Source organism: Ipomoea nil, unplaced genomic scaffold, assembly GCF_001879475.1.
Source record: "Ipomoea nil cultivar Tokyo-kokei standard unplaced genomic scaffold, Asagao_1.1 scaffold1848, whole genome shotgun sequence".
Taxonomy (NCBI): Eukaryota; Viridiplantae; Streptophyta; class Magnoliopsida; order Solanales; family Convolvulaceae; genus Ipomoea; species Ipomoea nil.
The window spans coordinates 612,985-685,073 of record NW_017618276.1 but is presented as its reverse complement, the minus strand read 5'-3'; the positions used below and the strand labels follow the sequence as shown (position 1 = coordinate 685,073).

The 72,089-nt window shown below is 32.3% G+C and overlaps 4 protein-coding genes across 8 annotated transcripts in view; all 4 read right to left on the bottom strand.

Moving 5' to 3' along the window:
* LOC109193265 (rhomboid-like protein 20) overlaps positions 1 to 2,447 on the bottom strand; it is a 5,205-nt gene extending 2,758 nt beyond the window's left edge. The window contains exons 1-4 of the mRNA XM_019344112.1: positions 2,168 to 2,447; positions 1,950 to 2,050; positions 1,251 to 1,391; positions 226 to 292 (exon numbers count right to left, since the gene is read on the bottom strand). Coding sequence (XP_019199657.1) covers positions 226 to 292; positions 1,251 to 1,391; positions 1,950 to 2,050; positions 2,168 to 2,192 — 334 coding nt within the window. The 5' untranslated portion in view covers positions 2,193 to 2,447. The remainder of the gene's footprint in view (positions 1 to 225; positions 293 to 1,250; positions 1,392 to 1,949; positions 2,051 to 2,167) is intronic.
* Positions 2,448 to 9,867: 7,420 nt separating this feature from the next.
* LOC109193264 (patellin-3-like) lies at positions 9,868 to 13,069 on the bottom strand. Of its 2 annotated transcripts, XM_019344111.1 has the most exons (5): positions 12,636 to 13,068; positions 11,691 to 12,407; positions 10,750 to 10,874; positions 10,513 to 10,654; positions 9,868 to 10,427 (listed from the first exon to the last, which is right to left on the bottom strand). In XM_019344111.1, the coding sequence occupies exons 1-5, from the start codon at positions 12,942 to 12,944 to the stop codon at positions 10,179 to 10,181; spliced, it is 1,542 nt and encodes a 513-aa protein (XP_019199656.1). In that variant the 5' UTR covers positions 12,945 to 13,068; the 3' UTR covers positions 9,868 to 10,178. The 2 variants fall into 2 exon arrangements, with proteins under 2 accessions (XP_019199656.1, XP_019199655.1); XM_019344110.1 differs by having other exon boundaries at positions 11,691 to 13,069.
* Positions 13,070 to 30,650: 17,581 nt separating this feature from the next.
* Positions 30,651 to 34,352, bottom strand: LOC109193245. Its single transcript, XM_019344086.1, has 4 exons — positions 33,816 to 34,352; positions 32,801 to 32,853; positions 32,165 to 32,332; positions 30,651 to 31,088 (listed from the first exon to the last, which is right to left on the bottom strand). Exons 1-4 carry the CDS (start codon positions 34,215 to 34,217, stop codon positions 30,851 to 30,853), a joined length of 861 nt encoding a protein of 286 aa, XP_019199631.1. The 5' UTR covers positions 34,218 to 34,352; the 3' UTR covers positions 30,651 to 30,850.
* Positions 34,353 to 41,155: 6,803 nt separating this feature from the next.
* LOC109193280 (D-3-phosphoglycerate dehydrogenase-like) lies at positions 41,156 to 44,544 on the bottom strand. Of its 4 annotated transcripts, none has more exons than XM_019344135.1 (9): positions 44,321 to 44,544; positions 43,549 to 43,685; positions 43,308 to 43,452; positions 43,049 to 43,176; positions 42,534 to 42,605; positions 42,242 to 42,460; positions 42,108 to 42,149; positions 41,649 to 41,861; positions 41,156 to 41,563 (listed from the first exon to the last, which is right to left on the bottom strand). In XM_019344135.1, exons 2-9 carry the CDS (start codon positions 43,657 to 43,659, stop codon positions 41,495 to 41,497), a joined length of 999 nt encoding a protein of 332 aa, XP_019199680.1. In that variant the 5' UTR covers positions 43,660 to 43,685; positions 44,321 to 44,544; the 3' UTR covers positions 41,156 to 41,494. The 4 variants fall into 4 exon arrangements, with proteins under 4 accessions (XP_019199680.1, XP_019199679.1, XP_019199681.1 ...); XM_019344134.1 differs by having other exon boundaries at positions 43,549 to 43,682; positions 44,324 to 44,544; XM_019344136.1 differs by having other exon boundaries at positions 43,549 to 43,690; positions 44,326 to 44,544.
* Positions 44,545 to 72,089: the final 27,545 nt, after the last annotated feature.

Genomic DNA, 72,089 nt, shown 5'->3' with positions numbered 1-72,089 from the left:
TTTTGGTACGAAACTGTTTTTTCCATTCTTGTATTTTCTTAAGACAATGTTGACATTCAATTACAGAGTATTTACAATTGACTGGTTATGGAAGCAAAAAATTCAAACAATTTCTTTAATCCAACTGATTTGGCACTCGGATATGAAATTATAAAAATCTATATCGGTTCAAATCTCAAAGTTGGGATATCAATTCTTAGTATAATAGGAATCATCAAGCACTACCTTTAAGAAGTTTTAATGCAATGGTCTCTAGTAGTAAAGAAACTATAACAGAGAATAGGATGAAGACCTGCAAAAAAGAGATATACCTATCAAAACAAAAACAAGGGAGCAAGATGCAGAAAGTCAAGCCGCATGCAGATATGAATTCCCCAGCCCCCTCCCCAACACACACCACCCCCAGCCCTCTTCCCGCCGTCTTCTTTCTCCATAAGAAAGTAGAAAGAAAATAAGAAATAAAAAGCAAAGAACAAAGAACAAATGGATTAAATTATATCTCTAAATTTGCCACAATATTATCTCAACCATTTACTTTCATAGTATTCACATCATATATCAGCGCTAAAATTAATTTCCAATAAACCAGATACCACCATTTCTTAGAAAGGAGATGTATTACCATTTAATACAAGCTTCTAACAAAAAGAGGTGATAGAAATGTTTGTTCATAAGTAAAAATCTTTTGATTCTCTTTATATTCTTTCAAAAAATATATACAAAACAACTAAAGCAGCCACATCAAGGAGTCCATTTGTTGAACAATTTTCTTTTTTTTTTTTTTCCTTTTTTTCATCTGATTAATATGTTAAGTGTAGCAAATGATCTCTTCTATTGAGGGAACAAAGAGGATTAGCTTAAAACTCTTTTATTTCTTTCTATTAACAAGTGATTAATGGATTGACAAATGCGATTGGCCTTGTTAGATTCCTTCTACAAGAAGGGATTAAATATTTAGAGGGTGCAATATCATCTCTTATACTTTTCCTGTATTTTTTTTCATCTTTAGTTGCTAAATTCATCTGCCTTACATTCAGACAATTAACCCAGTAACAATCATCTGAGACAAGTAAATGACTGCTGGAAGCAGTCAGGATATATTTCTCTCCCATTAAATATTGGTTTTAGTTATTGTGTTTAAACATCAATATACTTAAGATGTGAAATCAACTAATACACTTTTGCATTCATATTCAGCATTCTAAAGAATTACTCCGTAATAAGATGACTAAGTCTCAAGTAACACTTACAGAATACTTATTCGAACCAATTTGCCTTTCAAAGACTCGGAAGTAGTAGAGCAGATATGCTCCAAATATTAGTTCTGGGGTAGATGAAAAGGAAAATACAGATACAATTAGCTTCCAGAGTTGAAGTTTCTTGAAGATATCCTGTCACATAAGAAATGATCAAGTAAATAACACATCTCTATTGAAAAATATACACATTTCTATGGTATGTAGCTCAACTTGATGAATGCCATCATGCACAATAAAAACACAAGGTTTGTCATTCTTTTATTATGGAATTAAAGACATGCATCAACTTTCCCTTAGAGCTATTCGAATTTCAAACACTGCTACAAATCATAAACTAAAAATGATAACCATAACCAAAAAGAACAGGAAAGCTTGTAAGTGATGCTATAGGATCTCAAAAAGAAATGGCCTTAAATTTTTAACTTGGGAATTTAAAAGAAAGTACACAATTGAACCTAGCTCAAATTATAATGGCAATACCAGGCAGAAAACCTGAATCCGTCAAATTTATAAAACCCAATTTAAGCTAACACAACACTATAACAACTCAAAATCCTAGCCCTTTTTTCCAGAATACAGTAACAGAACCCCGCTTTTTCATCAAATGCAAATATGGTAAGTATATTACGATGATCTCATACAACATTGATAAGATACAGAGACGAACGAATTCAAAGTGCAGAAAATAACCTGATAAGACCATCCGAGGTTGCTGGAACGGCCTTGAATTCCAAAGACGATTGTGAAGAGAGCACACACAATCACCAACGCTCTCGTCACCGGCGCATTGTCTATTACACAGTAACAGCCATTAAACAAAAGCAACAATTAGGAAATCATAATCATACGTGCCTATGCATCATGAAACCAGATGGAAAAAGATGTGATTGAGATCGAGAGGTGCGTACTGAAACCAGATGGGCCGCCGTTCATCTCCGTAGTGAACCCGACGACCTGAATTGAGCTCACCGTCAATTATCCTTCGGCGCTTATGCTCTTCCACTTCCGCTCTGTCTGTACCAATATGTACAACTGTATGTACGTATAGTCAGTCAATCTCTCCGCCTCTTCGTCTTCTTCAAGAAATTTGCCCTCTTCTGGAATTCTCTTCGCGATGGGGATTTATCGGATTTGTTCGTTAATGCCGGAGGTTTGGTAAACGGGTCGGGCTGCTTTTTCTTGGATTTATCACAAGTCCTGAACCCTTTTAAGTTAGAGCGTTAGATTGTAATTTCAGAATAAACTAAGGGCCTCCATAGAAATAGAGTGAATTCCATTTTTGGTCCTACTGTTATAGGGGCGTTTCTAGTTTCAGTCCACTTTAATTTTGTTTGTCACTTTACCATCACTGTTATTAAATGTGTTCCACTTTTAGTCTATCGTTAATATTTCCGTCAAGAGGTCGTATAATCAAAGAGTATTTTGGTCTTTTTATGTTTGTCTCTTCTCTTTTAATCCATGCGTTTCGTCCTCCTCCTCCGATATTCGAAGATGGATCTTCGAACAACGAGAATGGGAAGCCAAAGCTACATCGTTTCGTTCATTCCAACATGGGCCGGCGAGGTTTCTTAGGTTTTAGGTTTAATGTTCTCATTTCTTTAGTCAATCATAGTCTTGGATGAGAATAAATGTCAAAATACCCCTAGATTACACGGCTTCTTGATGGAAATACTAACGGTGGGACTAAAAGTGGAACACATTCAATAATAGTGGTTATAAAGTGGCAAAAAAATTAAGATGGACTAAAATTGGAAACGCCCCTATAACAGTAGGACAAAAAATGGAATTCACTCAGAAATATATGAAGTCTCTAGGTTAGGATGGCAATGGGATGGGGTAGGTGCAGGGGATATATCCCCACTCTTGCACCTGCATTTCCAACCCACTCTCCGCACCCGCACACATGCGGGTAATGAAATTTTGATCCCATACTCACTTCCGCGAGGATTTTGCGGGTGCAAGTAATACCCAACTCGCAATTCTAATTATTCATATTACAATTAAATCTAATAAAAAATTTATACTACAATTCTAATTATGGGAGTTTTTATAACTTTGAACATAACTCTAAAATTTAATAAAATCTAATAAAGTTAATCCTTAATTGGAACTAAAATTGTGTTGATAGTATAAATTGAATTAAGTGTTTACTTATTATATATATAATCTACTATACTAATAAGAGCCCAAGAGAGTTAGGCCTATAATGGGTAGAAAAAATGGCGGTCAAATTTTTTAATCAAATGAATGGCTCAGATTGATCAGATTTTAATTTTTCCTTAAAATTTACTAATTTATCCTTAATGAATATGATTATCCGTTAACTTTTCCGTTAAATATTATCTTTTCCGTTAATTTCTGTTAGTTCACCGTTAACTTACTCATTGATTTCAATAAGAAAGGTCTTAGGTTCAAACTCCATCCCAATCAAAGTTGGCATAATTAGTACTCTATTTTACTCTTATTAAATTAATAAATAAATAATAATTTAGTAGCTACAACAAAAAAATAATACATATGCATTTCTTTAATTTAGAATTATGCGTCTACAATGCCTTTATTCAAAAAAAAAATTATTCATTATCAATAAATTAAATAAGAGAAATAATTTCATTAGTTATATTGTCTTTAGTTTTCTCCAATATAACAATTCTTTACATTCAAAATTAAAATTCATCAATTGATTATATTCGCTACATTGTCCCTACAATGTCTTTATTAAAAAAAATTATTCATTATCAATAAATTAATTAAGAGAAATAATTTAATTAGTTATATTGTCTTTATTTTTCTCCAATGTAAAAATTCGTTACATTCAAATTCATCAATTGATTATATTCACTACATTGTCTATTATCTTTTTTGTGCACTAATTTTTAATTAAATATTAGAGTTATAATACAAAATAATGATATATATTTATTTACCAAGTATTTTATTAATACCATGAAAAATTTTAAATTAATAAAGTCAATCATATTGACTACTTGAGGGATTTGTTGACAAAGAGAGTATTCAAATCACACAACAAATTGAAGTGAGAAACTGCCTCGAAATGTCCTTGTTTGACAATCAACAATTAGCGGATTTGACCAACGAATTATAACAACGGTTGGTAAAAAGATATTTAAAAAAAAATTAGCTATTTATATTTATATTTAAAATGACCTAAGGGTATACATATTATAATAATAATAATAATAATAATAATAATAATAATAATAATAATAATAATAATAATAATAATAATAATAATAATAATAATAATAATAATAATAATTGTTTTAATAATAATTTTTTTAAATATAGATGTGTTTTGGGGAAATCATTCTCAAAAACGCTAAGTGAAAATATTGTAAATTGCAATGTTTGTATTTTCAGTGGTTTGGAATAAATTGTTGCTTCAAACTGTTGAATAACCAAAACACTTTCTTTAGCATTTTGATCTTTGGATTACATCATATTTTCCAATCGTCCAATATCTTTGGGTTACATTATAATTAAAAATTTTAAATTTTTACTACATCTAAATTCCTTAAATTAGGATTTTCTTTATCCATAATAATTTATTCAACAATAATGGTTGAACTAAATGAACACTGAGCAAAACACCTAAAGGACCGGTACCGTTGATTCATTCAATGATCTTGTATATATGTGCATTCATTAAATATATTAGAACCCTTTGCAACAAAAATATTTGGTTACTATTTAAAAATTTTTTTAGTAAGAATTATAATGAATCTCCTATATTTCATTGTATTCATATACTATGAATTACATATTTAAATAAACAAATTAGACATTAAATTACTTATGTTGAACTTCTCATATATAATCTTGCATTGATATACTTTAAAATGTTTATTTAATTATAAACATTGAGTAGAAAAAATGACCGACAAATTATTAAATCAAATGAATAGTTCAGATTGTTCATATTTTAATTTATCCTTGAGATTTCCTATTAATTTTTCCTTGAGATTTCCTAATTTATCCTTAATTTATGATTATTCGATCCATTAACTTTTTCATTAAGTACCGTTAATTCACCGTTAGTCTAATTCTAATATTAAATTCTAATATAGAATTATAATTACAACATTAATCTAATTCTAATATTAAAGTCTTAATAGAACTCTAACCATAAATCTTACTGCCGGAATCTCCTCAAACAATATTAGTATATATTTAATATTTTATACTTTAATTTTTATTTGCTATCCCTTATGTCCCGTATTTAGTTTCAAGTCTTTCAACCATACCCATACAATTATTGTATTGACAATTATAATCAATTTTGACTATATTATATTGCATTTGTAAATTTAGAATTATCAATTTAAATACGCAAATTCAACATTCAATTATCTATGCATGAACAATTTCAATATAATCTTGCCTTGATATACTTTAAAATACTTATTTAAGAAAAACATTGGGCATTATCCCAATCACGCAATGCGCGTAAAAAACTAGTATAAATATAAATGAATACTAATAACAAAATATATACGTGCGGGTGCGGGGCGGGAATACCTTCCCCGCACCCATACCCGCGGGGTATACAAAATTCCTCTCATATCCACACTTATTATCCAAATTGTGCGGGTATTTTAAAACTTGTAGAGCCGGGGATGCAGGGAACCCATTGGATACGAGTAAAATTGCTATTCCTACTCTAGATCAAGTTACCCAACATTTCTTCTCTTGCAATACAATTTTGTTACAAACGAAAATTGCATTTTTAGTCCATATTGTGACTTCAGTTGTTTTAGTACACAAATTAGTGGTAGAAATAGTCGCTACTTAGTGCATAACTTAAGGTGAAAAGATGGTCATATATATATAACGCAAGAACTAAATTGGTCATATATATAACGCAAGAACTAAATTTGTATTGCGAATATAATTAAAGGACCAAAAATATAATTTTCTCATAAATAAAACGTCACTCAGATAAACGGGTAGAGACAATACCGCTTCCATTGAGATTCGAACCCGCAACCTCTCATATGAAAAAACAACTTAAAAAGAGCAACTTAAACGTTTTATTAGTTTCATCAGTCTAAATTAATGTATAAAATATTCCATTATATATAAATAATGATGATTATTCATACATTCTAAACAAGCAATTCATATTGCTCTACAATTGTAACCTTCTTATGGTATTCAGCTCTAAGAAATAGAACCATAATAATTACCACTTTCATTATCTCTTATAATTATTATTGTATTGGAGGTTGAGAACTTATTTTTGCCAATCGTTATACCATACACCATGACGCACATAGCATTGTGCGTCCCGCGCCTCCCAAATGACGTCGTTTTGGTAAGTTATGTAGAGAGTTGACGTGATTATGTGTATTTGTTTATACAATTATGTGTATTTTTTATACAATTATGTACATGTTTTTTATACAATTATGTACATCCGAATTAGGAAATAAAAAAAAAAATATGTGTATTTTGTTATACAATTATGTACATTCATGTATACAATTATGTGTATTCTTTTCTCAAAAAAAAAATTATGTGTATTTTAGTATAAAATTATGTACATTTTTCAACATGATTTTTTTTTTTTAAAGAAAATTAACCGTCAACGATATAAATTACCTACTCAAAAAAAAAAAAAAAAAAAAAAAAAAAAAAAAAAACTAAAACGATGTCATTTTGCATCAAGGTGCACAATGTAATGCATGCCCTGGTGCACGATATAAATTACCTATTTTTGCACCCCCATAGTTGGGCCGTAGGTCCGGTGAATAAAGAAAAACCAGCAATACAAAATGTAAAATACATAACCCGTGTTAAATGGATAGTTATGCTGTGCATCTGGATGCACCATGCATGGTGCATACGGATGCAAAAACGACGTTTTATTAAAAACGCGCGTCTCTTCTTAAAAAAAATTCAAGTTCGATTCCCAGCAACAGCATTATGTTGTTCATTCATTCTGGAATTTTAGTTCATAGATTATGGAATTTTAGTTCATTGATTCTGGAATTATAGTTCATCGATTCTGGAATTGTAGTTCATCGATTCTGAAATTTTAGTTCATAGATTTTGGAATTTTAGTTCATTCATTCTGGAATTTTTAGTTCATAGATTAGATTCTGGAATTATAGTTCATCAATTCTGAAATTTTAGTTCATATGTTGTTGCTGGGAATCGAACCTGAATTTTTTTTTTTTTAATGAGAGACGCACGTTTTTAATAAAACGATGTCGTTTTTGCATCCATATGCACCATGGTGCATACGGATGCACAGCATAATTTGCCGTGTTAAATGGCTTCTTTTAAGTTTTAAACTTTCTTCTTTAACCTGTGAAAGCCCAAGGCTTACTAACTACGGAGTATATAGCTAATCATGAATTCGGGCTGTAAGAACAAACCCATTGATTTAAGTTTTCATTTGAGTTTTTGGGCAAATTATGCTGTGAAATGTGTACAAGGTTCTAAAACTGTCATAATTGTGGATGTAGAGTTCAAAAATTATCAATATAGAGTTTTATAATTATGAATATAGAATTCAATAATTGTGATATGAAATTCAAAAATTATGAACATAGAGTTTTATAATTATGAACATAGAATTTAGTAATTATGAACATAAAGTTCTGTAATTGTGAATATAGGGTTTAATAATTGTAAATATGAAGTTAAAAAATTATAAACATAGAGTTCAGTAATTATAAATATCGAACTATGTCCACCTTGCAAAGTGGACACGGCTCCACACCTAACAATTGGAGTTTTTATAAAAAAGTTGTCAACAGAGAAAAATATATATATATAGTTGGTAACTATCCTGACACATTCAGTAGATTTGATAATATTTTATATATTTTAATGTAAAAGAATTATATTGCACTTCTCAATCTAAATAATTAATTAACATTATTTCTTACCTCAAAAGCTAAATCCCCAACCTTAAGGGTCCCCCACATTCTGACCCGACAGAGCATGTGAGAGAATATAAATCACAGTGACTCAATAAGTTAGTAGACAAGGCCAAATGCTGGTGCGCAAAATTAACATTATTTCTGTATTAACATAAAGTAGTGATTAAAGTTAGCTACTTTTCAACTGTGGAAATTATAATGGCCCTGTTTGGTAAAATGGCTGTTAGCTGGATAGCTGTTAGCTGTTAGCTGATTGTGTTAATTAGATGGTATAAATAATTGATAACATTAGCTGATTGTAGAAAAGTGTTTGGTATAATTTCTTTTCTCGAAAAGCTAATTGAAAAAGTTGCTTTGAGTAGCTTTTTGAATTTTAACCTTTTGGAGTTGCAAAAAGTTAATTAACCAAATATTTATATTGATATTTTAACTAAATTAAACAATTAATAATAATCATTTTCAAAAAAAAAAAAAAACAATTAATAATAATCAAATAAGCCAAAATTAGCCTATAGACCAATTTTTTTACCAAACTGGGCCAATATCTTTTCCCTATTTCGTCACTTCAAAATTCTGATTGCTTATCGCAAATAGCTATAATCTTCATCGTTATCCATATATGAGCAAATCAGGTGTGATCTCTTCTGACTTTACACCTACTTCCTACTACTTGTAATTACTTGTAATTCTTATATTATTGTTGCAAGTAATCTGATATATAATTTAGTTGTATGAAGAACCTAAATGTGTAAAACAAATCAAAAATGGAATTATTTGAATATAACGTGCTTAGTACAAAGGATAAGTTGGGATGTTAAGTCGAATTTCACAATAAATTAGGAAGTATTAAAGATAGTACTGATCCAGAAAAGTTCCTTACTTTAAAGGGTTAATTAGTTGGCCTTTGTAACATTGGGTGAGAGAACACATATCGAATTCGTACACTAAGGATACGCGACGCTTGCCTATAAGCTCAATCAAGTCAGTTGTGTCATGTGTCTATTGAGTTAACTTAGGCTGATCGGATATCTGAAAAAACACTTCACAAGTCATTTGTCTGTTTAGGTGGAGTAGTCGACTTCTCGATCTAACAGGTCGAGAGCGCATTCCTGAAGTCAGGTAGGACATGGTCGGGAATCGGCGTACATACTCCACATATTTTCATTAGTAAGTATTTACATATTTTAATAAGTGTGAAATATATAGAGTTAGAATTGCAATCGTTTAAGTGTTTGACCACAGGCCATGAGAATTAATGTTCTAAAGCCCGTATGGGCAGCTCAACTGGTCATAATGGTAAAATTTGGGAAGAATTAATGTTCTAAAAGATTGGTAAGCATAATGCATTGTTCATTGTAGCAGCTTATCCTAAACCATATGTCCATATCCCATTTGATCATTTTTCTTCCATCTTATCCATTCCCCATTATGTCAATGTCAAAAGGGATTAAATGCTATCTTATAGATAAATACTGAACATTTCAAATATCTTCCCAACCAACAAGTTCATCATGAGATTCAATATATAATTAGTCCAATCAAAACAAATTTATATAGCTCTAACATATAATCTGACAAAACTGAAAACGAAATTATCAAAAAAAATATCTTCCCATCACTTAAATGAACCAAATTCATAGCACAAAGGACAAGAAACTTGTGTGAGTAATGCACCAATTAAAATCAAAATATTTTCAAAAGAAAACAAAAGATTTACACAAATTTTACAAGGCAAAGTTGTGTATTAGCTAGTAACAAATATGTTGTCTTGAATACATTCCACAATAATACTTTCTCAAATTTCTGCTCCCATATATTTAGAACAATCCAAAGACCAAAACCCCTCTTAAATGAAAAGAAAAAAAAAATGCAACAAATATTTTATAACATATCCCAGACCATAAAATTAAATTTAAGAAAGAAAAAAATTCTATGAACAAGGAAAGAACCCTTCCTTTCATATGGAACTTGAAGCACCCGGAATCAATCAATCAATCAATCAAGCAGATCAGAGGGCTTTGGTCTTGGACCTATAGAGAAGCTTCTTCCTTTTCGAGGTCTGGTTGTCGAACGTTAACACGACTTTTCCCGCGCTCTCGGCTTTGTAGGTGTTGCCAATTATCGTCTCGTCGGCCGATCCAATCTTCCTCGACTTCTCTACTATGATGGTGTAGGCGCCTTCGTCGGCTGGCACAAACTCCGCTCCATAGGAGATATCCCACCCGACCACTCTCGCCTCCCAAACCAAAGTGCAATTCTGCAAGTTCAACGACTCCCATTAAACGTTATAATGCAACAACAAACTCCTAACTCGAAAAATGAAAACCGAGCTTTTTTATTACCTCGGTGACAGGCAATTCGATAGTATGCTTGCAGGTCGGCTTGATAGTGTCCTCTATCGCAGGGTCAGTAGTAGTGAACTCATAATCGCCTTCCCGGCTAAGTCCACCATATTGAACTGGCACTTGCTCGGGCGCAATGTATCTAAGTTTCCACGGTTTCAACACAAAAATGTTAAGAAAACGAAGTAGTTCACACGCTTCAAACGCATAAACAGATAACCGAAAGAGCATACTAACTTGAAGAGGGTCTCGGCAGACTTGGAAGGGCCCGCAAACACAAACTTGCTCTTCGTCCTCGTGGTGAACAGCGCATTGATCATCCGATAGTAGGATGGGTACCACCAAGGAACATTGATGAACACCTTCATAGCAAAACAACGCACACAATTCGAATTCATACCAATCCATAGTAAAGCACTAAAGCATCAACAAAATTCACAGACACAACAATCATATACAAGTTCATTTGATAATAAAGATTGAATCTTTTAGGATTGGTGGTCCATATATCTTCAAACCAACAAGCTTCAACACAATTTGAATGCACAACAATCACCAATAAGTCTTAAATAATGATAAAGATTGAAACTTTAGTAGATCAACCACATATCCTTCAAATAATAGCTTGAAGATTACAAGTTCAACTCCCCCATTGGAACCACTTATGAACTTTCTTGGTTTGAACCGATCAACCACATATCCTTCAAATAATAGTTTGAAGATTACAAGTTTAACTCTGCGATGGGAACCAGGACTTTCTTGGTTTGAGCCAATCAACCAAGACTTATTTACCACTAGGGCCCTCCTTGTGGTCCTTTGCCATTAAGGTCAAAAGGCAAAATTAAGGTCACAAGTCAAGATTTACCCCATGCACATTACCCTTTGAAGATTACAAGTTAACTCCCCGATGGTAATCACTTATTTACTTTCTTGATTTGAACCGATCAACCAAGACCGATTTCCGTCCTTGTGATCATTTGCCACCGGCAATTAAGGTCACAAGACAAGATTTACCACACGCACACTACCCTTAAATCACACCCTTAGGCTCTAGCGGGTCACAAGACAAAGTTTACCGGGTACACACTAACCCAAAAATAGTTTAAAGATTCAAACTTTATGTAATTATATGCTAGTTTTGTGAGGGTTTGGATGAGAATTTAGTGAACAAAGAATACCTGTTTGGCAACAAATTCTGGGTAGTTGTCTTGGAGTAATTGGAGAGCCCTGTTGGTGGCCTGGCGGAGCTCTTTCTTGAAGAAGAAAAGGCCAGGGGAGTTCTTGAGATCAATGACCTGAACAAAGGTGCAAATCCCATCTGGGCTGAAGTCGAGGTTTCTGATTGATTTCTCCATGAATTGGATCCTCCATCGCAGGAAATTGTTGAGCTTTTCCTTGTCGGAGAAGGTGCTCTGGTACAATTCTTTGTCCTGAAACTCTCCGAAGGAATTGTAGCAGATTGGGTGGCCTTCTTTGTCGACTCCGTGCATGTAGACAACCTTATCTAGGCCTTGACCCAGTTCGGATTCTCCGAGGAGCTCGTCGATTTTGAACTCTTTCCGCCATGAAACCACGCTTTTGAGCATATTGAAGGCGTCTTTGACCTTGAAATCGCGTGCCCGGAGGAATTTGAGGAGAATCACGTCGCTGCGTTCGTCGGCGAGGAGGGGAATTCCCCAGATGGAAACCTCTTCCGGTACTGGTGGGGGGGCTTCTTCTTCCTTTTCCTCCTCGCCGGCGCCGCCGTCGGCGGCGGCGGCGGCGGGGGCTGGCTCTTCCGCCGGTGGGGCTGCGGCGGCTACTTCCACGATGGTCTCCTTGATTTCCTCCGCCGGTGGGGCGGCCTTTTCGTCGACGACAACCACCGCGGGCTCCGCCGGCGCCTCCTCCGTGGGTGGCGGTGGTGGAGCGGTTTTCTCCTCCTCCTCTTTCTTTTCCGCCTCCTTGGGTGCTGATTCTGGCTCCGGGGCGGCGGCGGGTGGGGCCGCCACCTCTTCTGTTTTCTCTTCGGCCTTGGGTGGCTCCTCCGCCGCCGCCGGAGCGTCGGCCGGTGCAGCCTCAGTTTCCTTACTCTCACTCTCAGCGGGTTTCTTCTCCTCCTCCTTCGCCGGCGCCGGCGGCGGCGGCGGCGGCGGCGGAGCAGTAAACTCGTGCTTGTTCAAAGCCTCCTGAATCAACTGCTTAAACTCATCCAAAGCTTTCTTCTCCGGGTTCGGAAGCTCCTCCACCTTATTACTCTCCTCCTTAAACGACGTCGATTCTGCAACACCACTCTTCTCCTTCTCACCTTCCACCACCACCGCTTCTCCGGCGGCCTCGGGTTCAGCCTCCTTCTCCACAACCGCCGGAGCCTCCGGCTTCTCCGCTACCGGCACATCGGAAACCACCACCTCCTCGGCAGCGGCAGCAGGTGCTTTAGTTTCCTCAGCCATATCAGATCAGTGAATTAAAATTAAAATTAAAATTAAAACTGAAATATAAATCAAAGAAAACCCAAGAAAATGAGAATTCAAGATTTCTTTTTTTTGAAGAAAGAATTCAAGAAAATTTTGATTCTGGGAAGAACGGTGGCGAAGAAGGGTTAATATTATGGCGTGTCATCCCGGGGTGGTATGGGGGAGGGGGGTGGGGTGAAACAGTTCGGTTTGCCAGCTTGTCAGTGCAGTGGAAATGGGGTCCACCACTCCATTTCTATTTGAACGTTGGTGTGTAATCATTGAAACCCGAATCTTTCTAGTATTTCTTAGTTGGCCTCCATAATTACTTTTCTTTTCCTCTTTAATCCACCCAATTTATCATATTTCCAAATAATTTTAATATTCCTTTAAAAAAAATATTCTAAGATATTAATAAGGACATTCACACTCATGTTAATTGCTTATTTATCACAAAATGGATAATATTATGTATAATCGGTACTGATGTTAATAAGTATCATATAAATTTGTTGCTTTTTATACCAGCTTAATTTGTGTTTTTTCATTCGTAGATAGACTTTACGAATAGAGTAATGTATCAAATTTTTATTTTTGACTTTCTAACGTATGATTCATCTTATTATTATTAAAAAAAAAAAAGAGAGAATAGTTATTGATTTTGTGACAAATAATCATTATTAGTTTTTTATATAAGGCAATAATATATAAAGATTGCATACTTTATTGCATTATATCTTTTTATTTATTTTTCTTGTCAACTACATGTTTCATAAACCCGTTATATTAACGTCATTTCGTTTAGGGGATGTTTGGTTCATGGAAATATTTTTCAAAAGAAAATATTTTCCTTAAAGTGGAGAAAAATGTTATTTTTTGGTGTTTGGTTCATGAAATTCATTTTCCATTGGAAAATGAATTCCTTTAAATTTGAGAAAAACAAAATCTTTGGTTGGACTAGAGATTTTGTTTTCCATGGCAGATGGGAAGAAAAAGTGATATGAATTGTCTATTTTACCCTTTTTCTTTTTTAATTATATTACTCTTATTAATTTGTAGGGGCATATAGGTCTTTATACTCGTTATTTCTTACAATTCCAAATATAACCAAACAATAAAATTAGTATTCCCAGTAATTCTTTTTCCACCAACCAAACAATGAAATTCATCTTCCTAGTAATTATTTTTCCATGGAATTTCAATTCCACCCTCTTAAAATATTTTTCGTGAACCAAACGAGCCCTTAGAGTTCTACTATATGTACTCTCAAATCTTACTCCCTCAATTTTACTCCATGGCGTTGCCGGTTCTGATAAACTATTTTTTTTTTTTGAAACTTAAACTATTTTTTTCATGGGAGTCCCAATACACGTATCTACATTAATATTTTATATGCGAGAATAAAAATTGAAAGTAGAAAATAAGAGTACAGACATTTTCCATTCATTTATACCGATATGAATTCTCCTTATGATTTGTTAAAAATATATAAAACAACATATACAACTTTATCGAGGCACTTGGAAATTATCTGGTTGTATTATATATATAATCCATTATTTAATTTGTTGTTTTGTTATTTAATGAAAAATGCCTCTCTCTTTTTCGTTGGTTTTTTGACTTTCTCCACTTTAATTTCTTCATCATTAGCGGAATTGCAAAATCAAAGATATTATTCCACGGCCAAGTCCAGCGGAAAACATGGTGGCATAGCAGTCATCAACAATTTTAAATTTAAATATTAAATAACTAATTAATTAATTTAATCTGGCTCTGTTACCAAATTAAAGTGTGCTCCATCTCAACTAAAAGTCTAAGCTTATAGTTAGATCTCACACACACACACACACACACACACACACACATATATATATATATATATATATATATATATATATATATATATATATATGCCCAACACTACCGACTCTGTTATAATGTAGTATCTGTTTATATAAACATTCCCAACTTATTGAATCACAAAGAATTAATATTGCCTCACCGAAGTTACAATGCAGTATCTATTCATATAAACATTCTCAATCTATTGAAGCACAAAGAATAAATAATACTCCACCGAAATTTAAACTCATGACCTTTCATTTGAAAATAATGTTGATAAATTTTAAATTTGTGATATTTGAATACGAGAATTATGTTTTTACACCCACATTCAAGTTCCTTTATAGAATCATCCATTAGTTTATTGACAAGTGTATTGAAGTCAGCATCCTCATCATTATACCAAGGGAACAGCCTGTCAACTTAATCAAGACTATGGTTTTTTTTTTCAAAACTCCAACCATAATTCTTGGGCGACCATATTAATTTATTAGTTATGGTCCTTATGGAGTAATTAATTCTGAAAAGTTTCCAAAAAACAAAATTGTGAAAATAAAATTTGAATTCTTGAAATATATATACTTTTATCACGCGAATTGTATTAATTGAAAATTTAAAAGTAAAGTAGATTAACGGATAAAACCAATTATAAATTAATACAATAGAAAGTAAAAATAAAAGTAAAAATAAAAATAAATGTATAAATCTTGTAAAAATAGGCTAATACCTCTAAAGTTGCAAGTTATTGGATTGAATTTGACAAACTATTCTGTGAACCATGATCCACATAGTGTTGTATAGACTATAAAAGAAAGTATAGTTTTAATATACTACAAATATATTATTTGTGTACTGAATATACATTATATAAAATAATATACTTTCTCTGAATACATAATACATTTTTAATATACTAAAATACATTATTTTTTAATTAAATGTACATTATTTTATAGTATACAAAATATGGTACGCACAGCTTGATAAATTAAAACAAGTAGCACAGAAACATAAAGAGAGAAAAATGAAACGCAAGGAGCGTCAATCCTTATATCATCGATTAGGATTCACAGTATACTATGGACTTTGATGTATGTATATGTATCTTATGTTGTGAGTTGTTTGTGTTATAAAATTATGTACCTTAAAAGTATGAATTTAGTACCTAAAATAAATTAGTAACTATGTCTTATATTATGAATTTTCGTATCTTGTGTTGTGAAATTCAGTGCCTATGAACACAGTACAAATTATGTACCTAAATCAGATTTTAAAAAAAATATATATATATAATTGTGTCTTGTGTTGTGATTTTTTGTGCCTTTGTGTTGTGATTTTTTGTTTCTTGTGATATGATATTCTATACCTCACGAGTATGAATTCTGTATCTCCACGTTTTGAGATCCAGGATCCATAATGTTATGTGGATTTTGGTCCATGATATAAATTGCTTGTATGTTGTGTGCTCATGCGTGTGTGTTTATAAATATTTTTACTTTTAAATATGCAAAATATTTCTTGCCTACTATACATTTTTTAATTTTATGAAAATGAAGAAATGATCATGAAATATTTTATGAAAATTTTATGATTTTATTACGAGGAAATGTGTCTAACATGCAAAAAATGTTTTGTCCCCTTAGTAATGATTTTAAAAATTTATTTTACATATATAGGAAATTGGGTGATAAGAAAAATTTATGATTACTATCCGAGAGTGTGCACTAGGTAAATTACTCATGTATAATAAATCGTAAATCACACATGAGAGGTAAAATGTACTAACAAAATTATGTGTAACGAGATCGATTGAGAGAGTGTTGGCAATAATAGAAGTTGTGACCTTTAGATTCAAGAGTATTGTTGGTGTAAAGATTTGAGATGAGCAAAATTATGATGTATTGTGAGAATAGTGAATTTGAAATTCACTCAATAATGACTCCGAGATTCAATAGAGTGATTTTGAAATTCATCACACTATATAGTTTGGACATATTAATTCGATCTTGATATATTGGATCAAGTTTTGAGTGATTTTATATTAGTTAGATGTAGTAATAGTATATAGCCAAAATATGTAAATTTTATATACAAATTAAACGTAATTATACTTATGATATGACATTATGTTAATACAAAATAAATGTATTGTTCATCATAGAATCAAAGGAGATCTAACGCAAAGAATATTAGTTGCTTGTAATTATCTAATAGAAATAATACTTTTCTTTGGCCCAAGATAATCATTAAATTATATGAAAATTTCCCCATATTGAATAGTAAAATTAACAACTACTATAAATAATGCACACACATATAGTAACACTTTGCAGATAAATGCCCTGTTTGGTAACATAGTTAGTTTATCAGTCAATTTTAACTTATTTGATCATTATTAGTTGTTCGATTTGATTAAACATTCAATATACGTGTTTGATTAATTAGCTTTTTATAACAGCTTATTGCTCCAAAATGTTAAAATAAAAAAAAATTGCTTAAAACAGCTTTTTCGATAAGCTTTTTAAGAAAGTCATTTGCATGTAATCAGCTATCAGTTAACAACTAATTACCAAACATCTTTCTACAATCAGTTAATACTATCAACTACTCAAACCCAATAATCTAATCACCTATCAGCTAACCGCTAACAACTGTTTACTAAACACCTCCAAAATTATTATTTAATTCAATAATTAGTAAGCTGCTAATACAATTGCATAATCGTATGTTAAAAATTTTTGTATCAGACTTTTTATTGAGTAAGAGTTAAATTATGTGAATGCAACCTAAGTCAAATTTAATATAGAAGGTTATAATAATAATAATAATAATAATAATAATAATAATAATAACAACAACGACAATAATAATAATAATAATAATAATAATAATAATAATAATAATAATAATAATAATAATAATAATAATAATAATAATAATAATTATTTTTAATTATTTAGTATTGTCAAAAAGAGGAAAAATTAATTTTATTGTACGAGAAAAAAACAATGTCGTACATGGCCATTTTTCATGCGTGAATGCCATAATACAACTAAGCTATTTTCGGTCCGTTGGGAGAATGCTGACTAGATGTTACCGTTGTAACGGTTACTTTCAGAATCCTGGGACGAACTCTCGGAAGTCGGAATAATCGCATGAACCCCGTGACTTTAGAAAATTTCCATTCAGCCCCTCGAACTTTTGAAAATAACACTTTATGCCTCTTTTGCTTTTTGGCAAAGTCGATGTGAAAAACACAAAATAAGTGACACCTAAGAACATGTGATGCTTTTGAGATTATTGTCCTATAATTCTATAATCTCAATCTTTATAATATTATATTATTATGTCCGCAAAGACTTTATCAAGTGATAAAATTTAAAAGGTTTATTGAAGTGAGGGGATATTTTTCGTAAAAAATAATTACAAGTATTTAAATATATCTGTTCTAAGAATATTTAGTGTTTGCTTATTTATAAGTATTTTAATATGTTGTTTTATATTAGTTATAATTATGGGTTGAATTCAATATTTAAGAAATATAATATAATGTTGGTGTATTTGGAACAACATTAATAAAGAGAATATTTTGTAGGTGGTGAATAAGTCGATTAATCAAAAAAAATATATATATATATATATATATATATATATATATATATATATATATATATATATATATATAAAATTAATTTTTTTTTTATAATTTAGAATATAAATCGAACACAAGAAACAAGAAGAAGGAGAAATTTGAGTCGTGTGTAACACACTTTCTTTAAAATATATTCGCTATCTTCCGAGGGTGCTAGTAGCGTTGTAGCGTCAGCCTCCCCGGCGAACAAGAACAAAAGAAGAGTGTTGAGAGAAGCTAAAACTACCAGGCTTATAATGCATTTACATATATGTAACCCCAATAACCTGCAATTTTAATCTGTTCCCCTCCTACGCGTGAGAAAAAGCCTCTATGCTATTCAAACGCATTCTAAAAGGCTCTTGTATATATAGTGGTGCAAATTCACTTTCCAAACCAATGTGGACAAGTGCTTATTCAAAGTCTTTCTACCTTCATTTTTAACTCAAATGGATTATTTTGAAATCAATTTCTCATTCATCTATTATCCGTTTTGAGCATACAATAAATTAATTCCTTCGTCTCACTATGAAGAGTGCGAATTCATCTTGACCCGACCTAAAATGAGAGTAGACGATCCTACATATATTTATACCATAAAATAGCCACTTAAATGTCATTTTTAAATTAAAATTTCAACATATTTTAGGTCATCTATTTGATTTTATCTGTGTTCCTAATCAATTTTGCAAGAGTTTGGAAAGAAACACGAGATTAAGAGGTGGAGAAAGTAGTTTAACATGCATGTGGTGGAACATATATATATATATATATATATATATATATATATATATATATATAGTGAAAGGTTCCGGTGCATTTGTTGCTTCCCGTGCGGATGTGCGGTGGATTAATGTGCGTGAGATTTGTACTCAATGTGCGTGAGTGTTGTGTTTAATGTGCCTGAGGTTTGTACTTAATGTGCGTGAATGTGTAAAATACAGCAGAAAATATTGATGTCAGCTTCTTCCCCATCCCCAGTAGTCATTTGCCCCCTCCCCGATGATGATGATGCGGAAGCGAGCTATGGTGGTTAAGAATTATGGGAATAATACAACAGAAATTCACACTTTGCTGCTGTGCAAATTTTACTGTGCGTGCGTCATTTATATAAACATTCAACTGCATTGAAGGTAGCTGATAATCCATAATCCATGGCCAAATTGAAGGAAGAAGTAACAAGAAGCTTGGGCGTTAATGTGCTTGAGTTTCTGTTCTGCTTCATTCTGAGCTCGTAATTCTGAAATACTCACGCACATTAAGCACAAATCTCACGCACATTAAACACAATACTCAGACACCTTAAGTACAAAACTCACGCATATTAACATGAGGCACATTAAGTATCAGGCACATTGAGTACAAATCTCACGCACATTAAGTATAAACCTCACGCACATTAATCCACCGCACATCCGCACGGGAAGCAACAAATGCACCTGATCCCTTTTCCCTCTCTCTCTCTCTCTCTCTGTGTATATATATATATATATATATATATATATATATATATATATATATATAACCATAACCTATAAATATTTATAAAACTACCCTTGTAAATCTTGTATTCTTCTTTTGTTATTTATTTTTGTTCTTGATTTCTTGATCTCGTTTCTTTCAACATTTTCGGTAGTCTAATTGAGGTAATTCAAGACGAGATGAAAAGCTATCTTGCAACGCTACACTTTCCTAAAGACATCAAAACCTAAAGAGATGGTCTTGACTCCTACTAATGCAATCCTTAGGAAAAATATGAGGCGATAAAATTTGAAGGGATTCTACTTTAATTTGTAAGTGTATTATTTGAATGTACCTGTATTTAAAATGCTTACTAGTAATTTTTATTTCATATTTTTGGATGACAAGGTTTCCCACAACCACTACCTATGGATGTGTACTAGGTAAACTCCGCTCATGTGTAATAGTTTACAAATTACACAATGAAGATAAATCACATATTCGCATTAGAAAGACTGTGCGATGAGATCGATCAATAACATGCTAATAAGAAGATTTTTTGTTTTTTTTTTTTTCTTTTTTAGTATACAAAATTATTACGGAGTATTATTTTAATGAAATCCATCGATTTACAACGATGGATATCAAAACTTATGAAACTATGTGAATATGTTTGTCAACCTTTATATATATATATAAAGAATAAGGTTCAAATGCAGTTGGTGCGTCCAGGTGCGGTTGTGTAGTTATATATGAGCCATTGTTTAATGAAATCATGTGTAATAGTTTACAAATTACACAATGGAGATAAATCGCATATTCGCATTAGAAAGACTATGTGCGATGAGATCGATCAATAACATGCTAATAAGAAGATTTTTTGTTTTTTTTTTTTTTCTTTTTGAGTATACAAAATTATTACGGAGTATTATTTTAATGAAATCCATCGATTTACAACGATGGATATCAAAACTTATGAAACTATGTGAATATGTTTGTCAACCTTTTTATATATATATATATATATATATATATATATATATATATATATATATAAAGAATAAGGTTCAAATGCAGTTGGTGCGTCCAGGTGCGGTTGTGTGTTATATATGAGCCATTGTTTAATGAAATCCATCGTTGTAAATCGATGGATTTCATTAAACAATGGCTCATATATAACCACACAACCGCACCTGGACGCACCAACTGCATTTGAACCTTATTCTTTATATATATATATATATATATATATATATATATATATATATATATATAAAGAATAAGGTTCAAATGCAGTTGGTGCGTCCAGGTGCGGTTGTGTGGTTATATATGAGCCATTGATCTTGTTTAAATCAACGTCGACGATTACTAAAATTTAAAAAAAAAAACAAAAAAAAAAAAGAAACACACAGTAGTAATTTGGTAATTTTTACATGTAGGTCAAATTTAAGGCGCTTGGTTTTCCTTCTTAAGGTGCGTGAGTTTTGTGCTTAAGGTGCGTGAGCTTTGTGCTTAATGTAAGTAGTTGTTGAAACTTAAAGTGTGTGATATTTATGTTTAAGGTGCGTGTGTTTTGTGCTTAAGGTGCATCATGTTTCTTCTTCAAATCTGGAACAGCACAGAAGGCGACAGAGAATAATGGGCAATCCTTGCCTGCCACCCTTTTCCCTTTTGAACTAAGGGGTCTGAGTCACAGGCAGTGCCGTCCCTGGCCATGTTTGGCCAGGGCATACGCACAGGGCCCCCACATTTTGGGGGCCCCAAATCATCTAAATATATTACGGAGTTATGTACAGTCATTTTATAGTTTGGTTGCTGTGCCCCCAAATTTTGGGGGCACTTTTATATATAAAAAAAAAGTATATATTTATGTTTTATATATTAAATTATTAGTGTTGGTATAACTTATGTATAAAGAAATCAAGACTGGTCTAAAATTCTACAAAGCTTACATTCCTAATTCCTAAAGACTTGATTTATGTACAGAGTTATAGTCCTATAACTTAAGGAATTGAGGTGGGCCTATTTGAATATTGTAAATATTATTATATATAAAGAGTAAAAATTACTCATATTCCTATTATAATGCATACACGCAAGATTTGTATTCACAACGGAGAAATTCCGTCTCAGTAATCATTAATTTGAAGTGCGTTGTTTGTGCATTTGACATCCTCAATTTTTTTTTATAGATTATTATATATTTTGGTACAATATAATATATCTTCATTGGATTATAGTATATTTTTGTTACTTAAAATAATATCAGTTAGTCATTCTCTTCCTTCTATTTTTTGTTTAGACTTTTCCTAATATAATTTTTTTTTTTTGAAAGTTCATAATATAATTTTTAAGTAATCAATTTCAATACTAATATACAAATCTTATAATTTCAAATAAATGTACACTTTCAAATATTAGAATTGTTTATAATTTCATTATTAATTTTATTATTTAAATATATAATAAAAAAATTATCCATGTAGCGCACGATTAATTTACTAGTTTACAATTATACAAAAAGGGGAAAGGACCCATGTTAAATTTTCGCATAGGACCCCAATCTTCTTAGGAACGGCCCTGGTCACAGGTCTCCCAGACCCCTAGCTCAGACCCCCTAAAGAACAAAACTTTTGAACTGAGAGGTTTGTCAGACCCCTAGCTCAGACCCTCAAGAATAAAACTTTTGAATTGAGGGGTCTGCCAGGCCCTAGCTCAGACCTTCAAGAACAAAACTTTTGAACAAAACTTAAGGTGCGTCATTGTTATAAACTGAAGGTGTGCGATATTAATATTTAAGGTGCGTCATTTTAACACTTAAGGTGAATTGTTCTAACACTTAAGGTGTGTATTTCTATCACTTAAGGTGCACCATTTTAGCTTATGCTTCTTTCTTCCAGATACGCGTTTTTTTTTTTTTTTAAATTTTTATTGATTTGAGCCGTTGATCTAGAATTTATCAACGGCTCAGATCTAACCGCATGACTTCACTTGGGAGCATCCCCGCACCCGAACTCGTTCATATATATATATATATATATATATATATATATATATATATATTTATTTATTTATTTATTTATTTATTTATTTTGTATACAAACACATAAATTCTATTTTTGGATTCTGAATTTGGTTTACTTTGTTGGATACAATTAACTAAAGATGAGAAACATGTTAATGAAAGCACAAAAATAACAGCTACATACCAAAAAAACAAAAGCACCAACATAGGTAAAAGACATTTTGCATATGTTATTTTGCTTCGTTTGATGTTCTTTTTGTTTTAAAGTAGTCAAGTGGTGTATGTACTGAAAAGACATTTTTGTAGCTAGCATCAACTTTTGACTGAACAAGACGGCCTTTCTTTAATAAAGAATCATGTTAAAGTCAAGTGTAAACACCGGAAACTAATTGAAAACGTTCCCACCTTATTTTCAATGGATTTCCATCGAATATAATGATTGTCTTTTTTTTTTTTAATACTACTGACTTTATTACATTGTAATATCTGTTCATACTTTCTCAACAATGATTGTCTTTCTATTATTTAAAATAGGGGTAAGGGTCAAATAGACTATTGAACTATTGATTCACGGAATGTGATATTACCAAAGCTAACCACATTAGTGTTTTTTTTTTTTTTTTTTTTTTTTTTTTTTTTTTTAAAGGAAAATATAACTTTGGTGGATGATAGATAGGGAGGAGAGTGAAGGGCAAATTATATCGTGCACTACGGTGCATAATCGATTATGCACCGCGCGTCAGACACTACAGTGTATCTAAACCGACACTGTCAAAACGACGTCGTTTTATTTAATGAAAAGAAACAAAATCTTCGCAAAAAATAACTCTGTTATTCAGTTTCATTTTGTATACACTGCAGTTTCAGTTCAACACAACTACAATTTCATTTCGATATAACTACAGTTTCATTCAATATATATACACTCAAATATGTGAAAATGTTATTTAATTTATTTTATATACACTATAATTTCATTAAAACACAACTACATGACCATTTGAATATAATTACAGCTTCATTATACAATATACACTCAAATATGTGAAATGTTATTCAATTTCATTTTATATATACTGTAGTTTCATTTCACCACAACTACAGTATCATTTTGATATAACTGTAGTTTCATTTGATAATATAAAAATAATACGTGAGCCAGTGTCGGTTTAGACACACTGTAGTGTCTGACGCGCGGTGCATAATCGATTATGCACTGCAGTGCATGATATAATGACCCAGAGTGAAGGCTTTGGGTCTCTCATCAAGAGATGGTTTTTTGTAGGCCCGTTAAGAGAGAAAGAGGAATGGAAAAGTGCGGTGGCGTGCGTGGAGCACACAGATCGCGCCCAGCCGGGCGCGTCAAGACCTTTGTTTTTTTGTTTTTTTTTTTTTTTTTTTGTGTCAGATATGTTTTTTTTTTTATTGCACACACCCGCACCCGTTGTGCACTCTCATGCGAACGGCCGCCCAGGAGAGAACTGAGAACCCATCAGCGCGCGTCATGTATTACAATTTACAAGTTCAAGTAACAGTTTCATATAATGCACCTCAGTGCATGTAAAATGTATTACAAGTGCAGGTAAAATGTATTACAGGTGCAAGTAAAATTTGTACTGAGCATCAAAACTAAGTGCACCTGATCTTATAACTAGGTGCACCGATAGTTATAAGTAGTTGCACTAGGTGCATGAATGTTAACAAGGCAAAATTACATACACTTGTAGATGAAAGTAGGTGCACTTATAAGTGATTTTACCTGCATTTTTTACTTGCAAAGGTGCACCAACTAATTGAACTTACAACACATTTACATGTACCAAAGTTCGAGTTACTTACGAAAATGCCACCGCGTCTTTTTTTAAAATTACATCTGAATCAATCATCTGGACACGTGGACGGCACTAAATGGTTCTCATTCCTCTCCTTAGCGGGCAGTTCGCACCTGAACGCGATCATATATATATATATATATATATATATATATATATATATATATATATATATATTTGTTTATTTATTTATTTTTCCTTCTTTTCTCTCCCTCCTAATTGACACCTCAAAAACCTCACTATTGAGGATGCCAGTTTTTAGTTACGTTTTTGTGGGGCCAAAGTTGATTTGAAAGAGAAAGGAAAGGGAGAGAGAAGGTAAAATGAACTTGCACAAAGTTGATATTTTCTCAAAATGGGCCCCACCAAAAGATTATTAAAAAAAAAAAACCACTGCAAGTGTGCGTCAAGTATGGGTGACCGCGGTTCCGGTTCCGGTTTCACAAATGGTGAAATCGGAACCGGAACCTTATATTAAAGTTCCGGTTAACGAACCGGCGGTTCCAACCGGAATTATAAAAAAAAACAATTTTTTTTTGTTTTGTTTTTGGCGAATAGCCACTGGCCTGCTGGTCTAGTTTCAACTTCATTTTTTTTTTAATGGTTTGGAATCGGAACCGTCCGGTTCCTTTATTATACAAATCTTAATCGGAACCTTATTGGTTCTTGTTAGGATCCGGAATCGGAACCGTACGGATGGTTCAGTTACGATTATAGTTCCGATTGTACAGTGCACGGTTACGATTCGAACCTTCGATTCAAACCGAACCGTGGTCACCCCTAGCGTTAAGCACACTAGCAACAACAACACACGCACACATTCTTTTATTTTGTTTTTGCTTTTTCTTTACTTCTACAAAAACCATTCAAAAAAACAAGAAATGTGTTTGCTCTTAGATAATATAGATAATAGTCAAATAAATCGTTAAAATATACTTAATTGTGCAATTAATCAATCAATCTGTTAAAATTTCCAATTAAACTTTTCAATTCGTCAAATTAGCGGAATCTAACCTATTAGCCTATATTCCCGATAAACTTTTGGTTAAACATGACAAATCATTGCTATCGTTGCCAACGGGTCATTGTCGATGTCGCCAATTGTCGCCGCCGACGTCGACGGCCGTTGTGAATTTCTTTTGAAAAAATGTGATAGTTGTAGTCTCCTTCCGGGTGGAAGGAAGCGACGGCGTTTTTGCCTCCTTCCACTTTGAAAGGGGCAAAGTCACCTCCTTCTAGATTGGAATGAGGTAAGACGTTGCTCCTTCCAATTCAGAAGGAGGCTGAAGCGTGCAACGCTCCGCCTCCTTTTATATTGGAAGGAGCCTGCAAATGTAGTCAGTTATAGCCAAAACTAAAAAGATTAAATATATATATTTTTTATTTTTTATCAGTAACCTCTTGGTTACCGTAAATTAGCTTTAATTGCATAAGTTTAAAAAGTTCAAGTGTGTAATTGAAACTTTTTAAAGTTGGAGGGGCTAATTGTTTTTTCATCAAAAAGTTGAACGGTCTATTTGACGCTTTTCTCTACCTAATATGATTACTTTTAAAATGGTAATGTGAGATTTTGAGAATGCAATGTAAAAAACAATAGAATCAATTTTAAGAGAAGTCAGGGTTCATATGAGAACATCTCCATGTAAAAAGTAAGGACATATCCACACTTGTAATGTACTCATAAAATGATGTCCTGTTTATATGCTATAAATATACGTTTTAGCCGGCCGATTTTATTAACTTTGAAGTTATATCCATGACAAAACAATAATATAATAAAAAATTGTGGAATAACCGTTGGAGCATTGTTTGTGTTTAAGGAAAAGTAATTACGCAGTAATTAATTGGTGTCTTGGATTATTATCCCTAATTATCAAACAGACAGCATAGAAGATTAGAGGACCACATGGGCAACGGTCTTTGTTGCTTGTCGCCAAATAAAACAGTACATGTGCGTAATTAGCAAAGTAGAAATCAGACATTAAAATAGTCAATTTACTATTTTGTCTGCGGGTATAAGCTTAGTAGTGTAGACTTAGACACCAAACTTCAAGTCGCATTATTGGACCCTACGCCCATCACATTTTTCTTCAACGAGATTACCGCCATTGATTGGTTACTCGTTTTCACTAATAACCATTACCTCTTATAAAATGAAGATTAATTTAGTCTTAAAAAAGGAGATTGAGTGGGCGAAATATATTTTCGTATTTAAAACTTAAAAGATTAGGAGTTTAATTATTATCTAAATCTTCTCATCAATCTCGTCGTATAAGATTTTTCTTCTTCAGTTTATTTTTTTTGTGTAATTTACTAGTTATTACATAAGAGTGAAATTTATCAAGCACACACTTTTAGGCGGCGTTTGGTTCAAGTTATATAAGATAACCAATGTTATATTTACTTGGTAATATAAAATTCTCATGTTTAGTTCAGGTTATGTAACTTTCCCTGGGAATGTCAACTAACCTCGGCATTAAGTTTTTAGCTATTGGAAGGGAATGTGAGATACCCTCCAATTTCTTAGGTAATCTCACATTCCCCTGTCTTATTACTAATGTTGGGCTTTGGACGTTTTAATCAATTTATTTTATTACCGTTGTCTTATTTACATATCTTAGTTTTAAACCAAACACAAGAATCTAACATTCCCAGCAATCTAACATTCCCTAAAGTAATCTAACATTTCGTGAACTAAACATCCCCTTAAGAGCATCCCCATTAAGGGGTTCGTGCACAAATTTTAAGAAAAAGTAGATGATTTGGAAGAAAAAGAAAAGGGAGAGAGTAGAGGTGAGTGTGTTCAGTTAGGGTATGTTTGGAAATCCGGAAAATTACTTCTGGAAGTCATTTTTCCAAGTTTTTTTGTGTTTGGGAAGGCTGAAAATGAAATAGTCAAAGGAAAATGACTTCTAGTCAATGAAAAATGAGGGCTAAAATCTGGAAAATGACTTCCCATTTTTTTGGCGGAAGTCATTTTCCATCTTTCAATCAACATCCGTAGACACGCTTCTTCTCCCTTCACTGCTTCTTCTCCCTCCACTGCTTCTTCAACATTCAACAAAGAACTACCAACACATCTCCTCCAACTACAAGGTAAATATTTTTATTTATTTTTAATTCTTTTTTTTTTCCAAATATTATGCCTGGGGAAACCAGTGAGTCTGGTTTTCCGCATCGGAAACCAGATCTGGTTTCCGATGCGAAAAACCAGATCTGGTTTCCGATGCGGAAAACCAGTCACTGGTTTCCGATCGAAAACCAGTGCGTCACTGGTTTCCAATCGGAAACCGGTGTTCACTGGTTTCCAATCGGAAACCAATGTTCACTGGTTTCCAAATTGGAAACCAGTGACGCACTGGTTTCCGATTGGAAATCAGTGAATGGTTTCCGATGCAGAAACCAATTGGTTTCGAAATCAGTTGCAATTGTTTTTATTTTTAATTTTTTTATGCCAAATCGTGAACTTGTTGCTGGTATTTTTTTTTTTACTGATTATATAATAACATGTTTTGCTTAATTTGTGGTTATGTGTTAATTTTAATTGTTGTTATTTGTTGTCATATTATTCTAATTATATAGACAGCTTTCCATTGTGCAGCCAAACACAGGAAAGGAAAATGACTTCTGGAAAATGACTCATTTTCCAGAAGTCATTTTCCGGGTTTCCAAACAGACCCTTAATTTGAGAATTTTGCAGGGATAATGGGTCCCACCTTGGGAAGAGAGCTGCGCCTCATGTAATTTTTTTTTTTTTTTTTTAATTTCAAATCTTAATTTTTTTTCTCTCCCATTTTTTTATTTCCTAATCACACCTGTAAAACCTTCACACTATTGAGGATGCCCTAAGCACTTCTCATAAAGTGCTTCTTACGAGATCGAGGTGCTGCTTTTGGAGCACCTATTATTATTATTATTATAAAAATATGTAATTACAATAATATAATTTTTTTTTTTAATGTTACTGGTCCTATTACATTGTAGTATCTGTTCATATACTTTCACAACCTACTGAAACACAAAGAACCAATAACGCCTCCAATGAGGCTCGAACTCGTAACCTTCCAAATGGAAGTCCAACCCGGGTACAATAATATAATTTATTATCATATAAAACTTAAAAACTCAACAGCACAAAAAATATTTCCACAGTAGCAACAAAATAATATTTTCATTGTCGGAAAATGACGAAGTAAGTAAAAAAGTCAAGGGAATCTCACAATACTTAACAGGGCGTTTGTTTGGAGGGCGGGAATTATGTGGGAAAGGAATTGTAATTTCATGGGGGTTGAATTATTGGGAATAAAGTGGGAATTTAAATTCCAGTGTTTGGTTGACAGGAATAGAATTACTGGGAATTTCAATTCCAATGTTTGGTATACATGGGAATTGAAAGGAAATAAGTAGTATAAAGTCAAAAATGTCCATTATTGTTGTTAGACATTAATTTTAGGTTAAAAAAGGAAGGGGTAATTTTGACTCATCACTATCTTTTTTTTCCCAGGAATTAAAATACCATGGGGGGACATGTGATTTTAATTCCATGAAAATGGGGGAATTGCAATTCCATGGAATTGCAATTCCCTCCAACCAAACTACGGAATTTAATGGCCTTTGGAATTAGGTGGGAATTAAGTGGGAAGGGAATTTAAAATCCCTCCAACCAAACGCTCTGTTAAGGAATATAAGGGAATCACAATCCCTCCAAAATCTGACGTATATGTTATCTTTGATTCAATAGGAAAGTTACGGAAATCCAACCAAAATTATGTGTGATATAAAATACAATAAAATTGAACGTATTTCAAATGATTTTTTTAAAAAAAAATTAGATACATACAAACTTATGTTTTTGGAGGGTTTTAAATCCAAATTAATTCAAATTATTAACAAATAATTCACAATTAATTTTGTAACTTAGTGTGATTTCTCCTATGTCTAATCTGATTGTGGTTTAGCAACCAATCAACTATGGCACGTACAAATGACATCAAGTTGATAAGTGCTTGTAGCCCTACCATTTTGGACTGACTTTAAATTGTCATGTCTGTCCCCTAGTTAATGATGCTTTGTTACCAATTTTTGTATTATAAGTCATCATAGCAATGATAATTACAAGAATTGAGTGAATATAATAGTGCATTAGTGCCCTTTACTTTTGTTGTTTTCTTTAAAACAAAAAAAAAATTTAAAATTTACAGTTTTACACTACATGTAAACTATTTCATAATTTAAAAATAATAAGTATTTAAGTTACTAATTTATCCCAAACAAATTAGAGTGAAATAGTACTAAAAATACAAATTGTGTATTAGTTATTTATCTTTTAAAAAGACTATGGGGTTATGAGCTTGTTTTGCAATTAGCGGTTTGCGGTTAGTAGATTATATTAGCGGTTAACGAATAGTGAATTGTGTTAGTGAGTTTGACCAGCAGTGTATAAAAAGATGTTTGGTAAAATTAGCTGTTTAGATTAGCGGTTAACATATAAAATGATAATAATAATAATAATAATAATAATAACAATAATAATAATACAACAACAAAATAAAAAAAGATGTAAGAACCAAAGACTTTGTGGTTAAGTGGCATGAAGTAACTCTTCCAAATAATAGGTTATGAGTTCGAGCTTCAGTGGATGTGGTATTAACTTGTTGGGTTTCGGAGGGGGTGTTTTGGGAAAGGAAGGAAAAATCCTTCCCCAAATCCTACTAAAGGGATCTCAACGATTTGGAGCAAACCATTGAGTTACCAAATATGTTTTTGGCGTTTTGATTTCAGTCAAAACGTCAAAATGACGGATCTGTCAAAATTTTGACGGATTCATTATTTATCAAACATGACCTATATGTGGCGCGCAATAGTCGGTTATTGTTTTATAACATATTAATGGTACTAGAATTTCCAAACTATAAGCAATAAATGAATTAAGTTTTGAATTAAAGGACAGAAAAGAATTAACCATAGAATAAACACCGTAAACGGCAAGCCCACAAGCTTGATGTACACAACTCCACTTGTTATGACTTAAACTTGCTCAAGGGTCATACCTAGAACCCATATCTCAACATGTTTATATACCGATGGTGTATCAAATAATTTTTTTGTGGTTCTAATATTTTGTATAAAGATGATGTTTGGGGGTTTTGATCATGAGGACTCGTCTTCTTCGACCAATCCAAGATGAGGTCCATGGAGGGTCTATTGACACAACTCTATATCCTGCATTACTATATAGCTTCCGAGCTCGCCAGTCATCCTCATAAGCTCTCAACACAAGATACTCGAACCCCCATAGATTAGCTACCATCTCACATGCTTTTAGCAAGGCCGTTGCTACCTTTTGCCTCCTGCCAAACATTTGACATGCTAATTGAGTATGTTATATGCATTTTGACATGTTATAGTTTTATATTACAATTTCAGTCAAATTTTTATTTCATATGAAAATCAAGGTTAAAAATACCACTAAAGCAAATAGTACAAGTGTTGGTTAGAAATGATAAAATAGGGCTAATGGAAGCCCAAAAGCTTGCAGGGCTATTATATTGGCCCATAAGGGATATTGTTGGCCTGTAAGGGTAAGGTAAGTCCAACAAGATAAAGGCCAATCTAGACCATATTTTGTATAGTGTAAAATAATGTACATTCAGTACAAAAAAAATGTACATTATATTCAGGGGATGTACATTATTTTTATACTGAGTTTATATTATATTGTATAATTACATTCAGTACAAAAATAATGTATATTTAGTATAATAAAAATGTATTTTTTGTTATGGTCCACATAACACTGTGTGGACCATAATTTGCCGATAAAGGCGATTTAGTAGCAGAGCCAACTCAAATAACATGTTCTTACTCGAGAAAGTGTATTCAGAATCATATATATATATATATATATATATATATATATATATATATATATATATATATATATATATATATATATATATATATATATATGGGGGTGAGTTTAAATGAAAACAACCCTAAAAAGTGAGGGCGGACTTTAACCGTCCATCAGAATTCATAAATGGTTGAGGGATGAGGGATGAGATTTAATTAAAAAGATACATGATCAATTTTATATTATTATAAAATTTTAAGTTTGTAATACTTATAAAGCTAACCCCATTTTTTTTCCAGCAACTCTCACCTCAAGGCCCCTCACATTCCGGTCCTACAGTGCATATCCCGACCCAACAGACTTAGCAGACATGGTCAAATGCATGTGCACACAAGGGATCTACCTACTTTGGGCATAATTTCCACACCCGTCGCTGAAATTTAAACATTGATCTCTTCTTCTAAATACTACCTACTGAACTATTGAGCTAAGTCCGTGTGCGGCAAGACGGAACACATATTTCAATTAATAGTGTAAGGAGTGTTGTTGTATGGTTAGAAGAAAGCATAAAACCTGAATTTGTGCAAGACGGCAATCCCAGAAATGTAGAGATATTCATCTGCGCCACCTGGGAGGTGTCGGAGAACATCATTGTCTCTATACACAGTTGCATCAACTACCCCAACCACTTCCTTAAACTCACTGCCCTCCTTTGATGCCTCCGCCACCAAACATGCATACCTGTTTCATTAGGTTAATGTCACATAAATAATCATCAATCATCTTCAATTCTCTAATATAATCATTCTGGACCACCAACACATTAAATACGTACTAAAACAACTCTTATACAAGGGGTGTTTGGTAAATATTTGTTAGCTGATTGAGTTAATAGGTTTAACTAGTTGATAGTATTAGCCGATTGTAGAAAGATGTTTGGTAAATTAGTTGTTAGCTGATTACATGTAAAATGACTTTCTCAAAAAGTTGGATCGAAAAAATTATTTTGAGCAGTTTTTTTGAATTTTAACATTTTAGAATAATAAACTGTTACAAAAAAAAATTAATTAATTAAACTTTTTTGGTTGCTTAACTAAGTCAAACAGCTAATAGTAGTCAAATAAATTAAAATTAACTAATAAGTTAACTATGTTACTAAATAAGATCTATATATGATTCTTGGGTTCTTAAATGTACTCTTCTACATACCTGTCTGGTGGAGAGTTCCTCAGTCTATGAATAAGTCCAGCAAGTACTTCAGCCTGCATTATATTATATTTAACACAAAATGTTAGGAATAAATTAAAATATAAAACTATACTACGACACTAATAAGTTATAAAGAGTTATCATTTTTTATCCTTTCCTTAAGAAATTTGGTGAAATTTAACTATATTTTGTCGCACGACTTGAGAGTTACCAAAGTTTTATTGTTAAAACCGTTCATTCAAAATAACATGTTTTTATAGAATGTGCAGGTAGTTTTTGGCAAATTATTGTGTGGACCATGGTCCATACAGCGTCGTGTGAGTCATAATAAAAAATACATTTTTAATATACTAAATGTACATTATTTGTGTATTGAATATACATTATACAAAATAATATACTTTCAGTATTCAAATAATGTACTTTTCTTGAATATAATGTACATTGTTAATATACTAAAAATACATTATTTTTATATTAAATGTACATTATTTTATAACATACAAAATATGGTCCACACAATAATGATCGGTAATTTTGTGCCTACAAACTTGGGTCACTTGTAAGTCACCTGACATCATTCAGTAAGATTTTACCAAATTTCTCGTTGAAAGGGCAAAAAGCGACCCCCCACCCCCACCCCCAATATTCATGCAAGTGTACTATGCAACTATAAGGATAGTTTTCATAATCGTTAGGCCAACTCCAACCAAGTTAGTCTGACAGTTAGCTAGGTAACGTAATCACAAGGTTTTAAGTTTGACTTCTTGTATGAGTCGTTTATTGACCTTCTTAATTTGCGTCGATTAATTATAGACAACATAATTAAGTTAATTTACCTACTCATAGTCATTTCCGACTAGAGTAGACAAACTCCACCCAAAACTCGATTTCGAATAGCGGTAGTGGGCTTTCCCGAAAGTAAGAGTTTTCATAATTGTAGTGGAACACATAGTCCCTGAGATTAGATTATATATGTGAAACAATTAGGTAGCTAGCTAGGAATGAATTGAACCTGGAAAAATTCTAAGAAGAAATCATTGAAGAGCAAGACTGGTTCATGAAACGCTTCAGCTTGAACTCTAGCCACTTCCCTCATCTCATCCTCACTCTCACCCATTCTTCTCACCTGCCATCCATTCTCATCTCTCACCAGAAACCCAAATTCTTCTTTTCTTGATGAACTTCCATAATACTGCTGATGAACCTTCAGCTCCACCTCTTCTCCTTCTTGTAATAATGGTGGCTGTGAGGTTGAAGATGATGAGCTGCAACATTTCATAGGGTAATAATAGTGCCCTTTCTTTTCAACTTTTCTTGAAGACCCAATAATGGCTCTGTTGTGGCTAACTGCTATGAAATTTCTTGAGAATTGCTTGGAAAGACTTTGATGATTTGTTTGAAAATGAGCCTTCATCTTCAAGAAGAAGAAATGAAAATAACAGACAAGGTTTGAATTGAAGCTAACCTCCCTCACTCTATCTAAATTGGGAGAATTTACCAATTTCTACAAAGCAATAATAAGACATAATTGAAATTTTACAGTGTCGATTGAGACTAACACCACTTTTACGGGGTACAAGTCAAAATTTTGAGACATATTTTAAGTTTGTACTGAATATATTGTCCGGATTTGTCCCCGCAATACTCAGTATAAACTCAAAGTCTTCACTGTTTACTTAGAGACACTGGTACTGATTTACACCTTAAAAATTTCTTATATATAATTTTAAATTTTAATATGAAAAAAGTAATATTTTTATATTTACTTCTTTTATCAATGTGTTTTGATTTTAATAGTACCACGTCATACAATATTACAAAATATTTTACAATATATGTCAAGATTAAAAATATTTAAGTATTTTTTTCTTTTGAATGCTTCTGACTCTATTATATTGTAATATCTGTTCAAACATACTTTCTCAACCTATTAAAAATATTTAAGTATAATTGACTTATAAATTTAAATTAATATTTTTTTACTAGTAATTTTTTTAAAATGGATTTTATGAGTTTGAAATAGTTAATGAAGGAAACAAATAAGTATTGTGTCTTCATTTGGTAATATTTGAGGTGAGTGTTTGTCTGTTTTTCTCACACCATATATGAGGGATAAGATGGTTGTGGCTACTTCTTGGTTTGGGACCCAAAAACAGAGAATCTAAAATGTGTCTGCAAAATCATATGATTTTCTTGGGCCATAAATTTTATGGAAATTCCCATATTTTCGTACAACCATGTTTATCTAATTCCCAAACCAACAATGAAATTAGATGATTGTATGGTTTGAAGTTTTTATTTTATTTTATTTTTTTAAACATCCCATTTTATTGATTCAAAAACTATGTACATGAAGGCCCAAAAGTGACCCCCTCATCAAAACTATATACATGTATACCCCAAGCCCAATGGGCTACACTCACATAGTAAATATGCTCATCAAACATATGCCCAATGGTTATCATCAAAGCCCATATCTCATTCAGCACACACCATCACATGCATAATAGCCAATCAATCTCATGCTTCTTGCCCCATACCAAAGGGTGGGACCGATGCTCTTAGGTAAACCTATATCTCACTCTCTTCCCAGCCACTCTTAGAACCCGGACCAATCCCCTCTGTGCAGATCTCTGCATTTTGACCAAAGGGGACCTCTGCAGCTCGAATCCTAAGCAATGGCTCTCACCCCCTCCAACCCCTCCACCCAGGTCACTCCCGTACGTACAGATCTTTGCATTTCTCGCAGGGGGCTTCTCAGTCGAGATTCCAACCCCGACCCTTACAGAGCTCCCAAATGCAAATAAGGTGACTCAATGACTCAGCAGACATGACCAAATGTCGGTGCGCACAAGGGATATGTACACTTTGGGGATAATCCCCACATTGCCGCTGTCGAAGTTCAAACCTTGATCTCTTATCCCAAATACTACCTACTGTACCAGTGAGCTAAGCTTGTGCAGGCAACATTCAACATACCTGATCAAATGCACGGGTGTAGTATAATCTTAAAAGTTAAACTCTACAAGGGGTGACAAGTGAATAGGGGGCTTTTGTTGTTGTTGTTGTGTTAATTTTTATTTTTAATAATTCAAGTTTTTCGACTTTGTCGAATTATATTCTGGATCGCGGGACCCCTATCGCTGGAAGAGCATTATTAAATTTTGATTAGGGGATCATTGTTTTTTTAGATTGGCATTACTTGTAGCTTCACCACTGGATTGTAGGCAATTTGCCATCGCTCGCAATTGGTTTGGAAGTAGGTCTAAAAGAGATTGGAGGTGGAAAGTGAATTTTTTTTTAGTACTACTGACTCTATTATTATAATATACGGAGTAGTATTCTTTACTGAAGTTCGAACATGTGACCCCTTTAGGAGAATTACATAAGTGCTATTGAGCTAGTGCCTCTCACAACATACATTTAATCAATCAATCCAGCTCATATATATCAACATGCATTTAAAATTCATCTTGACTAGAACTTATTACACTGCCATAACTGGTGACAGCACATTGCCTCAACATGAGGTTTGCCATATTTGCATTTATAATCTTGTCTATATATGTCGTCAAACAAAAACAATACATTTAGTATTTACCTAGAATGTAACGCCTTTAATTTCGTTCTGCTCTAACACTTGTTCTGCTGTCTGATTCTTTTCTGTCCTTATGTGATAGGTGTTTTGACAGATTGGTGTTTGAGTTATGATAATTATATTGAGTAGATTTAATGATCTAATACAATTAACTTATAAAGTTTGGGATTTTATTGGATGGACTGACTTATCAAAAATAAGACAAGTCGTTAGACAAAGGCAAGTGTCACTCGGCAAATTAAACGGGTCCGGTGCGCATAAGAGATCTGTCCACTTTAAACAAGGTCTCCACACTACTAGGCAAATTATGCTGTGGGACCGTGCCCACCTTGCACAACGGCATCGTTTTCGAAACGATGCCGTTCTAATTTTAAAAAAATTGTTTTTCACTTTCTGTTAACATCGTTTCTCTCTTCGCAATCGTACAGTTTAGAAATTATGAATCTACTGTATTTAAATTATGAATCTACAGTATAGAAATTATGAATCTACGTTTGTGAACATGTGATAGAGCTATATGTTCATAATTATAGAGCTATATGTTCATATTCCCAATTGTTAAACTCTGTATTCACAAATCACAGAACTATATGTTCATAATTTGATAACTATACAGTTTAGAAATTATGAATCTACAGTATAAAAATTATGAATCTACTGTATTTAAATTATAGATCTACAGAAATTATGGAGGATAACGGTGTCACTAACGGCACCGTTACTCAACTACAAGAAAACGGTGTCGTTTGGAATCGTGCCCACCTTGCAAGGTGGGCACGGTTCCAAGGTGGGCACGGTTCCACAACATAACGCTCCACACTACTATTGCCGAGGTTCAAACATTGGTCCTTACTGAACCAGTGAGCTAAGCCCGTACGGGCAAAGAAATATTTTTCTACTAATACAATTGGACTACTATACACAAGTGATATACTTCAACCACTCAGAAAAAATAAAAGTGAAGTAAAAGAGGAATAGAAGATCATCTGATACAGCCAAGAGGAACTTTAATTAATTTTGCACAAAACTACAGATTAACACTTTATATAATTAAGAAAACTGTCAAACTGAGGAGAGACAGTTGACCTGGGATCTTGCACTAATTAAAGACCTAGTAACCTCATGCAGGCTTTAAGGATCTTGCCTTTCTTCTTAACTGTTCTTTGTTGGAAAACATTAGGGTTCATGTTCTCACCACCACCACCATTGATGATGTCATGCTGGTCATGAATCCTGCAATAGCCTCCAGACACAGAGAATGACCTCTTCATGGCTAATGTCACCTTTGCTAGTCCCTTTTGTTGTTTCTCAGCCTTGGTGGTTTCCCGGGGCGGGGCGGCCGAGGAAACCGACCTGCTTCTGCTCAAGATCACCCCAAAAATCTCCCCAGCACCATCTTCTTGATCACAGTGGTGGACTGAGCCATGGGTTTTGGGTGCAGTTTTATTTGAAAGATCTGGGAGATGCAAGGATTTTGACCTGGAAAAATGGGTGTTATCTTGCTGAACTCTTGGAAATTCATCCATTTTTCTTTGGGGAAATTTGTATGGGGATATATGGTGTGGTTGCAGACTGGAAGGGGTGTTTATAAAGCTGGGGAGAGGAGGGCACAGAAAAGTCAAGTCTGTCATTGGGACAGTTGGGAAATAGATGCAGCTTTAGTCAATGATTGAGGACTCAAGAGCATGTGTGATGGTGATGTCTTCCAATGAAAAGTGACCATTTTCTTTGTTTGGGTGAGGATTGGGTTGGGTGGAGGCCGGTAAAGGTCAAGTCTAGTTACTCAGAGGATCATTAGGCAGAGGCCGGTAAAAGAAAAAATAGTCAAGTTTAGCACCGACTGTCTCGAAAATGTGTGGCGGTATAACGAAAAAAGTTACACATTGTATGACTTTTGGCGTAGTGGTAAAAGCTCGATCCTAACAACTAACAAGTGGTATTAGAGTCAGGTCACGGGTTTATGTCGGTGGCGGTGAAAAAAGAGTGTTGAAAAGGCCAAGTCTATCACCCGGTGGTTGTGAAAAAAGAGTGTCGAAAATGTGTGGCGGAAATAAAGTTGTGCATTCGTTACAGCTATAGTTTTTTGGTGTAGTGGTAAGTGTTTGATCCTAATTCGGCTTGTGACCCTAACTGACAAGGGACTACAAGGGGGTAAACCAGTCTAGATTGTCCATTCTTTACCAGCCATAACTTTTGGCATAGTTATAAGTGTTTGATTCTAATTCATCTTGTGACCGTAACTGACAAAAAACTACAAGGAGGTAAACCAATCTAGATTGTCCATAATTTACTAGTTTAAACTAAGAAGATCAATAGGACGTTTTCATTGAGAATAGAACTTAGAATTTTGTGATTACTAAATCGTGATATTGATTAGCTTGGTTGGACTACCCATTTTAAAGTCATGAATACTGTTAGGCACATGAGCATATGTTCCTTTTTAATTTTTTCCTCAGTTGGTTGGAATGACAATAACAAGGTTTAAATTGGTCGTGCAACCTACTGCATAAGTCTACAAAAGATGTAATTTAACCTCTGCCACAGATTTCAATGTCCCTTTGACTATCCAAGGTGTGAATTGAAGCAATATGTCACACATGAAAGTCAAGAGTAATGAAATGGTTTGACATTTCTCCTCCATCAAATCTTGTGACAAAGGTGGAATCGTCCATCTTAAACGTCCTCATATTCCGACCCGACAGCTTATAAAGGGCCGGATAAATCATGGTGACTTAACTAACACATATGGTAGAATTTTGTTCACTGCACACAAGGAATTTTCCTCGTCCATCAAATCTTTCGAGCAAGAGTGAGGTCTTAAGAATCGTGGTACGATCTATTTTATATATAACGTAAGGGTCATATATTGCTCACAAAAGGTTGAATCCCCAACTCCAAGGGTCCCCCAAGCCCCGGCCCAACATAGCATCTGGGAGGATGTAAATCATGATAACTCAATTGATCGAACTGTTCGATCAGAGGCTAGAATTTTGCTTATTGCGTATAAAGAGCCTCACTCCCTTTGAGAGGTTACTCTCACACTACCGCTAGTGAGACACGATCTCGGATCATTGCTCTCAAACTTTACCTCAGTGACCAACTGAGCTTGCCCATGCAGGTACGTAAGGGTCATATATGAAACACAAAAAGGTTGATCAATAAGGGTATTGTTAATGTGTTGTGTATTGGGTTAGTAGGGGAAAGTGGCAGACCTGTCAAGCATGTGGAGGCTTAGGCGTGATGAATGGATAATGGATCATATGATAACATGGGCGGTTCCTTTTTGAATCTATCATAGATTTTATGTAAAGTTCAACACTGATGATTCCATGACAGAGGCTTAGGATTACTAAGTGCTTTATAGCTTGAATTTTGGATACCTCGTAACTTTACCATGTGAGTTTGAGTGCGGCTAAAAGGCATAGGGAATTTTTTTTCCCCTAATTAAATTTATTGGGAGCAAATATTTTCTATATTTTTTAGTGACAAGAAAAATCATCGTTATTATTTGAAATTGTATACGGAGTAAATTTCATTTCTATGTAATAACCTGCAAATCACAAAAGAAAAGTAATTTGCACTAAGAAAACCTTGTGTGACGAGTTTAATTAATCGAGAGGATGGTGTTGAATTAATAACGTTTGGTAGAGGCATTAAAATTGTGAAAGAAAAAAGTTGAATGCATCAAGATAAGGAGTATAAAAATTAAAGGGACATGAGTAAGTCCCTTCCACTTGAACCAACAAATTAAAGGATGGAAAGCGCTTGTGTGAGCAGCTAAATTAGTTCTTGGGTGGTAGGTTGTGAATAAGGAAACATGATCGAGATTTGACAGTCGTAGTGTGAGAGTTTCATTTAATGTGATAAGTTCCCCTTGTGAGCACTAAGAACTTTTTCTCCCCTCCACTGTTCTGTCGGGCTAGGATGTAGAAATCATAAGAGCAGGGGTGATGGGGATTATCCCCCGGTCACTGTACAATGGTCAGTCCTGGACCCTCCGTGCTAGACATATACGACCCGACCGACCCGACCATCTTTCCTATACTTCCCGACCTAACCTCTCGCCAGGCGCCTCATGTGAGCATGCCGGCGGCTCACTTAGTGAGCAGCGTGCAGCCTGACCATATGGGGTCGGGCCAACCTGAACATCAAGCCTCGGTATGATCATGCCTCCTCAGACATATTGCGACATGTGCGTGCAGCCCCTTTGGCCCCGGTCTGGACCTGTGCATGTGCTCTACGTGCCCTACATGCCAAAGGCTCGGAACTTGCCTCATCTCCTCAACTATAAATACCGCATTTATTACGGGGAGGAGGACTTTGGAACCACTTGAGAACCAATACTATTAACTCGAAGACCACCGACCCACTATCAAGCGTCCCAAGCTCACGAACTTAAACAAACAAGCAGACTTGGTGGGAGATCCAACCCGAGACTAATTCTTGTATTGTATTTGTAGCCATATGGCACTGATCCTAATACTGCCTTAGTCGTAACCGATCGTATATACTACATCACAGGGAATTTCACTTCCTGTGCTAGAGAGCATGCTTATTTCACTGCATAACGTTTCACACATGGTGTGGACATTTTTTGTGTTTTAAAACATAAATTGACTTGGAATATACGAAGTCAAGAGCGATGTTTTCTTAGTATATTCTAACCTATTCTTAGTATATATTCAACAATTATGTAATCCTCAATTAGAATTCCTTATGAAATGAAACAATGATCCAATCAAACCACAAGGTACTTGGTGTCAAGAGCGATGCTTTATTCGGGGAAATGAGCTTATAAGCATATTGTATATCATAGTACAAATTTTAACATAGGATAAGACCTACAACCTCAATCATTATTTATGAGAATACATTCTTCACCATCTTGCTCAAGCTCTTTAATGGAGCCATTGATACTGCAAGTTTCAACCTAGTTTTAGAATTGGTTGTGTGAGTCTCTGGTTTTCGCTTGTAACACCACGCCACGAGCAAGTTCTCCAGCAAAACTGCAGAATCTTGAATACGAAAACGCAATGCCTTTATAAACCAATGTGATAAGAGAGTAGGCACAAATGGTGGAATGGTGGGTTCTATCAATTCACGATTTCTATCCCGGTTAAAGGCGTCCCTGCATGAAGCTGAAGCGCAACATCTCCGACAACCTGTGACGTTACGTAGTTTCAAGTATCAGAAAAGCAGAGATTGCCGTTCTGCAAATGTTCGACTACCAAAACTCACGAGACATACCTTGGCCATGTACCTATACGAGGATTCTGTGACACCCGCAACATGAGGGGTGATTATGACATTTTGGAAGTTCAGAATGGCGTTGTCGGGATCAAATGGTTCGGTCCAAGCAACATCGATTCCTAAACCTCCCAAGTGTCCACATTTCAGATGATTAAAAACCGCATCATAGTCCAATAGACCACCTCGAGCTATATTAATTAGAATAGCACCCTGAAAAAGGTTTTAAAACGGACCACTATTACAGATATCCATCTCGTACCAATGGCGCTTACGGGAACAAGGCAAAAACAAATCGTTAAGAGTCCCACATTGATAAAATAAGAGAACATATAGGTTTATAAGGTCATGGGTTTAATCTTTTAGTATGGTTTGGCCTATATGCATTATAGCCTAGTCGAGTAACCTTGGCTCAATCTTAGTTTATAACACAGATGAAGATAGTCAAAGCACACAAACCTTTCTCATTGAAGATAAGAAATCGTTGTTCACTATCCCGGCCTGTAAGGACAATATCGTAGCAATCAATTCAACACGACCATAAAGTTTTCTTGGAATAAAATGACTAAAAAATGAACAAAATGAAATCTCACCGTTTCGCTATTCATGGACAAGCAACATACAACAATGTCAGCTTTGCTCGCAAATTTCAAGATATCATCATGGCTACCCTTTTCGTCCACCAGGTCATGGCCACCATTATTCTCCATGTGCGATGGCCAACTCCGCTTTGTAGCAAGTATTCTCACATCAAATGGTCGCAAACGTTTTGCCAGGTGAATCCCGATATTGCCATACCCCATTATGAAGACCTACGAAGATCGAGGAGAGGTTATGGAAGGAAATCTCGAGAAACTCAGCAAGGTGACGCTATGTCAAGCTCACCGTTTTCCCTAGCAGGGTGTCGCCAATTGGTTCTCCAAGCATTTTCTGCTTTATAGCAATATCCATTTCATGCTGCGAGAAAAGTTAAATGCCCTGAGTTTTTTGCATCATGATTCATGGCAACCACGCCAATTTCTACAGACTATGGCTCTGTTTGGTAAAATAGTTGGCCTATTGGCCAATTTTGGCTTATTTGACCACTATTAGTTGTTTGACTTGGTTTAAAAATCAATATAAGTGTTTGGTTAATTAGCTTTTTGTACTCCAAAATGCTAAAATTCAAAAAGCTACTCAAAGCAACTTTTTCAATTAGCTTTTTAAGAAAAGAAATTATACCAAACAGCTAATCAGCTAACAACTAATTTACCAAACACTTTTCTACAATCAGCTAATGTTGTCAACTAGTTATACCCTCTAATTAACCCAACCAGCTAACTAACAGCTATCAGCTAACAGCCATTTACCAAACAGGTATATCAGTATTAATTTCGCACGAATGAAAATTATGCACCAACTTGTTTACGCAAAAGACCCAATATCAGATATATGGCCATTTCAGCACACGAAGTTGCATTCCCAGTCGCACCACTCGGGATTCTAGCAACCTTAATGCCATGTGCTGTAGCAGCAGCGATATCAACACCTTTACCAAAAGGCGACAAGTGGACCAATCAGCATGAGAGATCAACGCACAAATACAATACACAATTGGATAAAGTTAACACACCTAAAGATAAAATTAGCGAATGTTTACTAACAAAAACAATAACGAACCTTCGAGCCCAACTCCAAACTGCATTATAAGTTTCATCCTCTTTGCACTAGAGATAAGATCAGAGTTTAGCCGCAAGTTCTTAACTACACATATATCATAGTCTTTGATCACAGCAGGAACATTTTCAAACGGAATATCATCAACCTACAACGAACCACAATGATGCCCAGCAATGTTAAATTTTTGTAACATGTTGAACAATGAATAAAATCCAAAAGAAATGAAACAAAGTTTAAGTACCTGTATAAATGAGTAGCCTTGCACATATTCTCTTGTATAATTATGAGAGGCAGGAAAATTAGGACCACAAAAGAGAACACGGGTAATATGACTACTCCCATTTTCACCCATCTTTAGAATCTTCCCCAATATGCCTGCACCGACAAAAATCTTATACTGTTTTTACCCCATCGAACAGGTAGCATTAGGATCTTTATATTCAGTTTTTCACCATCATATTAGTCAAGAGTAAAACAAAAAAATTACATTTAAAAAAAGAATCTTTTTTGACCCTAATGTTAACATCCTAACCAAAACATTAATGCATTGGTCTTGGATAACTTTAATGTGAGTAAAACCCTAGTTTCAGTTGAATAAATCTTCCATCCCTTGTCTATTCAATTTAGAACAGAACTAACAAAGGAGCTTTTGCCACTTATTATTTGACTTGAAAAGGATATTTTTCTCTTTTTACTCTTTGGCCTAAGCAATGTCATTTGGGCAGATAAGCTCCACTACAAGCCAAACAATCACTAAGCCTATAATTCTTCATTTCCCTAAACTATTTCCCATTCTCCAATGCTGTTCTTGCAATGAACTTAAACCATATGGTTTCACAACAAAGAGACAACCATAACACTCATGGAAATTGTCAAAAATCCCATAAAAACTCAATCTTGGCCCATAAAATCAAGAATATAGGAAATTGCAAGCTTGACCCACAGATACTACTTAAAATTTGAGCAAAATCTAAAGAAAACAAAAAGATTAGAGCGATTGAAATGGGAATTTTCACCAGCTGAAGAACAGTGGCGCTGCTGCTGCTGATGATGGCTAAAATTGTGTTCAACAACCCGGCAACCACCTCCGCTGGTAGGTGAATTATTGGAGAAGAGTGAAGTCTTTTCCGTAACGACGATTTTACGGCGTTAAAAGAGAATCTGAGGCAGAGCTCCGGTACATCAGGAAGGCTCAGTTTTATGGATTCTCTCCTCCTTCAAAAATAAAAAAAGGATTCTCTATCTCTATATTATATATTATTCTAATTAATCTCTATCTCTATATTATATATTAAAGTAAAATAATTGTCACAAAAATTTTCCCTCTAAATGTGAAAAAATTTATTATATTCATATTAATTTATAAATAGATTCATATAATTCCTAAAAAATTTCTCTCCAAATGTAAAAACATTTATTGTATTCATATTAATTTATAAATAGATCCATGTAATGTAACAATTTGAGTAAAAAAAGAGTATAATATCAGTTACTATTATTATTATTATTATTATCATTATTATTATTATTATTATTATTATTAGGAAAAATTGTAAAAAATGCCCCTCTATAATATGTCAATTATCAATGCCACCCCTGAATTATGAGTGGTGTAAATGTTGCCCCTCAATTATCAAAATGGTGCACATATAGCCCTTCCTATAAAGGACATGTGGTTCCCCACCGCTGTTCATCGCTGGTACTTCGAATCGAGGGAGGGAAAAACCAACAAAATTACATATTTACTCCGACTTAACGGTGTCGTACACTAACGGGGAACCACATGTCCGTTACGGGAGGGGCTATATGTGCACCGTTTTGATAATTGAGGGGCAACATTTACACCACTCATAATTCAGGGGTGACATTGATAATTGACATATTATAGAGGGACATTTTTTACAATTTTCCCTAATAATTATTATAGTAATAACTTTTTAAATTTTTGAATAAATTTTTAATTTTTTGTATATATTTAATTATTTACATCTTAAGTAATATCCAAATATTTATAAAATAAGCTTTGCTCTTAAAAATGTTATTTTGTAGATTATTTAAATACCACATAATAATCATTGATGTTTCATATATAATAAACTTTAATTTCTTAAACAATATTCAATTTCATTAAATGGTTGCAAAGGGGCATGAGTATTTATACTTTTCTAATTTTGAAATTTCACGTTGAAATTTTGAAATATCATATATATTTTCTCATGAGAAAATAAAAAATTATTTATTTATTGTATATAATTTGATTTTCTAATTTATTGTATATAGTTTGAATTAAATAAATGTCAATTTTTTCAAATCTCATGTGATATCGTTTTTTTTTAGTACTAACCACTATGTTACAATGTAGTATTTGTTCATAACTATCTCATGTGGTATCTAATAAAACAATACTTTATAATATCTCTATCTCTATATATATTAAAGCAAAATAATTGTCACAAAACTTTTCCCTCCAAATGTGAGAAACATTTATTGTATTTATATTAATTTATAATTAGATTCATGTAATTCCCAAAAAATTTTCCTCCAAATGTGAAAACATTTATTGTATTCATATTAATTTATAAATAGATTCATGTAATGTAACAATTTGAGTAAAAGAAGAATATAATATCAGTTACTATTATATATATATATATATATATATATATATATATATATTATAATAATTATTATAGTAATAACTTTTTAAATTTTTGAATAAATTATTAATTTTTTGTATATATTTAATTATTTACATCTTAAGTAATATCGAAATATTTATAAAACAAGCGTTGTTATTAAAAATGTTATTTTGTAAATTATTTAAATACCACATAATAATCATTGATGTTTTCATATATAATAAACTTTAATTTATTAAACAACATTCAATTTCATTAAATGGTTGCAAAGGAGCATGAGTATTCATACTTTTCTAATTTTGAAATTTCACGTTGAAATTTTGAAATATCATATATATTTTCTCATGAGAAAATAAAATATCATTTATTTATTGTATATAATTTGATTTTCTAATTTATTGTATATAGTTTGAATTAAATAAATGTCAATTTTTTCAAATCTCATGTGATATCGTTTTTTTTTAGTACTAACCACTATGTTACAATGTAGTATCTGTTCATAACTATCTCATGTGGTATCTAATAAAACAATACTTTATAATATCTCTATCTCTATATATATTAAAGTAAAATAATTGTCACAAAAATTTTCCCTCCAAATGTGAGAAACATTTATTGTATTCATATTAATTTATAAATAGATTCATGTAATTCCCAAAAAATTTCCCTCCAAATGTGAAAACATTTATTGTATTCATATTAATTTATAAATAGATTCATGTAATGTAACAATTTGAGTAAAAGAAGAATATAATATCAGTTATATATATATATATATATATATATATTATAATTATTATAGTAATAACTTTTTAAATTTTTGAATAAATTATTAATTTTTTGTATATATTTAATTATTTACATCTTAAGTAATATCCAAATATTTATAAAATAAGCGTTGTTATTAAAAATGTTATTTTGTAAATTATTTAAATACCACATAATAATCATTGATGTTTTCATATATAATAAACTTTAATTTATTAAACAACATTCAATTTCATTAAATGGTTGCAAAGGAGCATGAGTATTCATACTTTTCTAATTTTGAAATTTCACGTTGAAATTTTGAAATATCATATATATTTTCTCATGAGAAAATAAAATATCATTTATTTATTGTATATAATTTGATTTTCTAATTTATTGTATATAGTTTGAATTGAATAAATGTCAATTTTCAAATCTCATGTGATATCGTTTTTTTTAGTACTACCCACTATGTTACAATGTAGTATCTGTTCATAACTATCTCTAGGGGTGTGCAAACTTCGGATAATGTTCGGTTAACCAACCGAACCGACAAAGTTCGGTTAACCGTTTTTGAATCGAACTTTTTCGGTTCGGTTAATGGTTAAATGAATTTTAAAACTTTGATTAACGGTTCATTCGGTTCGAAAGGTCGATTAACCAAACGGTTAACCAAAGTTATATATATATATATATATATATATATATATATATATATATATATAAATACTAATTTGAAGTTATGGATGTTTGGAGTTTATAATTCATGTTTTTTATATTTTGTTATGAAATTATTATGATATGTATTTTATTTTAATTGGATTTATTATTTTAGGTGTTATTTTTAGAATTTTAAATTTTAGCTTTAAAAAGTTCAGTTAATCGGTTAACCGACCGATTAACCGAAATAAATTTCGGTTCAGTAAATTCGGTAGGGCAAACTTCGATTCGGTTAACAGTTAAAGGGAAAAAAAAACTTCGATTAGTTCGGATCGGTTAAAACGGTTCGGTTAACCGAACGGTTAACTGATTGAACACCCCTAACTATCTCATGTTGTATCTAATAACAAAATACCTTATCTAAAAACATAATAAGTCTCAATCAAATTTATATCCCTCATTTATGTCCATATTTTTAATGCTAATCATTTTGTACATTGTGCTTCTAAAGTTGTACTATACAATTTTTTGGACAAAAATACCCTTACCGTTATAACTTCCGTTATCTTTTCCGTTACTTACCATGCACATGAATCTACCATATCTTTTTTTTTTTTTTTTTTTTTTTTTTTTTTAACGACCATTGAAATTTTATTTCACCAAAAAAGAGGCACAAGGCCTTACAACAAACGCCATTGGCCCTAAAGTGACCAATGGCTCACAAGGCAAAAAGCCATTACAAAACAAGGACCATAAAGGTCTAAACCAATCACAAGGACCAAAATTGGTCTATCTACCACACAAGGGCCATAATGGCCTAAAAGCAACAAAAGCAAAAAACCCTAACTACAAAGGGCCAAGAGGCCTAAAGACTCATCAAGAAACAATGAGGTCCACCCATCTTGGCGGACCTCCCTTATACCCCCATAAGACATGGAATATCATTTTCCATAGTAGAATCAATTCCATGGCAAAATTAGGCTCTACTTTAATAAGTTTTGCTATAATGCACCATTATGCTCATGTCCGTCCATGCTTCCAAAGAAGCCACACGGGAATTAAATTCCCCTTCTCAGCAGATTAGCCCAGCCGAACGGCCCAGCCTAGACAAGGCCCAACTTGATCCCAAGCCCATTCGGCCAAACCTTATTCTCTCCCAATCATCAAATAAATCAAATAAAGCCCAAGCCTTATTTAATTATGGCCTTCAGAATTAAATTTCTATCTTCCAAGAGGCCATTCGGCCTTCAGCCTTAATGGGCCCTCTTTATCCTTATCCTTATCCTTCTGATGGCCCTCCTTATCCTTCCTTTTCCCAACCAGAACCAGAGGTTCATCAAGGTAGATGAACCTCCCTTATGCCTCCTTAGGGCCTCACATATGAGCTTCTGACAGCTCCTTCAGCTTGTTTAAGTATAGGCTCTTTGTTTTCTCCACTATTTCTTCCTTTCTTCTTTCAAACTCCTGCATTCCCATTTCCTTCTTTAGGTTTGACATATGTGCAGTTATCTCCAACTTAGCCTCTTCCCAGGTTTTCTTCTTAACTACAAAGGCTCTATGATCCATAATCTCCATGTTTTGGCTGCTACCCATGTCCTTAGATGATCCTGAGCTTTCAATTAGATGTACTGGGCTACCTTTTCCAGGTTTTCCAGTAACATTAATCTCCCTCCTACCCCTCATTGGGCTCCCCATCTCCTCCACCAAGCTTATAACTTTCCCTTGAACATTTGCCAGCTTTTCCATGAAGATTTTATTAGCCTTCTGTACCAACTCCTGCTCTTTTTCCTGAAATCTTCCCTCTCCTAACTCAACTTGAGCATGTTTAAGAAAATGTAGCACCTCTGCTCTGGCATTCTCAATCACTTCTGCCTCCTCTTTGTTCACCACTTCTCTTACCCTCTCAATCCAAACCTCAAGCTCCATAAGAGATTCAGACAAGCGAGAAACCATCTGTGAGCTTCCTTTCTCCAACATCTCTCCCCTTCTTTTATTTTCATTTTCAGCCTTTCTAGCCATGCTTTGCTTTCTCTTTTCCCTTCTTATCTGATTTTTTGTCAGACCCTTACTCTGTCCTGAAGACTTGCTCCTTTCTGTAGAAGGGCTTTGTGTGCTGTCCCATTCAGACCCCTCTAGACCACACTTTTCTGGTGAGGTCTCTACCACTTCTGTAGCCTTCTTATTCCCTTTTAGTTCTCCAGCTTTATCCAGCTGCTTCTTAGAACTCTCACTCCCAGATTTCTTACCTAAACCATCTTCTTGGAGGATCTTTTCTGCAACTTCATCAAGTAATCCCATGGCTGCTTCTTCTATGATATCATCAGCCATGGATGCCAAGGCCTCTTCCTTCTTTTTTTCTATCTCACCAGAAACCTCCAAATCAGGCGTACAAGTGTTCATTTCCCTCTCCTTTATTTGTACTCCATTCCCCATTGCTGGATTTAGATCAGAGGTCCCCACCTCAGGATCTCTCTGCATACTGGATGTGGGAGTTGCCTTTGTGACATTTGTGACATTTCTACAAGCAGGTGGTGTGCCCTTCATTCCTGGGCATTGCTTTCTCCGATCAATCCCCGGCCTATTTCCTTGTCTCCGGCAGTCCTCATGTCTATGGCCAAACCGGGCACAAACATCACAGAACACTGGGACCTTTTCCACAACAACACTCTGCCAGAAACCTATTAGAACATCCCTTCCATCCCCCACCTCAATCCATATTCGATCAACAATAGGCCTAGACACATCAATTTCTATTCGCACTCTTGCGACACTTGGCCTGGAACGTCTATTCGTCGCCCCATCTAGTTCCACCACCGTTCCAATTGATTCACAAATGCGAGATAACAAGGCATAACTGAATAAATGGCTAGGTAAATTGGGGAGATTAAGCCATACCAATGCATTTGGAGAGTCTATGCCCGGTTTCCAGTCCGGTGTCCACCTCGTCAGCCAGAGACGGCTACCTTCAATCGACACCTGATTCCTGAGCCAAGCTCGCCGGCAGTCATCTTCGTTCTCAAATCGGAGCAACACAGATCGACGATCTAAAGATCCAATGTATACATTGCCTTTCAATCGGAGAATCGCATGGAGTTGAGCCCTGACCACATCCAGTGGCGGTTTCCCATTCGGAAATCGCCCAATAAGCGCGAATTTCTCTTCCGACTTTACTAGAGTTCCCCATTCAAGCGTTGTGAATCTTACAATCGGACTTTGCTTCATCCAATCGGCTCCCTCATTGTGCTTTTCCGATCGATTCGGCCTCGCACAAGGCAGATTCTCCACTTCAATCGGCAGTTGACCTCCGCAATTTTGACTGCCCAACTCCGGGAACAAATCTGCAATTGACCTTCCATTTAATCTCTGATCATCATTCTGGTCATGGATTCGAGGTCGCATGGGCCTCCTCTTGTAGTCTTTCTTCCAAAAGGCTAAACCTAACCCTAAAACATTACCATATCTTTTCTTATATTCTTTAATTATAACAATATTTGTAAAACATTATATATTCATTATATATTAGATTAATATAATAAATAAATTTTATTCACTTTGATTTTAATTAGTAAAAATTTGTTAGTTATTTTTAAAAATATAAATATTGGGCATATGTTTTTGCGCATCGCGCATAGAAAAGACTAGTAATATATAATATATGTTAATAGTAAGTGATAATGTTCAATATAAAAACCAATTTAGTATTGCTAAAGAAAAATACATTTCAAAATAGAGTTTCATCATTAATGTTTTATTTATCATTTTTTAAAAGAATTAATACCCAATATAGTCATCGACTATATCAGTTTTACTCAATTTATTCCTAAATGGCTTTTTATACTCAATTTAGTCATCGACTTTGATGATTTTTTACAATTTAGTCATTTGTTAAAAATTATGTTAATTAATGGTTAGAAATAGAGTCCTAATGGAAATTTCTCATCCTTTATCCCATTTAGGATGGTTCATTCTTCTTCCTCTTATTAAGATCCACAGATAAATGCAAATCTTCGAGGACTATATTAGGTATTAACTATTTTTAAAAATATTATCAACAATAAAGTTACTTAAATTTTATGACGTGCATCGCACCGGGGCAAATATATTGTTCCCACTTAATTCTTCTGGCTTATCTTAAAATAAACGCCCATTTTTACAACATATTTTCCGTGCATCGCACGGGGATAAATACTAGTTATTTATATATAATGACCATAATTTCATGTATTACCATTCTTCTAAAAGGCTGAACCCCAACTTTAAGGTCCCCCCACACTCCGACCCGACAAAGCATTTGAGAGAAATTTCGTGTATTACCATAATGATATTATTTGAGTGTATTACCATAATTTTGTGTATTACCATAATGATATTATTTGCGTGTATTATCATAATTTCGTGTATTACTATAATTTCGTGTATTACCATAATGATATTATTTGCGTGTATTACCATAATTTTGTGTATTACCATAATGATATTATTTGCGTGTATTACCATAATTTCGTGTATTACCATAATCTCTATATATATTAAAGCAAAATAATAGGAGCAAAAAACTCCCGCCCAACAGCAACGGCGTCGTTTTGACATAGCCGAAATATTTATGGTATTTGCGTCGGAACACGAAAGGTTTGTGCAGTGTAATAGGTAAACTTTATAGAAAACCTACATTTTTAAAAATATCTACGGTAGATCACTCTCTAATCCAATGAGATTAGAGAATGTATTTAATTCCATCACTTCCCCATATGGAACATTGAGCCCACTAACCCATACATATTCTCTAGGTATTGATTTCTAAGGAAATAGTACGAAAGGTCATCAGACCTTATATATACAGCACATATACAACACAAAATATTCTACTGTCATTCTCATTCTTCTTCAGACCTTTCGTTATTTCACACAAAAGCTGCACCGGTCACTCTCATTCTTCTTCAAACCTACAAGAAGATGTTTATCCTTGCTAGCCAAATATCCCCAATGAACACCAGGCAGGCTCTTAGGCTACGGGTGGTGAGAGCATATCAGATTCCTGAGAGAAATGATCACACGAAGATTAGATCAAAAGAAATAGTTTTTCATGATGAAGAGGTAAATGCTATTTACAAATATATATTCAAATACATCAACAGGTTTAAGTCACAGGTTTCAGTTTTTACAGTTCCTATTTATGATATATATTTAGACAGTTCCTATTGATTTTATAGGGTTCCTTCCTTCATGCTCATGTACCCAAAGAATATGTGGAAAAGTACCTAAGCTATTTTTCTGAGGGTTCAGTTTACGCTATAAAGAATTTTTGTGTTATCACCAATTTTTATTCATACAAGACCAGTCCACAGAAGTACATGATAAAATTCAATTATCAGACTATGGTCAAGGATTTAAAGAATGCAAAATTTCTGATGAAAATGTATCGTCTGAAGTCATTTAGAGAGATCAAATCTAATGAAGGCCTTGATGAGAAACAACTCTTTGGTAATCAATTGCTCTCTTATTTTCTAATTTTCTAATTAATTGATATTGTTACTATTAATTTGTACTCTAATAATGCACTATTCTGTAGATGTGATTGGTCGAGTGATTGAGATTCACTGCCCACAGGAGAAACTGATTAATGGGAAGAACTCCAGGCTGATTGACTTCACCATTGAAGACACTGAGTATTTTTTTTTTTTATTCGTTTCCTTCTATTTCTACTCTATTTTTAGATTTTCTGTTCTTCTATTCTCTTATCTAACATTTTGCAGTGGTATACAATTGATGTGTACTTTGTGGGACGAACACGTAAGCAAGATCGAGGCATTCTACAATTCTACCACACAAGAGGCATTATTGGTGTTGATCCAATTTTGTAGGGCTAGGGTGTGTTTAAAAAGTAAGTAAATTAAAAGTTTTAGTTTCTGGCTAAGTTATATATATATATTTGTCCACATTTACCAATAATGGATTGTCTAATGTTTACTACCATAATTTCTAAAGGTGGGGATGTTAAGCTTTGTAGCTCCTATGATGTAACACAACTGCTGTTCAACCAGGAATCTCCACCATTTGAGGAGTTCAGAAAAAGGTTAGTCAATTAAATTTATTGCACTACCTATTAGATTGGTACCTAAGTCTTAGTGTTTTTTTTTCACAGTATCAGCCATGAATAGACTCCAATGCGAAGTATTATTTCGCAATCAAGTTTTAAGGAATGTAGCTCCTATTCAGTTTCCCTATCTGGTGATATTGAGGTCCGTACTATCAGTGAAATATACAGAGACAATGAGGTAATATTTATTTAAAACATTTTAGTTATTACCTTAGTAGATACACTGTGATCTCTACAACTATAATCTGTGGAGATATCAATGCCAACTGCTTCATTTGTAATCTGCATTTAATAATATGCATGAGATTTGGAAAAAAAATATTTTAAAAATTAAAAGTTAATAGACTAATACTCTGAAATGTTATTTGGTTTCTTACCTGATTGAGTAAATAGATAGTCTTTACTCATGTAGACTAATATTGTGCAGACCATGCTCTGTAGGCATCATTAACCTGCACAATGACAGTTAAAAAAAGAACTTAGCATCCCATTAATACTCATTAAAAGTTAATACAGTAACAAATTAGATAATTAGTTTTTGGGTGCTTAGCTCATTCAGTAAACAAAATGCTGGACTAATAGCTTTGAAATAGCTGTGAGTATGGTTATGCAACTCATATTTTGTTTGTGACCCAAACCTGCACAAACAAGAGATTATTAATTTTAATCATTACCATTGGATCATTACCTATTTGATTAAATATATATGTGCTCACTCTATATAGATGACCATTGTTATATGTTTTTCTCATCCATGCTCTGTATTCATCTCAAATATGCACAGTGAGTGCCATTTAACCTGCACATTTAATATTTGGCATTAGTTACAAATATAATAGCACAGAACACAAGAGTTACAAATATAACAGCACAGAACATAAGAGTCTCAATATAAGTCATTCACAGTTATTATTTTAACAAATTACAGAGTCTATTTGGGGTTACTTATCTCAGTTAGTAAATAGCATGAACACATCCCATGACAGTTTTGTTGTTATTATTATCCAACCCATACTCTGTGTTTCACCCAAACTTGCACACACAAAACAATCTCTCTTAGTTATATAAACACAATATGTTTTATTTTGTGTTAGCAAAAATAGATCAACTGATAGATATTATGCATCTCAAACATTCACAAACACTAAACCATAAAGTAAACTTAGCCTAATGTACCTTTCTAATTCTGTAAATGTTTACCTTTCTAAATGTGTGTGTGCAGTTTGGTGATTTTTGGGTGGCAGCAAGGATTGTGTTCATTGATGATCCTGAGTGGTACTATGCTTCGTGTAGAACAAAGGGTTGCAACAAAAAGCTGAAAATGAAAGGAAAGTGGCTGTGGTGTAGTACCTGTGACAGGAATTGGGGCGATGGAACCTTGAGGTACAGGGTTAAAGTTAGGGTGGTGGACTTGGATGAGAATGCTCCTTTCCTCCTATGAGACAGGGAGTGCCTTGATCTACTTGGTGTTAGCGCAAATGATTTGAATTCTACCCATACTAAGGTACTAAATGTTGTTTACTATACCAAGTGTTAACTAATATACAAATTGTATAAATTTCCTATGTACACAATCTTTAAACAATAAATTAATTATTTGCAGGGCCGAAAGGGGATACCTAAGGAGCTTGAGACTCTGATTCGATTGAATCTGCTCTTTCGAATTGCTGTTCGCAAAGAACAATTCCAAAACTACCTCAATGCTTTCCCTGTTATGAGGATCATCACTGATGAAAAGATCGTAGAAAAGCATGCACCAGACCTAATTGGAGTTAGGGATAGGGATCTAAGTTCAAAGTTGGAGTTGGAGCTTACAGATGAGGATCTATGGGATCTAGAGGTATAATTGGGTTTACAATTTATACTAATTACTTTATAAATGCAAATTTTAAGTACTTACAGTTTCAACTCTCGATTTTTAAGGAAAATGACCAAGCAAATGAAGCTGAAAGTCCTCTACAAGTTGTTGCACAGAGGCTGAATGCAGAGAACACCTTAGAGAATGGAACAATCAAGAGATCCCTCATTGATGAATTTTCAAGCACACAAAGTTCTAAAAAAAGCAAGGAAGATGTGGTCAAAATTGAGAAATAAGCAGATTTGTTATGAGTAGAATGAGTGGGATGTGCTCTATTGAACTTTTTTTTTTTTTTGACTTTATGAATGCTTTTATGAGGACACAGTTGTGGTGGATTCAAACATTGGACACTGTTAAAGATGGTTTTATGAATGCTCCTGATTTAAGATGGTTTTTAAATCATGTTATTTCTAAGGCAATTGTTTTATCCCTTCTGGAAAATGTTTTTGTTTTATTTTTTGTAGGTACTAAAGAGGACTGTTATTCCACATAAATCAGGAGCAGATTTTCTTCAATCACATGATGGAAAAAGACAATGCAGAAGTGATTCAACATGAAACAAAAGAAGTTGAACATAACGTGATGGAAAAAGACAATGCAGATTTGATGACACATAAAGCAAAAGAAGATGATCATCACATGAAGGGAAAAGACAATGCCGATTTGATTTCACATAAAGCAAAAGAAGATGAACATCACATGATGGAAAAAGACAATGCAGATAGTATAGCATACGGATATAGTTTCATCTGTAATTTGTTAATGTAAAACATTACTTCCAAAATTAATCTAATTTTTTTTTTTTTTTGTTTTTAGCATGCCGATTAAATTTTGGTTATACATTATTATTTTAAGTTAAGGTATACAGTTTATTAAGATAAATGTAATCTAAATCTTAGTGATTACATATAATTTTACATGTTCTATTCCTAAAAATTTAAACACTGTAAATATGAACTACTATTTTTTTTTATTTAATCCTATAAGCACTTCCATCACTTCCATCAATATTAATGGCTTAACGTCTTTGTTACTACTAAAACTGTTTTAAGTTTGATCAATTAAGACACAATTCATGTTAGAATGGAATCAAAAACACCATTTTGATTAAAAATGTAATATAACTTAATCATATAGTTATTACAATAATCCTAACATAACGAAAAACAAATCACATGAACATCTGCGTAATATTTTCAGTAAACCTGAAATTAGGAACATGAGAACACTAATACTCTATTAAGTAAATAGACAAATTGATTTAAGCATATATGTATTTCAATAATCCTAACATAACGAAAAAAAAAAACAGATCACATGGTTATCTGGCTAATATTTTCAGTAAACATGAAATTATGAACATGAGAACACTAATACTCTATTAAGTAAATAGGCAAATTGATTTAAGTTGAGTTCAGCAAGCATAGTATAATGGATATCAAAATATACATCACAATTCTTACTATTGAATTATAGTGAATGCTAATTATTGAATTAACACTTATCTTTTTGTATGCAAGTTCAACTCATCGTGCATTATAAGAAGTCATTAGGGCCACAGATATGTTGAAAACAATTTGCAATATAAACTCTCTTCAAAATCCTTGGAACCACCAGAGATTCTGTGGCATCTTGCCTGCATTTTAGTCAACAATTATTAAATTTCCAGCATGTGACATACAAATGTATATATAGAGATAAGCAGGTAATTAGAATGTACATTGTCAGGGACTAATGGCTGATTAGGCACTTACCATGTATTGACACCAACTTTGTATATCTGAAGCCTCCTCAAATGCCTTAAGATGAAAGTACAGGTTGTCATACAGATTCCACACGTGATGTCTAGATCAAGGTAGTATAAAAAAAATATAAGTTACAAACAATGCAATAATGACAAACTCGGTAACTAACAATCTATATCAAATTAGATTATACACCATTGGGTAGACTTAACACTTATCTTTGAGCCTTGCTAAGCAACTGTAAGTACCAAACTGGATACCATTGGTACTTACATAGTCAAAACGTGTCACAACATTTTCACAACCACAGGTCTTTTCATATTCAAGATACCTGAAAAATAGCTTAATCAGTACCTTATTATATTTCAGACTAATTTGATTAATCAATGTAATTATGAGAAGGAAAGTGTAATAATATCACTGCATTAAGTAGCACAAATAAAACTTTTAGTATTCCAACTTGATTTATATTCACCATTTTTCAATGTTGTCTACCAATCTTGAATGGGAATGCTCTACTACTATATAATCAACACACAGGTATTCTTATTCTCTCTTAACCACTACCTAAACAAAACTGGAATTTAGCCAATTCAGTGCCAGACGAACACATGAAGAAAATTACAACTTCAACCACAATTGGAGCAAAGCGGAAGCAGAACAACAACAATCAAGGTAATACTAGAAACTGTTAAAGTAGTAGAGCATTTTTGTGTTCGAGTATAGCCCTAAATACTAGCTCAAACCATATAAACTATGTGCATGTGTTCTTGACCCCCAAAATTAATGGCATCAATTAAATTACAGTGAATAGATGTGTTGATAAACAAATTTCAGTATACACGAAGATAATTTCTAAAAATTAGTTCTATAAACTGCCGTTTTAGATAGATATATAGTCACCATACTTAGATCTGAAAAATTAGAAGAGATAGGGTTAGAAATTGTTACCCAACTTGGTATAAAATCTAGAAATCGTGTAGGAGAACACCCATTTCTGCCTTGGTCCATCGTTGAGCATCACACATTACTAACCACCAACCTTCAATCTCCCTCTATCCATGAAAGCCGGCGAAGTATAGTGTTCATATGGCGGTCAATAGACCGTGATATCTCTGAATCGGGGTTTTGACTATGGGGTTAACACTCAGATTGGGAGTATTGAACATACTTCACAGTAAGATCATCATCATCGCGAATCCATAGTATAGTTCGGTTAACAGTTCCTCATCGAACTCTAAACGGGAGTTAAGAACTCCATTTGTGGTGAGAGGACCGAGACTGGGATGGGTGAGATGAGCTTAGATGAGGATGAAGGCTAGGTGTGTAGGAAAGGGAAGGACAGCTGTTAACATCACCGTCTCAGGCCATCTGTGATGTTTATGTCAGATATATTAATTATTATTATTATTATTGTTATTATTATTATTATTATTATTATTATTATTATTATTATTATTATTATTATTATTATTATTATTATTATTATTATTATTATTATTATTAGCAAGGTACTCAATTGTTTAATTGTTTATGTTTAATTGTTTATTATTATAAGTTTAATTGTTTATGTATTACAAATTCCTGTACTCAATTGTTTATTATAATGGTTGGTAATTAATAGTTATTTTAATTACTATTATAGTGTTAGGGAAGAGCGTTATATTATCAGTTTACTATTGTTTTTATTTTATTATAATAATACAAATCATTATTATTACTATCATTATACTGATAAATGTTATGTCAATATTTAGGCAATTACGAATGTAAATTAGATTAAGCTATGATTATATAATAAATTAGTTTTAGTACTTTAACATTATAATAAACATTATACAATATAATAACGTGGTTGTTGACATACTATGATTGAATAATTAAACTTGATCTATGTATGATTAACAAAAATGGTACACCAAATAATAAATGTGTACTGATGATAACATTGTTTTTTTTTTAACAGACAACACTGTCAATGGGGAAGCGTATAATTTGTAATTTTGTAAAGTTCTCTTTTCTTAGTTCCATGACCTTGCAATTATTTGATCTCTTTTCGTACTATTCTCTTTTCTAGGACTTAATCTCCATCTATCCCAATCATATTTTATTTATATGTTATAAATTTTAACCGCATTAGTTCACACAATTTGTAACATAATATACACACAATTAATACTTTTTAATTTACATACCGTGCAGCGCACGGGTCAAATACTAGTGATATTATTATGGTAATACACGAAATTATGATTATCATATATAAATATTAATTAGAATAATATTATATTATTATAATATGGTAACACACGAAATTATGATCATTATATATAAATAATTAATTAGAATACTATTATTATGGTAATACACAAAATTATGGTCATTATATATTAACTCCAATTACTCCAATAATAGGTAGGTAGCATATATATAGGTATTACCGTGTATATAGAATATAGGTATTATTGAGTTATTAAATAATAATATGAATAATATATCATTTTTATAATTAATTAAATTTGAATATTACACAAATGTCCCTAAATTTTGGGAGGAAAATTTGGGAAGGAGGATTGTAGTTATATACGGAGTATATATATATATATATATATATATATATATATATATATATATATACACACACACACTAGTCTTTTCTATGCGCGATGCGCAAAAACATATGCCCAATATTTATATTTTTAAAAATAACTAACAAATTTTTACTAATTATAATCTAAGTGAAATAAAATTTATTTATTATATTAATTTAATATATAATAAATATATAATGTTTTACAAATATTGTTATAACTAGTATTTGCACCCGTGCGATGCACGGAATGAATTTGTTGTAATATATTAAGAATATATGAATCGATATATAATTATTTAAATTAGAACATCAAATATTATATAGTGCAATTAAAGATATGGTTTGGATCGTTTGTATATTTTGATGTTATCATTGCTTGAATTTGTGCAAATAATTGGTCAAATTAATAGCTAATGTCTAGATGTACGCATACGGTGCTATAACTTTGAAGATTTTATTTATCATTATTTAGAATTTTCATAAATTACGCAAATGTGCTCATTCTCTAACAACTGAGTTATAGAAATGAATTGGTATCCTTATTCATTTGTATGGAATATATATATTTTTTGTCTAGATATATAACAATTTTTTCATTTAAAAAGAAAAACTTAATATCACCGATTATATTTACACATTATTGAAACCTCTTTGTAGACGACATTGGTAGTGACAACACAATCTTGTTCATCTTCGTCTAGAGTTCACCTTCAATCCATCAGGACGGATTACTTGGATTAAAATATATAATGGTAGAATATTACTCAATTAGTTATCCTTTTATATTTTCAGTCAATTAGTGATATCAGATTCATTTTCACCCAATTATTCTTTTTTATTTTCAGTCAATTAATCAATTAGAATATCAAATGCAGTGATAATTTTTAATTGATGATGTAGATATTATTATTGAATTATTTTTGTTCCATTTTTAATTTACCTTTACTATTGTTTAAAATATGCATTTACTATTGATAATGTAGAATATTATTATTGAAATATTTTTCTCTAATTTTTAATTTTCATTCTATTTTTAATTAAAATGCAATGATCTGACCATTTCTTTTTTTTTTTTAGTCAATTATGGAGCATTTTTTATTTGCAGTCAATTATTAATATTCATTTTCTTTTATATTTTCAATCAATTAGTAATATTAGATTCATTTTCAGTCAATTATTTTTTTTTATTTTCAGTCAATTAGAATATAGATGTATTGATATTTTTACCTAATTTCCGTTACATTTTAATTTGATGAAGTAGAATATTATTAATGAAATATTTTCGTTTCATTTTTAATTTACATTTACTATTTTTTAAAATATGTCTTTACTACTTGATGATGTAAAATATTATTATTGAAATATTTTCTTTCTATTCTTAATTTTCCTTTACTTCTAAACAAAAAGAAAAAAAAAACTTTGGACTTCTCACTACTTGCACACATTGATGGACAAGCAATTATGTTTGTAAACATTTTCAAGAGCTCATCTTTCCAAACATTTTCAATGTGAGATTAAAATGATCCCACATCATTCTTCTTATTTTTTTTTAATTTTAATTTTATTTTGTATATTGTTTTGTTTGGATTATTATTATTATTATTATTATTATTATTATTATTATTATTATTATTATTATTATTATTATTATTATTGACGATTTAAAAAAAAATTGAGATTGACACATTCACCAAAATTTTAACAAATTCGCCATTTTAACAATTTATCTTTAATCAAAATACCAAAAATATTATTTAATAACTCAGTAATTTGCTCTAAACTGCTAAAAACTAAAACAACACATACATTTTGGGTTAATCTTTCCCAACCCACTAATATCAAATAATGAATAAATAAATAAAAACTAAAATAAGAAGACAAAGCTAAGGTTTCTTAAATAAGAACCTTTTAACTTCTCAATACTTACAACATTAATGGACAAACAATTATGTTTGTACCTCTTATATAGAGGAGCTCAAAAGCTCATCTTTTCAAACATTTTCAATGTGGGATCAAAATAATCTCATATCATTTACAAAGGGAGCCCGTGGCTCCCCTTTGTCTTATTCTTTTTTTGTTTTAATTTAATTTTATTTTGTATATAGTTTTATTTGGATTATTATTATTATTATTATTATTATTATTGTTGTTGTTGTTGTTGTTGTTGTTGTTATTGTTGTTGTTGTTATTGTTGTAATTTGATTATTTGGCAAATTTGACAAAATTTTAACAAATTCACATGTTTAACATTTTATATTTAATCAAAACATCAAAAATATTATTTAATAACTTAGCAATTTGCTCCAAACTGTTAAAAACTAAAACAATACAAATACATTTTGGGTTAATCTTTCCCAAACCCCCTAATAAATTTAAAAATAATAATAATAATAATAATAATAAGCCACTAAGATAAGGTTTATTAAATAAGAGCCTTTTGACTCGTTGGACTTCAATAGGTTGAGAAAGTTTATACGAATAGATATTTTATATGTAACATGGTCTATCGAATAGTTATGTTGTAGAACCGTGTCCACCTTGCAAGGTGGACACAATTCTATGTTAATAATTATTGAACTATATGTTCATAATTATAAAGTTATATATTCATAATTATTGAACTCTATATTCACAATTACAAAACTATATGTTCATAATTACTTAATTATATGTTCATAATTATAAAGTTATATATTCATAATTTTTGAACTTCATATTCACAATTATTGAATCTCTATATGCATAATTACATAACTATATGTTCATAATTATGTTCACAACACTGTGTTCATAATTATAGAACTATATATTCATAATTATGAACAATTTTGGAACCGTGTCTACCATGCAAGGTGGACACAGTTTCACAGCATAATTTGTCACGTCAATAGTACTCAACAATAAAATAGGAGCCTTGGGACTTCTCAATACTTGCCCACATTGATGGTCAAACAATTATGTTTGTAAGAGAGGCATTGCTCCTCTTATATAGAGGAGCTCAAGAGCTCATCTTTCCAAACATTTTCGATGTGGATCAAAATTATCCAGCATCATTTACAAAGGGAGCCCGTGGCTCCCTTTTGTCTTCTTCTTATTATTTTTAATTTTAAATTTTATTTTATTTTGTATATTGTTTTGTTTGGATTATTATTATTATTATTATTATTATTATTATTATTATTATTATTATTATTATTTGTAATTTGATTATTGATAAATTCACCAAAATTTTAATAAATTCGTCATTTTAACATTTCAACTTTAATCAAAACACCAAAATATATTATATAATAACTTAGTAATTTGCTCCAAACTGCTAAAAACTAATACAACACATACATTTTGGGTTAATATTCCACAACCCCCACTAATAATAAATAAATAAATAAATAAATAAAAACTAAAATAAGAAGACAGAATTAAAGCTTCTTAAATAAGAACATTTTGACTTCTCAATACTTGCCCACATTGATGGGCAAGCAATTATGTTTATAAGAGGATCATTGCTCCTCTTATATAAAGGAGCTCTCTCTTTTCAAACATTTTAAATGTGGGATCAAAATGATCCCACATCATTTACAAAGGGTGCTGGTGGCTCGCCTTTGTCTTTTTTTTTTTGTTAATTTTAATTTTATTTTGTATATAGGTTTTTTTTTTATGGATTATTATTATTATTGTTGTTGTTGTTGTTATTGTAATTTGATTATTTGTCAAATTCATCAAAATTTTAAGAAATTCGTCTGTTTAACATTTTATATTTATTCAAAACACCAAAAATATTATTTAATAACTTAGCAATTTGCTCCAAACTGCTTAAAACTAAAACAACTCATATACATTTTGGGTTAATCTTTCTCAAACACCCCAATAAATTTAAAAATAATAATAAGAAGCCATTAAGATAATGTTTCTAAAATAAGAGCATTTTGACACGTTGGGCTTCAATAGGTTGAGAAAGTTTACATGTAACAGGGTCAATCGAATTCTATGTTTATAATTACTAAACTATATGTTCATTATTATAAAGCTATATATTCATAATTTTTGAACTTCATATTTCATAAGTATTGAACTCTATATTCATAATTACAGAATTCTATGTTCATAGTTACTGAACTATATGTTCATAATTATAAAGATATATATGCATAATTGTTTAACTTCATATTCACAATTATTGAATCTCTATATTCGTAATTACATAACTATATGTTCATAATTATGTTCACAACATTATGTTCATAATTATAGAACTGTATATTCATAATTTTTGAACTATATATTAATAATTATGAACAATTTTTGAACCGTGTCTACTTTGCAAGGTGGACACAGATTCACTGCATAATTTGTCAGGTCAATAGTACTAAAATAAATAAAAATAAAAAGCCTTTGGACTTCTCAATACTTGCCCACATTGATGGGCAAACAATTATATGTTTGTAAATGCTCCTCTTATATAGAGGAGTTTGAGCCCATCTTTCCAAACATTTTCAATGTGGAATCAAAATGATCCCACATCATTTACAAAGGGGAGCCACCTTTGTCTTCTTCCTATTTTTTTTTTTTAATTTTAATTTTATTTTGTATATAGTTTTGTTTGGATTATTACATTTGTTGTTGTTGTTATTGTTGTTGTTATTATTATTATTATTATTATTATTATTATTATTATTATTATTATTATTATTATTATTATTATTGTTATTATTTTAATTTTAATTTTATTTTATTTTATTATTACATTATTACATAGGATTTTTATTATACTTGAACAATAATATTATCAATTATATTATAGAATATAATACCATTCATAATATTACCAATTATGCAATATTACCAATTAATAGATTTTATTTAATTTTCATTTAACATTTACTTACCAAATAAGCTTTACTATAAAAGTTTGAGTGGAAAAATGAAATATGATGATTTTGTTGTTTTTTTTTTAAAGGGATGATTTTGTTTTTATATTATATATATATATATATATATATATATATATATATATATATATATAGATTAATTATTACCCTAATACTTAATTTATAATTCTAATTATAAAATTCTTATTATTATTATTATTAACATTAACATTTGATTAGTTTTATAAAAAAATATAAATTCTAAATTTTGTATGAATAAATATAAACTCTAATTCGACGCATTTTCTTATATAATTGTATAATTCATTGTATATACACATAATATTTATTAATATGTATATAGGAAAGTTCTATAATATAATTTCATTAATTATAATTTATATTGATAGATTTATAATTAAAAAATTACATTTAAAATTTTAAAAATTAGCATTTAAATTTTGCATGATTATTTTAGTGCATAAGTGTATGTATGATTAGAAATATTCATTTTTGTTAATTTAATAATTTTATTTCTTTAATTATATTTCATATTTTATTATTTGTAATTTAATGAAATTGTCACAAATATTTCTATGGAAGAAATCTTATATTTCTCAATTTCATTAATTATATTAATTATAAGTACCAAATATTGTGGCAATTACCATAATAATTTCATTAATTATATTAATTATAATATTTGTATTAATATCTTCCAAATTTAAATACATTACCATAATAATCACACAAAAGAATGAAAGAAAAATTAGTAGAATAATTATCTTTAATAAAAATAAGGAAATTATATTAAAAATTAATTATATATTAAGGTAAGTATAATTTATTTCATGCCAATAATATTATACATTAAGTATAAAAATATATGTGTATATAAATTACCATAATAATTACACCGAAAAAGGTAACAATATATATAATTATTAGGAAATAATATTAATAATTAATTATTAAGGTAAGTATAATTTATTTTGTACTAATAATATCATACATTATATACTTTTAATTTTATATTGATAACCATAGTCTATGAATATACTTTAAGAAAATATTCATTATTAAAGAGGGGATATATAATTTAAAAAATAAATTATTTATTAGATCACCTAATATAATTGTCTTACTAATTGATTCCATGCTACTATGTATAATTCATATATTTGAAATTTTTTTAAATCTAAATAGCTATTAATTGCCTTAATAATTAAAATAATTGTTAGTCAATCAATATTCAATAGTACTAAAAGTATTATTTTGAATTTTTATACATAAAATATAATATTATTAAATCAAAATAATTAAAAATAATGTGTCCATATTATAAAAGATTTTATAATAGTAATTTTTTATTGCCTAATAGAATTTGGCAATTATTAAACATTGTTTATGGTAATTATTGAATAACATTTAATACTAAAATTATTAGGTAGAATTTTTATAATTAAGGTATAATATTATTAAAAGTAATGTATCCACAATATAAAATAAATTATACTTGTCTTAAAAATTATTTTTTTAATGCTATTGACTCTATTACATTGTATTAATATAAATTTACAATAATCATTTATTAATATAAATTTACAATTATAAATTTGTATAAGGAAAACATAGAAACTTCGGGTAAAAAAAAAAAATCCATCCATTTCATTTTTCTCTTTCCTCACCCTCACATTCCCACTCTCTTTAGAAAAAGGCAAAGTTGGATGAGAAATGGCCTCTATCTACAACGTCTTCACCCTTCAATTCGATTTTGATTTTGCTTGATTGTTGTGTAATACCCACTATCTTAGAAATAAAAATATACCTATGTTATTAAAATAGGTCAACAAGTCAAAGGTTATTAAAATTGATATTGGATGAATTTACTAAATTACCCCTCTTTATCCTTAAAGCTTAAGGAATCCCTTTTATATTGGAAGACCATCTCATTTGAAAGAAGAAAAAAAGAATATTGGCTAGAGAGATAGAGGAAGGGAAAAACCTTGAAGCTTTGATCTCCATCTTCTTCAAGCTTAGATCTCAAAGCTATTGGAGTATTCTAGGTGAGTTTGACCTCCATATTTCACTCTTTGAGTTGGGTTTATCATTTGAGCCCTAAGATTGATTTTTGAAAATATTAGGGATTTTTGACAAGGGGATTTTGGCGAGCTAAATAGCTAAGATTTGGATGTTTTAGGTAAGTGATTAGCTCTTCTCTCCTTATTTTGTAAAACCCATAACTTATTATAGAATAATCTCCACTATTTTGAATACCCATTTTAGGGTTAGTATGAGTTAAAAATATTTTAGACTATGATATGTTTTTGGGTCTGAAATGCTAAGCTGAAGTCTGGATTGAAATTGTGTTTGGGTTCGTTGAAACTGTGTTTTCGGATAGATGTTAAGAATTTCTGACTGAAATTGTTAATAAGTGTTGAGATGGCAGAATGGTTTTTGTTGCTGTGCAGGTGGGTTGGTCGTGGGTTCGACTCTGTCTGCTAGCATTCTGTGTGTTTGTTTTATATATATGCCTTATAAAATGGATTATTTGTTTAAAGTGAGATTTGAAATCCTAACCACATGCTTATTAACTTGAGTTCTTTCCACCTAAGCCATTTCAATCCCTTTGAAATTATTTTAGTTTTATGAACTAGTCTATGATGTTTAAAGAGTTATGCACTAAGAAAATTATCATTTTGAGAATGGTTTATACCTTGCATATTTCTTAGTTTGATGAACTTATTATCTATTTTGGAAATATGAACTTTGTTATGTGATCTTTAAGGAATTGATTTTTGCTACAATGGGCTATTTGATTATAAGAATTATTTTGAAGGTTTGAACAAACTCATGAGGCAACCTACATTTTTGTTGTTTGTTCTGTTCGGCTTGGAACGTTCCTAATTGCTCAATCCGAATCGTCGAGCTTGACTGATTCCGAATCGTCGAGTCTTTTGAATTATTTGTTGGAACGTTCCATCCGGCTCATTCTGAATCGTCGAGCCTGACTCATTCCGAATCGTCAGGTCTTTTTGGACCATTATACCGATAATGACATGTGCCACAGAATATAATGGTAGTTGTAGGTTGCCAATGGGTCACATGTTAAGGAATGGTTTGTGCTTTTGAAAGTATTGTTTTATGAAATATTACTGATGCCCATGTAGCTAAAGTTTCTTGTTTTGTGAGCTTGTGTATAGTATGATGAGAGTATATTATGACTTCGATATAGTTTAAAGATCGAGTTTTGATCGAGTTATTACTCTAAAGCTTTTTGTATTATTTCTGGATTACTAGATCCGGGGTTGAGAGGAGTATCACGTACTGGGCATTAGCTCATTATTTGTATTTTATTTTCTCATGTTTCAGAGTAGTAAGGACATGTGAATAGCACGAGCACAAGTGGTGGGGTGTCGAAGGTGACTTTTGAAACTTGGAGACTTAGTCCTAGTTTTGGAGCTTATCATGGATTTTTGTTTATTTAGACTTTCCCATTGACCCTTTGTAATTTTGGTAGACCATTGTGTTTGGCTTTGGTGCTTGTGATGCATTTTGGACATACTACTCTTGATTGTAAATATCTAATAGTGGATTTGATGACTTTTTGGGAAGAACAAGTATATTCAAGTGTTATTATGAAGATTCTGAGAGGTATGTATGGTTAGGCTTCGTATTGTTACAGGTCTTCACGTAACGATACGGCCGGGTCATGTCCTAGAAGTGGGGCGTGACAGAGTGGTATCAGAGCCTAGGTTTAAATCCTTAGTTGGTCAAGAAGTTAAGTTTGAATTTTTGCAAGGTTAGGCTTTAACCTAGCGGATGATAAGTTTAGGCTTTGAGCGAGTTTTGGATGTGGTTTCCTGAACATTTTTTTTTTTTGCTAATGTGTTAATTCCTTCTCTGTTGTGAATTTAGGGAGTGTTGTGTTACTATGATTAGGAGGGGTGTTCCTACTCGTGGTCGAACTCGTCAAGTTAGGTTGTCGATAAATGTGTCGCCTATTCAGAACATAGTTGTGAATGCTTATGTGCTGTGTGATTCAGGTTCTTCACATTGTTTTACTTATGAAAAGTTTGCAAAGAATTTAAATTTGCTAGCTAAGAAGTTGAGCGCACCTTTGTATGTTAATACCCCTATGGGGAAAATTGTGGTGACAGATACTTGGTTTCAAGATGGTTATCTACAACTTAATGGGAGTGATGTGCCAATTGATTTAATTCGACTAGATATGCAGGATTTTGATGTGATATTAGGATTGGACTGGCAAAAAAAAAAAAAAAAAAAACTATGCCTATATTGACTGCGCTCGTAGGAAGGTGGTATTTCAAATTCATGGACAATCTATCTTTACTTTGAGACACTTTCTTAGGAGCGGAATGTTGGTGTCGAAAGTGTCATTGAAAGTAATTTATGCATTGAAGGCTAAGAAAGAATTGAGAAAAAGGTGTAGCGGTTTCTTGACTTATGTGGATACCCACCCGAAAGAAGTTGAGTTAGATGATATCCCAATTGTTAAGGAATTTTTGGATGTGTTCCTAGAGCATTTAATTGGATTACCTCCAAATAGAGAAATTGAGTTTAAAATAGAGGTTCCCGGAACTACTCCAATCTCAAAGGCCCCTTATTGCATGTCACCGTCTGAGCTACGTTAGTTAAAGGTGCAATTGCAAGAATTGCCTGATATGAGATTTATTAGACCTAGTGTATCTTTTTGGGGTGCACTAGTGTTATTTGTGAAGAAAAAGGATGGTAGCTTGCGATTGTGTATTGACTATTGGAAATTGAATAAAGTTATTGTCAAGAACAAGTATCATCTACCTCACATAGATGATTTATTTGACCAATTCAAGGTGCTAAATACATTTCAAAAATTAATTTGAAATTAGGGTACCATCAATTGAAGGTTTAAGCTAGTGATGTACCCAAGACTACTTTTAAGACCTGGTATGGCCATTATGAATTTTTGGTGATGTCGTTCGGGCTACCTAATGTTCCTACTTTCTTTATGGATTTAATGAATAGGGTCCTCAAGTCATTTCTGGACAAATTTGTTGTGGTATTTATTGATGACATTCTGCTATATTCAAAGAGTGGGGAAGAGCATGCTCAACATATGAGGACCCTCTTGCACACCTTGAAGGAAAAGGAATTGTATGCCAAGCTAAGTGAATGTGAATTTTGACTTAAGGATATGTCTTTTCTTGGTCATGTAATTTCTAGGGGCTGGATTTCTTTAAACCCAACTAAGGTTGAAGCAATAACACAATGGCATAAACCCACTAATGTTACATAAGTAAGGAGTTTTCTAGGTTTAGCAGGTTATTACATGAGATTTGTGAAGGATTTCTCATTAATATCTATGTCATTGACTCGATTAACTCGGAAAGGTATAAAGTTTGAATGTGATGAGGAGTGTGAGAAGTGCTTTTGAGAATTAAAGAAAAGATTGGTTAGTACACCTATCTTAGCCCTACCATCCGGGGAAGGGGGATTTGTTATTTATAGTGTTGCATCAAGAAGAGGATTAGGATGTGTGTTGATGCAAAATGATAAGGTGGTAGCTTATGCCTCTCGACAATTCAAGCCCCATGAAGTTAATTACCTCACTCATGACTTAGAACTAACAGCTGTGGTATTTTCTTTAAAAATATGGAGGCACTATTTGTATGGAAAATCTTGTCAAATATTCACGGACCACAAGAGTTTGAAGTACCTCTTTACCCAAAAGGAAATGAACATGAGACAATGACGATGGTTGGAGGTAATAAAAGAATATAACCTCACTATTAATTATCATCCATGTAAAGCTAACATGGTAGCTGGTGCTCTAAGTCGTAAGTTTCACACGGTTAATGTGATAGTGGTAACTACTCAAACCCAATTGTTGAAAGATTTTCAAGATTTAGAAGTTGAGGTTTTTTTGCAAAATAAGCAAGGGGGGATATTGGCAACTATGATTACAAAACCAGTATTATTAGATCGCATTAAAGTTGCCCAAGTTGATTAAGATTCGGGAAAATAAAAAAATCAAGCGGGTGACCCAAAAGAGTTCATTATTTAAGATGATGGATCCCTATATTTCAAGTCCCGGCTATGCATTCCGAATAATGTTGAGGTAATGAAGGATATTTTAAAGGAAGCCTATCAGTCTTACTTCTTGGTACATCAAGGTGCTACCAAAATGTATAGAGATATGAGAAATAATTTCTGGTGGAGTGGTATGAAGTGGGATATTGCTGACTTTGTGGTTAGATACATGGTATGTCAACAAGTGCGTTAAAGTTGAACACCAAAGACCTACAGGATTATTGAAATCCTTAGAGATACCTCATTGGAATTGGGAACATATATCTATGGATTTTGTGAGTGAATTACCAAACAGTCATTATGGGAAAAATACAATTTGGGTTATTGTGGATCGACTCACTAAGGTTGCACATTTTTCTACCCATTAAGAAGACCTAGCTAAGTTGTATGTGAATGAAGTTGTAAGGTTTCACGGTGTACCTGTTAGTATAGTATCTGACCTGTACTCTAGATTTGTGTCAAAATTTTGGAGAAGCTTATAACGAGCCATGGGGACTGAATTAAAATTAAGTACTGCATTTCATCCACAAATAGATGGGCAAACGAGAGGACTATTCTGACCTCGGAGGATATGCTTCGAGCTTGTGTCTTGGATTTCAAGAGTAGGTAGAGTATTAACCACTACAAGTCAGGGATAACCTAACTTATGACAAAGTACCTCTTCGCATCATTGATCGGAAGGAACAAGTGTTGCGGTTCCGAGTAATCCCATTTGTTAAAGTGCAATGTTCACATCATACTCCAAGAAAAGCAACATGGAAAAGGATGATGATATGAAGGATAGATATCCTAAACTCTTCAAGTTTGATGGTATGTAAGTTTCGAGGACGAAACTTATTTTAAGGTGGGGAGATTGTAATACCCACTATCTTAGAAATAAAAATATACCTATGTTATTAAAATAGGTCAACAAGTCAAAGGTTATTAAAATTGATATTGGATGAATTTACTAAATTACCCCTCTTTATCCTTAAAGCTTAAGGAATCCCTTTTATATTGGAAGACCATCTCATTTGAAAGAAGAAAAAAAGAATATTGGCTAGAGAGATAGAGGAAGGGAAAAACCTTGAAGCTTTGATCTCCATCTTCTTCAAGCTTAGATCTCAAAGCTATTGGAGTATTCTAGGTGAGTTTGACCTCCATATTTCACTCTTTGAGTTGGGTTTATCATTTGAGCCCTAAGATTGATTTTTGAAAATATTAGGGATTTTTGACAAGGGGATTTTGGCGAGCTAAATAGCTAAGATTTGGATGTTTTAGGTAAGTGATTAGCTCTTCTCTCCTTATTTTGTAAAACCCATAACTTATTATAGAATAATCTCCACTATTTTGAATACCCATTTTAGGGTTAGTATGAGTTAAAAATATTTTAGACTATGATATGTTTTTGGGTCTGAAATGCTAAGCTGAAGTCTGGATTGAAATTGTGTTTGGGTTCGTTGAAACTGTGTTTTCGGATATATGTTAAGAATTTTTGACTGA

Bases quoted from the DNA above. Each gene is read 5' to 3' on its own strand.
- LOC109193245 (XM_019344086.1), bottom strand. From the start codon at position 34,217: ATGAAGGCTCATTTTCAAACAAATCATCAAAGTCTTTCCAAGCAATTC. The intron at 32,854-33,815 runs GTTCAATTCATT...AATATAATGCAG, and splicing joins TCTTCTTAGAATTTTTCCAG to GCTGAAGTACTTGCTGGACT. The intron at 31,089-32,164 runs GTTTTATGCTTT...AATGTTTGGCAG, and splicing joins GCCGTCTTGCACAAATTCAG to GAGGCAAAAGGTAGCAACGG.
- LOC109193280 (XM_019344135.1), bottom strand. From the start codon at position 43,659: ATGGGTGAAAATGGGAGTAGTCATATTACCCGTGTTCTCTTTTGTGGT. The intron at 43,453-43,548 runs GTACTTAAACTT...GGTTCGTTGTAG, and splicing joins AAGGCTACTCATTTATACAG to GTTGATGATATTCCGTTTGA. The intron at 42,461-42,533 runs GTGAGCTTGACA...CGATCTTCGTAG, and splicing joins ACACCCTGCTAGGGAAAACG to GTCTTCATAATGGGGTATGG.
- LOC109193264 (XM_019344110.1), bottom strand. From the start codon at position 12,944: ATGGCTGAGGAAACTAAAGCACCTGCTGCCGCTGCCGAGGAGGTGGTG. The intron at 10,875-11,690 runs GTATTCTTTGTT...TTTGCTATGAAG, and splicing joins CAGAATTTGTTGCCAAACAG to GTGTTCATCAATGTTCCTTG. The intron at 10,655-10,749 runs GTTAGTATGCTC...GTGGAAACTTAG, and splicing joins TCTGCCGAGACCCTCTTCAA to ATACATTGCGCCCGAGCAAG.